We start from the raw sequence: 72,089 nt of genomic DNA, 5'->3' as shown, positions 1-72,089 counted from the left end.
TTTCAATTTTGTTCTTCTTTTATTCCAATTTCAAGCTCACTTTTCACATAAATTTGATGATGTGTGGGAGAAATATTTCATTCACATTTTCAAGTTTTAGGTCACTCGAAAGCTTGGAATTTTTTGCAGAAGATGAAGTTTGTTCGAAGTTTCTACGAGAATTGGAACAGCTGTAGGAACTGTTTTAAGAAAATCGGAATCCAAGGCTTACCTTAAGCGAGCCAAACAACTCTAGAATCTAGATGGTTAAAGCTCGAAAATAAAATCAATAATTAGAGAAAAATAGAATTATTTGCGCAACAAAAATCAATTTTTGTATGCTACTATGGAAACATCTTTTAGTATGATTGTTTCAATATTTTTTTCCCTTTGTTTTAACATTTTAAAAAACGAGCTTATTTTTTTGATCTAAATTCTTTCCTTTATTGAAAAGGTTTGAAATTAAAATAGTTTAACACTTTAAGAAAAAGTCGTCTGCTTCTATTTTTTTTAGTTTTTATGTAATTATGTTCAGTAAATTATTAAAATATTGCTATTACAACGTTCTTTCTGTACTGTTTAATTTTGGAAAGATGCCTTATTTTACGCTTAAAGCTGAAAATGACGCGCCAAATTCAGTGACTAGCGTACAACATATAGATCAGTACATACATTTAGCATGTTTTCCTTTTAAAAACAGTTGTTGTCATAATAGCTACTTATCAGCAGGTAGTCATATTGCTAAATTTTGAAATCTGCCAAAAATATGAAGAGATCTTGCGATGGGGGGGGGGGGAATCGTGGTTACTAAAGGGATCAACCAATTGTGATTTTTTTTCTCGTTTAAAAGGCGACTTGATCAAAAGACGTTCTTAGTCAGAGTTGCAGAATCTAAAAGGCTTGTGTGCCCTACATAGCCAGTGAAATTGATCGGTGCATCACATTGTTATTGTTTGAAAGGCGACTTGATCGAGGATACCGAACAAGATGTCAGAATATTCAAAAATTGCATTTAGTCATGCTTCATCTTCGTACGAATTTAATAAGAACTAAATTAGCATTTTTTCGCAAGTTTGGTAGTGAAAACGTGCACACTTAAAATCTTGATACCAATCGAAAGAACGAATTTTTCTGCGTATGACACTATTTGCTTGGAATTTTTAGGAAATATAAAACAGGAGTTATAACATTTATTTAAAATCAAATTCCATACAAAAATCTAAGCTCTTTACACTTTTGGTAGTTGGTTATTGTTGGCAGACAAGCAGATTAAGATAGAATGATTTAAAACTTTTATGTCTTACGATTTTCTCTTCCTTAACAAATAAAATGCCTCAAATTTATGTTACATAGTGCATAACTAAGGCTTTTAAAAGGGTTTTCATCTTCCTCTCTTGATTCTGCTTTTGCAACCTGCAAAACTTTTTCTCTATGTGTTTCCACATTTTATCTAGAAATAACTCAAATATATTTAAATTTTACGTGTGCTCTTGCCCCCAATATTCAACTCAATTTGAGGTGCGGCCTTCGAGGTCTGGGTTTGATAAATTTTTAACTTAATGTTAGTTCTCGTTGATTGTACTTTTTAAAAAAAAGTTAAGATTGTTCGTTTTTTTTCCCTGTGGCATTTAGATCTCTTTTAAGGCCGATGGCATTTTTTTTAAATATCCAAGTTAAACAACAGCCGCCGATGCAGATACCAATGGCTAATTGTTTTAACAATGATCCTCGATGGATCAGTTGTCCTCTAACGAGTGTGAATTCAAGTAGTTATTTGTCATTATCAACATTATGCAGCTGACCCAAATTGCTCTTAAACCCATTATTGTCTCAAACCAATATGCAGACACAATGAGACAGATTAGTACAACTTTTATTTTATTTATTTACATGTCTCTATATTTAAAGTCATAGTAAAAAGCTGATTGAATACTTGAGATGACTAATTACATTTAGCAATAAAATATCGCAATTCTCCTTATTAAAGAAAATTAATAAAAGTTAATAAAAAAAAAAAAAAGTTTTTTCTTCGCTAGGTACAATTAGGTAGTCTGAAATTATCAATTCTAACTACATTACTCACTGGCACAAAAAAGTTCTGCCTTTATTGGTTTCTTGTATGTATGGGAGTTGAAATATACTTTCCAATTTCTTGAGAAAACAACTCGAAACAAAATGTACAACAATACAGTCGTTTTCCATAAAAGATTCTGGTGCGTTCTGTAAGTATTGCTAATCGAAAAAATTCCTACGACACACAAACCTTTAAACTATGTTCACAATACTATGCTTTCTCTCCAGAATGGGTTTTTAAATGCTGTTTTAATTCCGAAGTGTCGAAAAATGTATTTGAACAATATTCACAGGAATGTGTTCTTGTCAGTATGAAGTTTTAAATGTAATTTTAAACTTGAAGCCCAGGAATATGCCTTTGAACAGTAATCACACGAGTAACGCTTTTCGCCGTTATGGACACGCTTGTGTTTCTTTAAGTTTGAAGACTCAGAAAATGTCTTTGAACATATGTCGCACGAAAATGGTTTTTCTCCGGTATGGGTCCTGGTATGGGCGGTTAATTTTGAAGCTGAACGAAATACCTTTGAACACTGTTCACAAGAAAACAAATTTTCGCCAGTATGGGTTTTCAGGTGTCGTTATAAATATGAAGATCTGGAAAAGGTCATTGAGCATTGTTCGCAGGTGAATCGTTTCTCGCCGGTATGGGTTGTCAAATGTGATTTCAAACATGAAGCCCAGAGAAATGCTTTTGAACAAATTTTACAGGAATGAGGTTTCTCATCAGTATGGAGTCTCATATGTTTTTTTAAATTTGAACAGTCGGAAAATACCTTTGTGCAATGTTCACAGGTGAATAGTTTTCCACCAGTATGGGTTCTTAAATGTCTGGTCAAGTCTGCCATGTTGGCAAATGTTTTTGAACAGTGTTCACATGTATACGGTTTCTCCCCGGTATGGATTCTTAAATGTCTTTTCAACCCTGTTATGTCGTAAAATGATTTCAAACAATATTCACATGAGAACGGTTTCTCGCCCGTGTGAGCTTTCAAATGTCTTTTACAAGTCGTTATGTCGGAAAACGTCCTCGAACAATATTCACATGAATATGGTTTCTCGCCGGTGTGGATTCTCAAATGAATTTTTAAACTTGAAGGACGGGCAAATGCTTTTGAACAATGTTCACAGGTGAAAGATTTCTCACCAGTATGCATTCTCATGTGTGCCTTTAGATGTGAAGCTCTTGAAAATGTCTTCAGACAACATTCACATAAATTTGTTTTCTCGCCAGTATGGGAATCAAGATGTCTCTTTAAATCTGAAATGTAAGCAAATACTTCTGAACAATATTCACACCAATAAGATCCTTCTGATTCTTGATTGATCTTGGAATGAAATGCCATTTTTTCATATAATTCACAGGATGATTGAATTTTTAAATGCTTAGTCCCCAAAAGTTCCTTCAGCCAACAAAGATTTTAAAAGGTTTCTAGTCAGAAACCACAAGGGTATTAGGGTATGTTTTGAATAAAAACTCCTGTATTCGTTGATGCATAAACTATTACCCGAAAGAATATTAAATAGGCATTGGTCTGCAAACTTGAATCAATAATTAACTTTTATCTCTGGTTTTGAAAACAGTAAAAGTCGAACGATTTCTCATCACAGGTTACCATTGGCTTGTTCATGCTCAAATGATTAGGAGATCAAATGAGAAGTTTTTTTTTGTTAGAATGCTATTTTGTCTTTTTGGTTATAAGCTTTTAAACAAAAGTTCAGCTTACAAACGAAGTCAGTGCTCACATGTACAATCATTTGCTGGCAGGAGAACAAAACTATGGTTTCAGATGCAGAAGAGAACTGGAGACCATATTTGTTCTGTTCATTATGGGTTATTAGCGAGGAACTAACAAAACGAAATACATGGGCCATCAAATTAACTGATGTCCGTAAAAACGAAATTCCGTGTTTACGGCAATTTCACTATTTTATTTCGTTACAAATAAAGCACTTGTTCCCAATGAGCAGGTTTCTGTTCAATGATATTGAGATACATAGATGCACCTGAGCAAGGGCTGTGCCAGAATGCGTCCAGAGTTTGAGACATTTTCTAGAGACATCACCGAAAGGAGGATCCAGACTGCACCTTTGAATATGCACTACCTTTGGTTACTGCTCACAGGATTGGCTAGATCATGTTTTCTTTCTAAGCTTTAAACATAAATTCAATTTTTTTAAAATACTTCCGTTGCCTTTCTGCAAACAATCATTTTGATTAATTCCACTGATGAAAGCACAAACAAAAGTGTATCCTGATACACAGCACGTCAAAATCTTGTTGAAATCCAACAACGTGCATTCCTGATTACGGCTGAAAAGAAATGAAAAGAGCTAGAGTACGCTAAAAAGACTAAGTAAAAGATGAACATAACATTTGAAATCGTGTACCGAAAATGAAACTAAGGTGGTCTGAACAGAAAACGGATACCTAAGCACTTGTTCACTTTCAGAAATTCGTAATGGGCCATTCCACCGTCACGTGCGGGACAATCTAACTCTATTTTCACCAACATTTTATTATAGATCTTAATATTCAGATTAAACAGTAGTAAGCAACTTTTTGAACTTATACATTTGATACAAGGATACTTCTGACACAGTATTATTTTTATTAAATAACTTTGTTAGTTGAAATTTAATTTACTTGCATGCGCCACGTGTGCGACATCCAAAGTCAACCGTTTGTTGTTTGCTGTATGCGTCATTTAATATTTTCGCTGCATTAATATAGCACTGATGAAACAAATTGCAGGTTTTGAAAGCTAAGGTTCCAACGTCATCAACGTTCATGAGAAGTAATAATTTAAACCGTTGAAAAACAAATCATGTATATGGCCATTCCACTGAAAATGGTCTTTTTGTCCCGCACGTCACGGTTCCTGTACTTCATATAAAGGAAGTAAATTTAAAAGGCAACGAGGAAATGTTTTGCTCAAGAAGTCACACATAAATTTGTGATTTCTGAAGCAACAGAATTTTCTTCATCACCCTTTTAAATTATTATTTTTAATGAAATGTATGAAGCGTCACGTGAGGGACAAAATTCACGTTTTCAGTGGAATGGTCCAATATCGTTGAAAATTTCAGCGCTTAGTACATGACTTAAAACAAATCTTTATCAATATGCATAATTATATGAAGAAGAAAAAACTTGACAGATGTGTCACGATTCGGTTTTGTATTTTTAAGGGGGAATGGGAAGGTTGAAGAAATGTGATGAAACGACCTACTCAACTCACGACTAACCATTGTACAAACACAACATTTTCTAGCCATATTCTTTTTGGAATTATGTAGAAGGATGTCACTGATACCAATTCATCTGAAGGAAAAAAAATATTAAATTATTTAAAAAAAAAAAATGCTTTGTTCATCCCATGGCAGCGTTTAAACAAAATTTTGTATGGGGTCACCATTTAAGTAATTAAATCATGAGCGGGGATCCTTAACGCTGCATTTCCATAGAAGTTTATAACAACACCGTTAACAGTCATGATGAAGCAAACAAGCAAATTTACGTAAAATAAAAGTGACTTAAGATGTCTCTTTTAAAGAAACAAACAAAGCAAAATATTTCGCAATATTAGTTATTTGTTGCTTGCAGGAGCATCACAGAAGTGTGCCAATCATGGGCGCCCATATGCAAATTTGTAGGGGGGGGGGGGGTCAGATATTTTAACCAGTGTTTAGTAGGATATTTTCCCCATGGAAGCAGATTTCAGGACAGATTAGAGTCATTAAAATTTGACATTTTTAATTGCTTATTCATTAATGGCTGGCAAAGAAATAATTTTACAGTTTTGCAAAGAAAAAAGTACTAAAAGCAAGGAAGTTCTAATTTCTAAGGGGGGGGGGAGGGCTCGAGCACCCCCTTGCCCCCCTTATGTGGGCGCTTTGGTGCCAGTACTTTTTTTTTCTGTTGTTATTTCTAATGCCCTTTGGAGCACCCAAGGTGATGGATAAAGTTAATTAATTTTTTGAATATAAGCGGCTTCCGTTTGACTGAGCTCCATTTAGGTGGAAGTTCGACTTTTGCTCAAACACATAAGACAGATAGCACAATTCAGATTCATTACAATACAAAGAAATCAAAAGAACACCCATAGCAGTAGGCGGAAATCGAACCTGCACCTCTCTGCTTGCAAACAGTTGCTGAGCAATACCGCTCGGCCACCCAGGGCCACTTTTTTTTCTTCTTTGCAAAATTAGCAGAGACCTGTATAAGCAGATCTCTCTAATTTAACTTCCAAAACTTGTCAATTTATGCACGAAAGTATGTGTTGTTTTGATTTCAGATGTGCTTTTTAGCCTACTTTCCCAGTAAAGTCAGAAAAAAAAGAAAAAAGTACAAAAGAAGGCATAATGCATCTTAAAAATATTGCTAAAACAAAAAAAAGGGCAAAAATAAATAAATATCGAAAAATTAAAAGTTGGAAAGTAGGATTTTGAGATGGAGGAATATGTGTTTGTCGATCTGTCTGCCACCCCCCCCCCCCCATAACTTTTGAGTGTAGTTCAATTTAAACCAACTTTTTTTTTTGTTCGAAAGATCACGGGGAGGACACCTCATTTTCCTATTTAACTTTTTCATTTGAAAAATTTTTCGTTCAATTTTGGGTTCAATAAGCGCCTATGAGGAAATTCAAGGCGAATATAAATTACAAACTTAGAGGTGAATTTGCTTCAAACAAACTTTGTTAGAAAAAGTTTTTGATGAAGAACATGTTCAGAAAATACCTTTATGATTTGAACAATTTTCCATTCAATTTTGAATTTCTTAACATTAATGCATATGGGAATACTAAAAGTCAATATAGATTCCAAGCTTAAAGGCTGATTTTCTTCAAACACATTTTGTTGAAAATAGCTCTTGATGACCAACCGACTCCAACTATAAGAAATTTAGAGCCGTCGACTCCTGACTCCTGTACCCAAAAATTAGTCAGACTCTGACTAATTTTTGGGTACAGGACTCTGACTAATTTTTGGGTACAGGAGTTGACTTCAATTCTGGTTGAGTAGCTTTGGTAAAAACTTAGATACAGAGGGAAAATGACTGACTCCGCTCCGCAAATATAGGCAGAGAGGCGGACTTTTAGAAAAAGCGACCAATTCCAACTCAGAGTCCTTGAATTAAAAATCTTCTACTCCCGACTCCGACTCCTTAACCCCAAAATGAGATGTACTTCGACGCCGACAGCAAGATCGTTAATGAAATAATTATTGTTGATACGATTTGTTTTTATTTTCACTCTAAAGTTTTAACTTATTTATTCAGTTTTTGGCAGAGAAATTCGGAGTCGTTTATGTTTTAACTTAAATACAAGCTCAGACGATTTTTCGTTTTTTTTTTTTTTTACAATGAAAATTATTTCTCTAAGTTGACATTTTATTGTTATCTATTTATTTATTTATTTATTTTTTTTGAAAGTACATTTATTCCTTTTTTAATTATTTTTTTGCAACAGGAGAAAAACAATTTTTTTTTGATATAATGTATTTATTTTAATGAGTTTATTATTTTTAATTCATTTTGAAAGTGATTTAAGATATTTTTAGTGGAAAATAATTTATTAGCTGCTTTGTTTAAAAGGTGCTACTGCTTTATTTGTTTGTTCATTAATTTTTTATGCGCATCTATTTCTTTAGATGAACGAGGCATATTTTATTTCTAGATTTCAATTCAAATTTCTAATTTGCAATTTTAGCTATTTTTGAGAATATAGATCAGATACTAGAAAGTCAATATTGATACACGGGAAAGCAGGCTCATTTAGTTCTGGACGGAACTTCTTGTTTAATAAACGGTTGGTGAAAGATCCGTTTTGGGTTATAAGAATTTTGTGAAGGGGCCATTTTGTTTGACCTGAATTTTCTGACAGGTTCGTTTTGTTTGATTCGACTTTTGTTTTGGGTCCGTCATTGGACTCAAATTTCGTTTGGCTTAACCCCTCACAGAACATTTTACAGTTTGACCACTAATATATGGAACTGGCAAATGTCCAGTTAAGACAAATCATGGCCCCACTTAATTCTTATAGGCCGTGATAATCGCCGAAACTCATGGCAACAAAGAGGGCGCTACAGGGAACCTGTTTCCATTACGTTGCTATTGATTGGTGGATGCAGTGGTTCCTATCAGCGCCTCCTGTGGTCAAAAGGGGCAACGTCTAACCAAAAATAAACAAACTTTGAAACGTTGACATTGATTGGTGGGTGCATGAGCGGATCACAGTTGCATCGGTTTAATACAGAAAAGTCAGAAATTTCCAAGGCTTGTTAAGCATCAGCACCACAGGGTTGTAGTTTTGGCCGGACAAAACTGATTTTATCCAAGCCACTGGCTAAAACCGGTTAAAACCGGCCAAAACTGGATTTAACCACCATAGAACTGGCCAAAATTAAATTACATGAAAATACACTTCTAATTTGTATATATGTGAGAGATGTGTGTTTTGCAACTAATAAATCTGTTACTTGGAAGTTTTTAAATTAAGCACAGCAATTTTAGTTAATTAAATATAATTAGTGAAGTAATTTACATTATTATAACAATAGTAGTGAACAAATTTCAACTTTCTCCAAAAGGCATGAGGAATACAAAATGCCTGTAACATAAATATAGCAACTTTTCAGTAGAGTTGCTTTTTAATTTTCAAAAGTGTTTCTCCCTTGTACCTTTAATTTTGCTTTTAAAAAAATGCTATTTATATGTTTCTAAAAGATTTTTCTCTCTCATTTATTCTCCAAAATTACTTGAAATACTTTCAAATACTTTGCACATTTGTGTGTGAGAATAAAAATCTATCTATCCAACTTACAATGCTTCACTCTAATATTTTTTAAATGTTACTGCATATTTTTCATGCAAACCTTTTCTAAACATGCTGTAATTTCTACAAACTGTAAAACATACTATTTAGATGAATAATGAAAGATGATTGATTATGGTTTGTTTTGCATTTCTTTTTAATAAATTATTATTTGGTTTTCATTTAAAATTTGATAATTATCTAAGTGGCCAAAACTGGATAAAACTGATTTTATCCCAGCCGGTTTAAACCGGTTTTATCCATGGTTTAAAACCACCACTAGCCGAAACTCTTACAACCCTGCGAGCACCATCTAGTGGGGCCATGGACGAATCCACCTGAATGAGGGAGAAAAGTAAAAATTTGATGTGCGTTTTCCCCTCATTTGAATGTGACTCTGTTGAATTTAGAGGCTGACATACATCTACAAAAGCTGGCATCCCTGAAAACTAATAGATGCGTCCATATCCACCTCTAAACCGGAAGTTTGCCTTTCCATCTAATTGGTCGCAAACAGTAATTAGAAATTAGCTACAATTTATATTCTATCTAATATTGTAACAGATATCTGAACATCCTTAACCCTTCATTTACCACATTATCAGTTGCATAGAAAATCTATTTCAAGTATTTTTTCTTATTATAACGTAGGAGCAAAATTACATTTTAATTATTACCTTACCCCCTAGTTAATGATGATTAATTGAATTGGTACTCCTAAATGCTGTTGGCACACAAATATGGAAAACACAACAGAAAGGAAAAAAAAAAATAGAGGTAGGCTTATGCAACAACATTTCTAAAAAGTGACACGACGCTACCTAGAACAAATACAACTTAATCACTGTAAAAACAATTTAGAAATGTTCCTCAAAAATTATAAATAGCTGATGTACCCAATTCCTGCCAGTAACATATTTTGGCAAAAACAAGTTTCCATTAAAAGTCTTCCTGAAATTATGCTGGAATCTTTCGAAAGAACTTGGAAATCTCTCCAGCTAAAGCCAGTCATGTCTCTGGAACCCAGAGGGAAATTTGGTTGGTTTAATGTAATTGTCTAGAACCTTCCTAATTTACTAAGAAAACTCCAGGAGCATTAATGCTTAGACAGAATTGCAAGTAAGAACCAAGCATCTTCATGGCTGGCAAATCTTGTTCAGCAAAGCTGCTACTATCCAGAGACTTATTTATTCTAACTGGGAGTATATTAAATCTGAGCACGAAGTAATTAATCTCAAGCCGATACACTTAATTAACATGCTCAGTCAATCTTTAAACTGGTAGCTAAAAATGTTTTTTGCAACAATGAAAAGTTTGCATTCTGGCAACTTGTAGCAACTCCAAAAATGTTTTTGCAAAGATACTTGGTTTTACAGGAAAATAGATGAAATCCTGAGAAATCCCGAAACGTTTCGAGTAATAATCTGATGTTTGGGAATTTTTTTTACAGTGATGGAACCCCCAAGTGCCATTTGGTGTGGATAAAGAAAACTACAGTCCAATCTTGATGGCTCAAGAGTCACTTCAAGTTATGAGAAGTTCCCACAGGCTGCTCAAGAGTTTAGACCCATTGAGAGTTATCATTCCAGTTACAATGCTTCAAGAGTTATTATTCCAGTTACAATGCTTCAAGAGTTATTATTCCAGTTACAATGCTTCGAGTCATCAAGAGTTGACTGTACATAGATCTAGTACGTATTGGGTAAAAAAGCCACATTATGTCATCTCTTGAAACGCTTTTGGCTTCCGAGTACCATACATTGCAATTAATTAACCACCCCCAAAAAATCATATAAAACCACCAACTAAGACTGCACATAGTATTTAAGCTTAAATACATTAAAAAGTTTATTCTGGTTTAAAAAAAGTTTGCAAAAAATACACCTTCATCAGAATAGTTATCCGTTTAATATTAAAACTTTCAAAATCAACCGTTGGAATAAGTAGAATTAAGTATCCCCCTGAATTTGAATAACATGTTACTTTCATATAGTCAATCAGTTACAATAGTTTTAACATTTTTTCCAAAATCATCCAAAATGTATTTTGAAAATTCAATTTTATTGGATTCATTTTGAAAAATATAAAAATCCAAGGGAATTTTTATTCTGTATAATGTGTATTTAGCATTCAATGTTATAAAACACTTACCATTTTTCTTTAAACATGTCAATTGATTTCCAGAAGTCCCCCAGGCTATAGCTAGGGATGCAAAATACCTGGGTATTTATTTTGTACGGGTAAATACCTAAACGGGGTATTTAGTGTACTCTATTTAACACAAGACACCCATGTTAGTGGATTAAATATAATACTACACCTATAAACAATATATTGAGTGTAAAGAAGTTAAACATTTGAATTCTCTGATAATTTAAATCTATAAACCAATGAGGAAAAAAAAACCAGTATGACATTTAATATCATGCTTCTTTTTTTTTAATATAAAACTTGATTTAAATATCATCTATTTTTTAGTAACAATAGCATCAGCTAATTTGAAAAAAAAAAAAATGTTTAGCTACTTTAAAATGAAATAATGTTGAGTTAAGTTCTAAAGTAAAGATAAATGATGACGGAAACCAGAATGAAAGATACAAATACTTTCCGATTGAAAGTATATTCTCTCCCGTAATGTCATCCCCCCCCCACTTATTTTAAAAATTAAGTTTTCAAATTTTCAATATCAAAGAATTTCTGGGCCACAAAATTACACGAATTAAAGCCACACACACCAGGGTTGGCAAAAACCCGGGTTTTTTTAAAAAAGCCCATGGACCCAGGGTTTTTTTGGTTTTTTTTAAATAAAACCCAAAAAGACCCAACTAAAGCTGGGTTTTTTAAAAGAAATGTGGGTTTTTTGTCTTTTTTTTTTAGGGAAAATGGGGTGCTTGTAGCATATTGTAGTGTAAGTATATGGACAAAGCACAAAAATTGTCTTGGGGTAAAAATACTGGAAAATTCAGCGTTTTCTGAAGAAAAGTAAAGAAGACAACGAAACCCAAGAATGGTGAAGTTTAAGATTTTTTAGTTTCCATGATTACTAACAGTTAGGGCAAAGTTACTTCTCGAGTGATAAAATCTATTGTTCGTTTTTAATTACTACATTTTTTTTTTGCTTTTTACTTTATTGTATTTCATTTTGTTATGCAAACTACTGTAGAACGTCAATGTAGTTTAAATCCCTTTTTACTGAATTCAGCTTAATCAAGACATTTCTTCGAACTTTATGTTGACTGTTTCTATTTCTGTGTACAGAGTAAGAAATATTAAACTTTTTGTAAGATAATGAAAGTATTGTACATCCTATTCTGTTTTCTGTTTGACAGTTTGAAAAACCTGTTAATTTCTAAAACATATACATTGTTTATTTGAGACATGTTGGTTTGCAGAAAATAATTCACATGAAAGACTAACAGCTAGCGTAGTTTCTTCTGTACAATCTACAAATATTGAGAAAATCAGACGTGACAGGACTTAGTCCAGAAAATTTGAGTTATTTATTGATCAGTTAAAGAAAAAGTTAAATATATTTATTTAAAATCTTTGAAGTATTTTTTTAATGCCGTTAAGAGTTGAGAAATACTATTAATGTTCAAAATTCCTTTTTTATGTCCATTGTCTGTGGTGAAGAACAAATAAAAAAGAAATTTAAATTGTGAAAGTATTTAAATTAATTATTGTTTTAAAAAACTTCTCAGAAAATTTTAAAAAACCCAAAAGTGGGTTAAATAATGGGTTTTTTTAAATGGGTTTTTTCAAAAAAACCCATTGGGTCCAACTCAATTGGGTCCAATCTGGCCAACCCTGACACACACAGAAGGAAAAAAAAAACATTTAAGTCACTAAAAGAGAAAAGGGCAGAGTAAGCTTATCTGTGTTAAAAAGTTTTCCAAACTGTAGTTCTAAACGATGGAGCAAAATTTTGGAAAAAATTATAATACTATTAACAATTTTTAGCGAATGTACATATCTGCACCAAATGTACTAAACACTGAAGTCATCAAACACGGAGAAATCAACCGCCAGGGTTAATTGGTTGCTTTTTTCGAAATGTTGCTGAAACTTAACATCAGCTGTTTCATTAAAAAAAATTTAAAAAAAAAACTCTTTAACAGGACTAAAAATTCCATAACAACAAAATTAATGTATTAAAAATAATATCTGTTCCTTCAAAAGGAGAAAATAAAGCATGAGGAGCAAAAAAAGCAACAATACTTTTAGCAAAAAGGATTTTTTTCGCCAATTTCGCATGTTTCACAATACGGTCATTCTCAGAAAAAGCAGGAATTTTGCTGATGATTTTTTAAGAAATAAAATTTCTCCTAATATGTTAAATCCTTAAGTTAGATCTAACCTACAGTAATAATGCTATGATAGTGGTTCAGATCAAGCAAGCAAATATTTTAAGCTTTTTGAATTACTTTGTTAGTTCCACCTCACATCCATGGACAAACTGTGTCCACAGATGTGTTATCCACGGATGTGATAAAAAACAACCATTTTCTACATTTAAGAACATGTCCTTTTGAAGTTTTGACTTGAGAGTTGAAAACCAAGTATTTTACATATAATATTATCAATTCATTGAATTATTGTATTATCTTACCTGGTTATTTTAAATCTGTATGAGCCACAGATCTGATGAGTTGATCTTCACTTTTTATAAATGAAGGACAAACACTTTAAATAAAGTCACAGAAATCTCAAAGCAAGCTTCTGTTTGTCCCACTAAACGAAATGATTTCTAGAGAGTTGATCCTTCAACCAGGGGCGGCTCCAGGGCCGTGCATACGTACTTTTCCCCAACTTTTTACTTCTTCTTAGAACAAGCTTAGGCAAGTTGAAAGCATTATAAATGCAAAACAAGGACAAACAGGGTTTGTCGACAGCCGGCAGGCCCCCTTAACCCATTTACTAATACTGCTCCAATGTGCACCCCCTCCCCCCCTCCCAAGGGTCAGGCCCCAAGTTTCTGGCTACACGCTGACACGGCCTCTTGTTGGCCCTGAAGATTAATACCACATGTTTTCGGGGGAGGGCTGCTCCAGAGGATGGGCAACAGCTTGCAAAAAATGCGACCACATCTGGGAGATTTTTAAGCGGTAGCGTTAAAAACCTTCCCTTATTAAGTTATATTTATAACAATATTTCAGAAGATGTTTTTACATTAATTTTGTGATTACTTTTTATAACTTTCTGTTTTGTTTTCTCAAATGTTTATTTATATTAATAATAACAATAATTAGGGGAGAGTTGGGAAGAATTGGACTGTGAGCAGGGTTTGAAATAGAGCGCGGGATTGGGCGAAATGCGCACAAAATCGGTAAATCCCGCGCAATCCAAAGGTCCGTGTGGGATTCCTCCCCCCCCCCCCGTAAATTCTTAAACTTGATAACGAACCCCATACCGGGAAAGCAGAGAAGATAAAAAAAATTTCAAAATCCATTTTCATTTTGGAAAAATATAAAAAAATTAATAAAGTGTCTGTCAATTCAAAAAATTTCAAGTTACATCAATGAATTCCGATCCGCCGACATCAACCGATTTTGATCCGCCCACATCAACCAATTCCGATCCGCCGACATCAACCGATTCCGATCCACCGACATCAACCGATTCTGATCTGCCGACATCAACCAATTTTGATCTGCCGACATCAACCGATTCCGATCCGCCAACATCAACCGATTCCGATCCACCGACATCAACCGATTCCGATCCACCGACATCAACCGATTCCGATCCACCGACATCAACCGATTCCGATCCGCCGACATCAACCGATTTCGATCCGCCAACGTCAACTGACTCCGATCCGTCGACGTCGACCGATCCGCCAATATCAACCGATTCCGATTCGCCGACATCAACCAATTTCGATCCGCCGCACAGTGGAGTATTTGACTGAAAATCCTGGTCAAAACTAGTTTGAAATTTTCACTCTTCTGAAGGGGTCCCTGCGTTTGTGCACTGTACGGCGAAGCTATCCCACTTATAGACACGAAACTTGATATACAAGTTGTCTGAAAGGTCTGATGTTACAGTTTGAAACTCGATTTTTAAAAATTTAATTAGAAAATGAAACATTTAATATTTTACCTACGGTTTAGACTTTCGCATGTTTACGACCGTAAAAACGATCCTAGTAAACATAGGAAAAAAAAAACAATTACATCACAAGATAGGAAAAATAATTTCTTCAAGAATATGATTTATTTGAAGTTCTAACGTAATTAACTGAATTTCTAGGAATTTACAAAGGGAGGTCACTTTTTCGACTTTTTTCAATTATTCAATCAGTGTAAACTAAAATTCCGGCATCCAATATTCTAATAATGTTATGGCTCTGAAACTTTTTAAGGAAATAATATAAACACCTTACCTTCATTTAAAGTGAAAACGGTGAAGTTATGTTGTTTCACTGATTTATAGTGAATTTTTTTTCAATGAGTTGAAATAAAAATTTCCAATAATTTTCACTCGATCCGAAATAGATGCTACAGTTGGCTGCTTGCCAATTTAATGCTTAGACAAGTGATAAGTAAACATGTTTGATGCGAATAACTGTTTTCTTTTGAAGAAATGTAATTAAGTGCATTGTTCGAGGGGAAAAAAAACGGTTAAAAAATCCTAGTATTCTGTACAAAACACGAATTTGAAACCAAGAAAATATACAATTTTATTCTTTTCGTTTGGTTTCAATCATTAAAACCCTGAGTTAATCATGCACAAAAAGAATTGAAGACCAGGGTTTCGGGGTTACAAAGAACCTTTTTTCTATTGTAAAAAAGAATAAATAAATGAACTAGGACGTTATAACTGTAAAAACACTCGAAAATGGATATTCAAAAGCTCTTTGTTTTTTAATTGTATATATTGTACATATACCCGTACCTTGGGTCGATCCTTAGTTTTACTGAGCGTGATGTGTCCCACTAAAAATTGTACGAGCAAAAACTTGAAACTAAAATTTAATATAACTTCAATTTCGCAATGAGTAGGTAAAATGTCTTAAATGTGGATAACTCGCTAGCGTTTGGAGACAATTACAATTGTCTCCTAACGCTAGCGAGTGTGTGTGTGGGGAGGGGGTCTTTTCCCCCTTATGCTACGTATAAGGGGGAAAAGACCCCCTCTCCCGGCACATTATTTGCTGCAATGATCTTAAAAAATAAAAATATTTATTTATTTTATCTAAATTATATCTCAATTTTAAGGAAGAGCAAATTTTCTTAGCGAGATCACAAAATAATCTATATTATTAACTCATTAACGTACATGAGAAAATTAACATAATTGAACGCAAACACATATTTTAGGGGTGCAATGAATCTCTTTAGTGATGCATAAAGGTAAGCGTTTCGAAATTAATTGAATGATTCTCATTCCATAGCTTACATCTTTATACATTGATGAAGTGGTTTCTCGTAACCCTGAAACTCGTGTTTGAAATTTTATTGTTGTTTGTGCGCTCAAATATGTTGATCTTTTCATTCAGTACTACTTATGATAACTTTTTACAAATTTATTAAATCTTTGTGGGTAAATTCAGTTTAAAATCATGACTTGTCACAAAACGATCGGATTATGCACTTTTTAAAAAAAAAATCATTAAAAAAAAGGGCAGTTGCAGGCGGAAGATGTTTTTGCTGAAATTAGCACTAGAGACTTTGCCAAATACAATGCAACTTTCAAAACAGCCCGACACCCATTTAAAAAGCTTTCTGTAGTTCTAAAGTAAGGCGAAAAGCCTTTAAAAATTTCCCGTACAAAGCTTTCTTTATTTTTTTTCACAAAAAGAAAATTAAAATATTTACTTTGATGTATAATTAGCTCAAAGCTCTGACATTTCTTTATCCTGTAAAATTGGTTTGGTTCAATCCCATTCATTTATAAAGCCACAAAAAAATCTACATTGAAACATAATAATTAAGCTGAAACGTAACAAAAAAGCGAAAATTCTTATAGAAATCTCATCTTTTACTGAGGCTATGAGCAATTGTACATGACTCAAGTTTCCAAAACAGGTGCCGATTGATGCACCAGTTAGTCAATTATCATAGAATAAATTTTCATAAAAATCGGGTAAATTTTTAATTTTGGACTTTTGGCCAGGATTTTCAGTCAAATACTCCACTGTGCGCCGGTCGAAATGCGATCCGAAAGCTGCTGGAAACAACAGTCCGTTTTCGAAAGGGATAGGCAATTTTTTACTTTAACTTTTTAATCATCAGAAAAAGTCTTTGTACAGTAGAAATATTATTCTAAACAATGGGGACCGAACCCCATTCGGATAATTAGATCCAGAAAATGGTCTATTTAAAAAAATAATTGAGTATGTGTATGTTACTTAGTTGTAAAATATTTTATTAAAAAAGAAATAATAAAATTGCAAAATTACAAAATAATTATTTGAAAATGGAGTTGATATTACACTAAAAAATTATAATTTAAAAATGAATAATAAGAAAAATAAAATAAAAATGAATTGTAAAAAAATTCTAAACAAATTTTCAGAACTTACAAAAATTCTCCCCCAAATACAAAAAATCCCCCATGGAATCTGAAGTAAAGGGAGACTAACCCCTAGAAATTCAACCCTATTTCAAACCCTGGTGGGAGAAGTGAGACATATGCATTTTTAAGGCAAAATAAAGTGTGAAAAATTATTTCTATCTTGCCCAGTTGCAAATACAGAGTAGAGGCAAGCGAGAGTCCAAAGCTGCTACAACTACTGGATTAGCTAGAATATTATTTTTCTTATTGTACTTCGGCTTATTAATGCAGCTGTCCCATTCCTCCTGACTCCCCACCTCTCTACCGCACTTGTCTTTAAATTATTGTACTGTTGTTAGAAGGCCTGGAATTCCCATTAAGCTAAATATATTATAGCTTAGAGACACAGTTTTGTCGGGGGTCTCCCAACTCCCGAAAACTACATAACTCGTTCCTAAAAAATGAAAAGTTTGAAAAAAAAAGCCTTTTATTTTCAAGTACTTTCAAAAACCTTGAACATTTGGAAAATGTAGTTACAAACCCTTAATTTAAAAATTTCTAACAGAAAGGAGGGGAAGGCCTCGCCGTGCTTAATTCAGCTCCTTATTTCATCAAAATTGTTTAAATCATTTCACGCTTCTGTAACATATATAGCTTCAGATATTTGGAACTAATGTCATATACCCCACCCTTGGCGACTTTTTCCTGTTGGCGCCAAGAAAGCGTCGCCAAGAGAAAACGATGTGTAACAACATATGTCATACATCATTCTTAGCGATGCTTTTTTAGTGCCAACAGGAAAAATTCAGATCAAAAAATATGATCAAAGCACTTCAGAACACAATATATATATAAAAACAACATAAAACCACAACAAAAAACATTGCGAATATTTGCTTCAAAAATACCAGAAACTAGAAAGTTTTTTGTACAGAAAAATTACTAGAAGGTATTTAAAATGCTTAAATTAACAAATTACTATCACACGTTACCAAAAAAATATTTTCCAATAGAAATAAAAGCTATTTTTCAACATGCATTTCATCGAACAAAAACTTTTCGTATATTTTACTAAAAAAGAGCAAAGCGATTCAATATGCAATGTTTAAAGCGGAAAACATCCCCAAAACATAACTATTTCAGCGAAAAAAAGAAAAAAAAAACACTTAGTTATTCAAATAAAGTAAAAATGCCTCGACAGATTATCACAAACATAAACAATACAAAAATATATGCATTAATTTGCTATCCAGAAATGCTTTCAAAATACATACCAAAAATATCTACTACATTTTACATAAAATAACACCTTCATATTTTTATAAAATGCTAGATTCAATTTATTTTCAGAAATTTAGTATCTGAAGGAAGAACGTTTACAGAATATGCCTGAATAGTTCTTGGCATCGACAAGAATTAACTTATAAAGTAAAAAAACCGTAATATTTTTGTAAAAAAATTTACATGAGTAAATATAAAATTAAAAACTACAAGATCTGTTCCCTCAAGATTTTGTAAAAACATAAAGAATATCAAAAGTGAGAGTTTTTTTTTTTTTTGAATTCTAAAAAAAGAAAAACCTTACGTTTTTATTGTATAAATCCTCACAATCAGGCTGAAACACAACATATGAAACAATGGCTCCTTACCGAGACACACCCCAAGTTGGATTTTACTCTTAATTAACGGTCTTAGGTTTATTTAAGTTAATTAATGGTAATTAACTTAAGTTTGAAGAAACTGGCATTTTCTAATATTTATACTCATCAAAACACAACTACCGAGCTTAAACTAACACAAAATAAGCTTTCCTATAAGGTATATTGCACGAAAAAACAAGAATCTATCTAAAGTGGAACCGCTAAAAAGTAAACAAGTTTGAACAGATCTAAGATTGCGTTCGGGTTGCCAAACACGGGTTAGTTTCGCAAGGGATGCAATGCTTAAAAAATTATCGCCTTATTTGCCGAGAAAAATATTTCACTTTTGTGCAAAAAATTGGAGGTCGCCAAATGGGGGGGGGGGGGGGGGGTATATCACATCTGTACCATTCTTCTGCTTTACTTGTTTTTATCTTACTTCTACTGCATAATGTTTATCTGTTTAGTACAAGAAAAAAATATTGCTTTACCTCTACTTATTCTTTTTTGTTTTTCATACCACTTCTGTTGGACAAAATATTGTTACAAGGAGACAGTATTTGAAAAAAAAAAAAAGAACTTAAAACAGAAGTTTTAGAAAAATTCGGTAAAATGATGCAATCAAGTATTAAAATGTTAGAGATTAGAAAGTGCAAATGAAGTGCTTCAAATAAAAGTTTCATTGTTCTAGAGTCCTTGAAAATAAATAAGTCTTTGAGTCTACTTAAAAAGTGCTTGAATTTGATTTCTTATCTACAGAAAATTGTAAATTGCTTGAATGGCAAGGATGTTTCTCTCTCGCTATCTATCTTCTAAATGCTGCACCTTTTCTTTTAAGAGTTTAATGCCGGTGTGAGCAAGTGATGATGCACTGTTTTTTTTTCATCTCTCAGTCGATCAATGTCGACAATTTGTTGAACCAAAGAAAATTTTTTATTTTACATTTTTCCAAATGGCAAAAGAGTTTAAAAATTATAAAAAGTTCTGGTTTGCCTATTTTTTCCCCTGATATTTTGTAGTTTTAACTATGCTTAGTAAATCCACAAAACGTAGAATTTTATATCCATTTTTTAAAAAATTAAACTTTCAGACCCCCTCAAATTAAGTATATTCTATATCTCATTTAAGGAAGCCCTTAAATCATTTACCTAAAATTCTTCTCTCTCCAAAGTCAACAATAAAAATGTATACATATGTGGGTTATATCAAGTAAAAAATATGTTTAGTTAATTTCAATTAGGTATAATTAAATCAAATTACATTAATATACATTCGTTTTATTTATAGATTAACAGGGCTGCACACCAGGTTGAAAGGCATGAATAAAAAAGAGTCGTTGAAATCTTTAGGCAGCAGTTTCTAGGAATTTTTTCTCACTTTTTTGACAATACTCTTGCGATGGATGTTGCTATAATTAATACACTCTTTAACATTTTTTAATTGAGGCCTCGCAAAATGTCTTCACCCGGGACCCCTCAAAACCTAGGGCCCCCACTGCCTTCAACCAATACAGTTTGGTGCCGCACCTGGAAGAATTTATTGGCACTTTCTTTTCTGTCCACAGATGTGATTATTTCTCTGGTTACAAGCATTAAACTTGCAATTAAATAAATATGAAAATTAAGTTTAACTTTAAATTTTTTAGAAGCGTGTACTAAATGTGTACTTGATCGAAAATATAGCTTTAATAGTTCATTTCTTGTTTGGTGCATGAAATATAAAATATGGAAAAGAAAAAAGATGAGTGGTGATAGTCCACGGATGTGATAAATCACATTCTGTGGCCAGTGTTGCCAGATGGTCAAATCCAGATTTCCCCAGTTCCCTTCCAACTTTTCCAGAAAAAGCAATGTTTTCTACCAAAATTCCCCCAAATGCAAAAATTATTTTTCCACTAATATTTTTATAAAATGAAACGACTTCCTCTAATATTTTTGTCTCTTGAAATTTCCCCCCCCCCCAAATAGCCAAATTTTCTTATAAAATTCCCCAACTTTTTTTTCCCATTTTCACTTTTTTTTGTCTTCTTTATCTTTATCTTAACTAATAAAAATGCTGAAAGTCTCTTTGTCTGGATATCTCTTTCTGTATGTCATTATCTCTAACGCACATATAGCGCCAAGACCGTTTGGCCGATTTTCATTAAATTTGGCAAAGAATTAGTTTGTAGCATGGGGTGTGCACCTTTAAGCAATTATTTGAAAATTAGATTTTGTTCTTTTTCTATTCCAATTTTAAGAACATTTTCCCGGGCAAAACTATCATAAGATGAATGAGTAAATTACCAAGTTATCATAACGTGGAACCGTAACGCGGGCAAGCCAATTGGCAAGAAATTCATCGTGCATTATTTGTAAATATACAGGGGGACCAAAACACCTTTTAATTTTCTACTACGGGCAAAGCCGTGCAGGTGCCACTAGTCATAAATACAAGCGACTGACCGAGAGATAAGCAATAACCAAATATTTTTTTTCTACTCGCGTTTACTACTCTGGTTTTGTATGTACATTTAAACTATGATTTTTGTAGAAATTTATCCAAGAACACTCTTCATCACATCACACTTATTTTTACCTGTTTCACGTTATCAACTAGTTACTCACGCAGAACATTAATGCGAATTCCATAGCATAATATTCCACATAATGCGAAATGCAAATTCCATAAAGTTGAGAAAAGCTAACTGATCCATTGCTGTTTGATACAAACAATGTTCCCACTACTTGACGTGAATTTAAATACGGAAAAAATTCATTTTCCCCAGAGGTTTTTTTTCCCCCCAGGTTTTCCCCAAGAAAAAATTTTTTTCCCAAAGAATTCCCCTTAAAACCCATTTCCCCAAAATTTCCCCAGAGAGCACCAGATTTCCCCAAAATGGGGAAAATTCCCCCAATCTGGCAACACTGTCTGTGGCTAAAATTTAAACAATAAATAAAATATTCTTTCTCATTTAGCAACTTCAATATATTCCAATTCCATCAGTTGTATTTAAGAGTTTTTTTTTTTTTTTTCACTTGAATAATTTTCTAAACTTTTATTCTTTGTAGTAAAAACCAGAAACACAAATTCCTGATGTTTCTTAGAATGACGCAGTAGGAGGACTTCTCCATATCCTTCTGCTAAGTGTATAAAAAAGAAGGAGCCCTGGCTCCTCCCAAAATAAATTGAAAACCACTCATTGTGAAAACTGATCTTGTATTTTTACACTTAGTTCAACGAAATTATATTTTTAAAATTGGCATATTCTCATATTTAGCTTGGGCCTCTCCCAAAATAAATTTCTATTGTACGCTCCTGCCTTCAGTACCCAACTCAAGATTATTACAAATAATTTTTTTTAACAGATAGATTTAACAGTTCCATTGGCCAAAAAGAAAGGTATGACATACAAAAAAAATAATAATAATACTTGTAAGTATACAAAGATACCAGAACATAGTGTAAGTTCACTCACTGTCAACGCGCATGCTTGATTGGAGAAATTTGTCCATCTTGCATAAAAATAGTACTTAAATGCTGAAGACTATGAATTTATTAATTTCTTTAGATTACTCGATAGAAATTTTTGGAGCTTCTTAATCTACAAAAATCATCGAATTTTTCACAACAAACAAACAACTAACGGGCGGGTGCAACCCATGGTTACGGTTAGAAAGGGCATATCAAACTGGGTAAGAAAAAGTGGAGGGAGTTTTTTTTTTGCTATCAGAATAAAAGATCTTACAATACTGAAACCTCTAAATAAACTGGGAGATTCGTGTTATAATATTTGATATTATACAATTCTGGTTGCGTTCGACGAACCTCACCGGTCGACCGGTAAGTAACCAGTTACTTACCGCGTCGTTCTATGATCAACCGGTTACCGCAGTGGTTACCATTCTAAGCAGTTGATTGGTTGATTGGAGCACGTGATCATTAGCTGTCACGTGATTAACTAACCGGTCGCTCTCGGTCGTGCTCGTCGAACGCACTCATTGTAGCCCGATCGGTCGAGTCTCGGATTCGGGGCCGGAGGGTCCTGAGTTCGAACCTCGATGGTCGAAGATCCACCGTCGTCATTAAAGGGGACTGGGCGACGTTAAATATGCTCGTGGTCTCAATGTCCTCCAAGTGAAACGATACCTCTGGGGGTGCTAGCACCAGGTAGCTATTAGCTCCTGGACTAGTTCTAAATTCTCATTAACTGTACGATCCGGTGATGGTGCTGCCATCTATTGGTATAAAAAAAAAATAATGGAGGCAAGGCACTTAGTATGCAGTCCTTGCATAAATATATCGCTCTTTTGTGCTTTTGCTCGCAACCGTCTAAGTCAAAACAATGACATGGTTTATTCCGTAGGAGTATATTTCCAAGAATGAGTTTTGAAAGCTTTATAAATAGTTTACTACTGCATTAAAGTGTTCCGTTAAAAGTTTTAGTTTCATCGCTTACTGTACTTGGATTCAAAAATGGTAAGATTTTGAAATTGTTTAAAGGAATAAAATTTTCTCGTTCCTGTTTGACCAACTTTGGATCTCGGAAGTTGGATTTAATTTTTCAAAAATATCGAAATTTCTAGTTATTCATCAAGAAAGTTTTAATATTCTTCTGATATTAACTTACTAAATTCTGAAAACCTTTCGTGGTTCGTTTAAGTGTATTATTTCGGTAGAGGCCCTCTTCCTGACACGCCTAGATGATTGAGGACTGTCCTCTTTTTGTGCAGAAAATTTTTCATAATTAATTTGAGATTGCAGATTTTATTTTTTCGTTTTATTTAGATTTGGTCACTTCCTCCCTACCAATTTTTTTTTTTTTTTTTTTTTAAATATGAATCATAATATGAATAAAGTGACCAGATGCCCCCTATTTTTGTGGGACAGTCCCCGGCTGGACCGATTTTGATCAAATTTTTTGTGTGTAATGAAGTTGTGGCAAGCATGGTTTCGAAGTGCGATGGATCGAATCGGAAACGTTTTTGTTAATTAATTAATAAATTTACACATTGGATGGTTATTTCTCCCAAATGATTAATATTTATTTTAAACTATTGTTGAGCGAGAACTGAAATAAATATTTAACCCGTTGCCAAAGGACAGTAAGAAAGCCAGCTCTGCAATTTGTAGTGAAATTTCCTACTGTGATACGTCAATTGAGAATAGATAAAACGTAGAGTGAGAGAGTGATGCCTTCATTTCTTGAAAACAACGATTTTAGGGCCCGTGATATATTTCAAACTAAAGTACTGGAAAGTACACGCAAAACGTGTGTTCTGTCGTCGTAGTTGAACCTTGTGACTGGATCGGTGCTTTACGTTTTCTAAACCAAATGATCAGAAAGTACCGTATCTAGCAACATTTTTTTTCTCGGCTCAAATCTATCTGATTTTTAGCACCAATGTCAAGAATACTGTAAGGATTACCTAACTTACTAACATTATTAAAAGAAAAGATGATGGAATTTAAAGATGAAATGAATTTTATTTTCCTCGAGATAAACTACAACAGGGTAGTTCTGTGCACAAAAAATCAATGCAGTGGAAGATCTTTATCTTTGGTGGAAAGAACAAATTAGGCAATATATGAAGTTAAAAAAAATTTCGTTCAAAAGATCGGACGGCTAATCGGTCAGAGATGGCTTCGCTCAGTGATCGGCTGGATTACAGTAACGGGGTGGCTTGGCGACTTTGGCTATAAGCAATAGATTTGCGTGATCATTTGTTTACATTTTAAAGCTACTATTAATGTAATTTATTGTATTAATTGTTTATTTGGCGAAATATTTCAAATTGCGGAGAATTGTTTTTCGTTTTTAGAGAGTTCTTATTCATTTTAGTTGAATAATGTGTTTATTTTACATCGAGGGAAGGGGGAGGGATGAGTGATTTTCGCTTATTCAAAGAACTGTATCTACCTTTATCATTTTTCTAACGATATCCTTTCGATTGTTTTATCATTTTTCATATGTGGGATGTTGCAGCGGGATTTCCCGTTTGTTCTAGATGGGTAGTTAGATTTTTACACTTAATATCTGAGGACGCTTTTTATGCTTTGAGTATGGCTGAAGGAACAAACCATCAAGTATGAGAGAAAAAAAATTTAATAAAACAACTGCTCAGTAGTCATTAGATAAATTAAGTTGTAATAAATATACGCATTCTGACACCATAGCTGCTTAAAACATTTTTTTTTTACTTATTTGTTTCGACAAAGCAGTTCAAACACTTGATAGTTTATTGAAATTTTTTAACTATTCAATTTGCAAAGTTTGAACAGCAAAGTCTGTCGGGTCCTCTAGTATATATATATATATATATATATATATATATATATATATATATATATATATATATATATATATATATATGTATGTATGTATATAGACACAGTCGAACCTCTATATATCGAACTCGCACATATGGAAATTTTCTATATATCGAAATTCCAGCAAACTTGTATGTTCATTCCATAGAAAAATTGTTTCTATATATCGAAAAATATTTCGAGACATTCGTAGATTTTTTTTCCATTTTAGACTTTGTCTCATGAAAAATGAAGGTTACGGGAGAAAATTATGTTCACCAAAGGTTGCTGCAAAACTCATAAGGAATCTGGGGTTGAGGGGTGTGTAGATATGTTGTTTTCCGTTCTGGAGTTCTTCAATTTCCTCAAGTTTATTTCAAGTCTTAATTGTAACCAGTAGCACTAGTTTCAAGCTATCCCTTTTGTCTGTTGATTATCATTCCTATTCTTTTTAGCCTCAGTAAAAATCATTCAAGTTAAGAAGATTGATTTTTTACTTCTCTTGATTACATTGTCAAAACTAAAATCCCCTAAAGTTGCAGATCAAGTTGAATTACCGAAGAATGAAGATGTATGAAGGAGCATAAATGTAATTTCTCTTAATTTTTTAATTATTAATTTTCATTTAATCCGATGCTTGTATATATTATAAATAGGGTTTCATGCACGAAAATTAGCTTTAATTTAAATTTTTTAGGAGATTTTTGTGATAAAATAAGATTGTTTCCATATATCAAAATTTCTATATATCGAATTTTTTCCGGCAATTCGCTACTTCGATATATGGAGGTCTGACTGTATATGCAATTTTACCATACACCCCGTTATCACATCCTAAGACCGCAGTTCTTATTAGAACTCTTCAGTTAGGAATAGTGAATAACCGAACAGAGGCAGATGTCATCTCGTTGAAGCTGGGAATGCCAACAAACTGGTAGATAAAGTGAATTTATCTCAGCAGCTAGTGTCCGCAGTACAGTGTGGTTCGACTGGTGAATTAAAGTCAAAGTTGCGGTATTTAGCAGTAGGTCAACATCCTTAAGCCAGCTTAGGCAGAACTATATGCAATATACCAGGCCAGGATTTAAGCTGAGTTCAAAAGATTTTTAGCAAAACAGCTAAAATGGAAAAAAATAGCTTGAGCAAAATGCTAAAATGTCGAAGGTTCATGTTCACGTAGCTTTCTAAATGCCTTAATGTGTTTCTGCTGCACATGAAAGTTAAATTCAAAGTTCAGCCATGACATCTTTAAAGAAATAAATATGCAGTGTAGCTATGTTTATTTGAAAAAAAAAAAAAAACAATTGTACTTATATACTATTGGGAAAAACACAAGTTTTATTTTTAAAAGTGAACTAGTCCACTCCTTCCAATACATGCAGTACTGAGGGGGGACATAATTCTCATTAGAACTAATAGTTTTTGAACTTAGCAGTAAATTTAACAACTTAGCTAAGATTTCTAATAAGATTAAGTTGAGCATCACCATGCTCTGTGATCATGTATCATTCATTTATTTAGTTTTTTTCTTAGGCAAAAAACGAAAATGACTTGCGTCATTTTCGTATTTCAAATAGTATTTTCTCATTTTACGAAAATACAACCATAGCTGAAACTCTGTACTAAACAGCCTGGGGGGGGTGGGGGGGGGGGGGGGGGGGGTTGACCGTGTGAAAAGAATTGTGCATTGAAAAACATATGAAAGGTACAGGGTAAAAACCCTGTCAGTCAACTTCTACAAAGAAACGAAATAATGATGCAGTGTAGTGGTTACTGAAGTATACGTTTTGAATACTCTATCATCTTTTGACAAAACTCCATAAGTCAGCTGAAATATTTGTTCGAAAATAGATGGTACTGGAGAGAAAAGCACATTAGTCGAGCATTTAAATGCGTCTTTCCCTCAAAATTAGCTTTTCTTGACTGACTGGGATTTTACCCTGTACCCTTCATATTTATATTAAATACAGTTGTTTTTAAAGAACACCAAGATTTTAATTACCATAAGATGGGGTAACTTTGGGACACTTTTCAATGTTTTACTCTCTTCCTATCTTTATTTTCAAAGTAAAGAAGCTTAAAAAACCATTAATATGTCACTTTAGTATTCCTCTCATAAGATATGGCAAAAGAATAACTGTAGTTGCTATGGTATTTCATGGGAAAAAAAATACTTAATTGGTGAAACTCAAGATTACAGATATTATTTAAACTGCTTTTAAATGTTGGGCTTACCAAACAGATAATGAAACAAATATTATTTAAACACTTTGTAGGTATATAGTTAAGTTATTGTCAACCAAAACCAAAAGATTGCTATTCACTTGCAACTCCTTAACATTGAAAATGTCTCAGTTCCTTATTTACCCTGTGAAAAGATAAAAATTTGCAATGTAGAGTCTTTACTAATAATAAAGCTGAAAGTCTTTGTCCGGAGGATGTCTGGATGTCTGTGACGCGCACAGCGCCTAGACCGTTCAGCCGATTTTCATGAAATTTGGCACAAAGTTAGTTTGTAGCATGGGGCTGTGCACTTCAAAGCAATTTTTCGAAAATTCAATGTGGTTCTTTTTCTATTCCAATTTTAAGAACAAAAATATCATAAGATGGACGAGTAAATTACGAAATTATCATAACGTGGAACCGTAACATGGGCATAAGCCAATCGGCGAGATACGAAATTATAACGTGGAACCGAAACATGGGTACAAGCCAATTGGCGAGAAAATTCACCATACATTATTTGTAAATATACAGGCGAACTAAAAGACCTTTTAATTTTTCTTTTTCGGCCAAAGCCGTGCGTGTACCACTAGTTTATATTAACATAGTTTCTTCTATTGTTATCACTTCAGGAGGTATTTTTCAATGTCTAATCTGAATTTAATTTAGTGTGCACAGTTCTTGAAGCGTCAGCGAAACTTTCACCAAAACAGGAATTTTCAAAAACAAATAGCTGTAGTAACTTTGCTGTCAGAACAAGTGCAGTGGAGTAGAGTTTTGACAGGCTGGAAAAATGGAGGTTAGGAAAAGAAATTAATGCTATAAAAATATATGTTCAGCTTAAAAAATAGTGTAAGTTAGATACATGTCTTATTAGTATTCGTAAAGAGTAGAATTTTGTAAAAATATTAACTAACAAAGTCATTTGTTATTTAAGCAAGAGCAATATTATTCAGTACCGAATAATTTTATAAAAATTAAATTAAAACTGAGCAAACACTTAAAAGAGAAAAACTTTTCTTCAGAAATATTTTACCTTCAGAAACATGAAGTTGTCAAATATTAGTTTTCGAATACTCAGTCATGGAAATTATAACTAATCTGAAACTTGTTTTTGGACGTAGTATTGGAATTAGTAAATTCAGTTAGGACGTTTTAATGGACATTAAAATACATTGCATCTATGGAGTAGCAAATGGGACTTCCTGCACCAGTCACTATAATGGAAGAGTCCAGGGCCAGATTTGGAAGTGTGGAGGCCCTGGGGCAACGAAGGAGTGGATGCCCCTAATCAGGGTTCGAAAAGATCATCATATTTTCGAAAATATCCGATACTTTGATATATATCCGAATATTTTTTATGTATATGTATATATCCAATATTTTCAACCCATGAAAGTTAAGATATTTTGGAAATTTTTTTATTGTGGTGTCCCCTTTGCTGTGTAGGCCCCGGGGCAGTAGCCCCGCCTGCCCTCCCCTAAATCCGGCCCTGGAAGAGTTGCAGTAATAAGAGGTCATTCTAATGAGCGTTAACTGTATTTTGTTCAAAAGGAACCAAAAGTAATTTGTTTTAAAAGATTATGAATGAATTGCTGTAACAATGGTTTGCTTTCTGATGGAACTGAATGGGAAAATTTACTTTAGTTTTGTTGCAAAATAAACCTCCAATTATCCGGCATGCCGGAAAATTCGAATTTCCCGGCATGCCGGCTAATACGGTGTAATACAGTAAGTACTTTATATCAGGGCATATTTTAAGGAAATTTGACTGTGTGGGCAACTCCAACTTCCTCGGAAGGGGGGGGGGGATTGTAAATGTGCAGTTTATGTTAGTTGAATAATTGTCAAAAAAGAGTTGGGGTGTGAAAATTGAATTAGGAAAATTATTGCTAATGGTCGTTTTGTTCAATAGGAAAAGAGTGTAAAGGACATAAACGCTGTGACTCGGCATTTAAAATAGTTCAAACAGTCGCTGAGTTTTTGAATTTTTTTAATTTCATTCATTATAATACAACCATTCATTTTCATTTTAATACAACCAAATTCAAATAACATTGTCTTTTTCAAAAAAAGATTTCATATAAAACCTCTCTTTTTAAAGTTCAGCTTCTGTTGTTCCTTCTCTTAGGTTTTTTAATTTGCAGAATGTCAATCCATAAAACTGTTTACGTGTTACATGCTGCCATCTATGAGTTTTGGAGTGTGAGACATTGTTGTTTAATAGTTTAATTTATTTAAAAAACTTTTGATTGTGGGAATGGTTAGGGGTCACTCTTCCACTTTTTTACGGAAAACTAAAAAATATACAGAAACGCCTAATCGAAGGAAAAATTTAGGAAAATGTAGGTGGAAAATTTTATTTGACTGTGTGGGCAATTGCCCAAAAAAAAACCCATTAAAATATGCTCTGCTTTATATAGATATATATTTCATTGTAGCTTAATTCTTTTTTGCAGTAATAAGCTGGACTGCAATGACCTAAAATCAACCTGAGTGCATGTGAAAAGCATACCGGAGGAAATTCCTATCACGGCAGTGTTCTTCACTATCATCTATACAGCTTCACGATTTAAAGGAGCATGAATGTTAAAAAACTTCATTCCTGTGAGTATTGTTTAAAGACATTTTCTCGATCTACACACTTAAAGACACATAAGAGGGTTCACACGGGCGAAAAACCATTTTCATGCGATACTTGTTCAAGGTCATTTTCACAATCTTCTAACTTAAAGACACATATGCTGAGCCATGATAGCCAAAAACCCTGTCTGTGTGACGTTTGCTCAAAAGCATTTTATAACTCTTCGGACTTAAAGAGACATATCATTACCCACTTTGGCGAGAAACCTTTTTCGTGTGACATTTGTTCAAAGACATTTTCTATGTCTTCAAATTTAAAGAGGCATTTGAGAATCCATACCGGCGAGAAACCTTATCTGTGTGAGCGTTGCTTGAAGAGTTTTGCTAATGCATCGGGCTTGAAGAGCCATATCAGGACACACACTGATAAAAAACCGTTTTCGTGTGACATTTGCTTAAAGACGTTTCCTCATTCTTCGAGCTTAAAGCGACATAAGAGAGTGCATATTGGCAAAAAATATTTTTCGCAGGAATAATCATACATTTTCTCGATCTACACACTTAAAGACACATAAGAGGGTTCACACGGGCGAAAAACCATTTTCATGCGATACTTGTTCAAGGTCATTTTCTCAATCTTCTAACTTAAAGACATATGCTGAGCCATGCTAGCCCAAAACCCTGTCTGTGTGACGTTTGCTCAAAAGCATTTTTAAACGCTTCGGACTTAAAGAGACGACCCACTTTGGCGAGAAACCTTTTTCGTGTGACATTTGTTCAAAGACGTTTTCTATGTTTTCAAACTTAAAGAGGCATTTGAGAATCCATACCGGCGAGAAACCTTATCTGTGTGAGCGTTGCTTGAAGAGTTTTGCTAATGCATCGGGCAGTAAGAGCCATATCAGGACCCACACTGATGAAAAACCGTTTTCGTGTGACATTTGCTTAAAGATGTTTTCTCATTCTTCGAGCTTAAAGCGACATAAGAGAGTGCATTTTGGCAAAAAATATTTTTCGCAGGAAAAATCATAGACAGCACTTTAAAATAAGAAATGCATTTGGGATCCGATACAGTCAAAATGTCGTACTCATATGAGTACTATTTGTTCGAAGACTTCTTCTTGTGCTTCAAGCTTAAAACAACATGGCAGACTTCATAGGAGCAAAGAATTGTTTTTTATGTAAACATTGTTAAATGTTATTTTCTCAAATTTCCAATTCCAAAGGCATATGAGAGTCCCTATGTTAGTGAAAGAATTAATTATAGCATATAACTAGTGTCAAAAGGTATTTTGGTAACTTTTTCTAAATAGTGGTGGAAAACAATTGGCTTTTATGATAAAATCTGAAAACTAGTGTTTGGAAAAATAATTTGTTCTGTTTTTTTTTTTATTCTTCAAAGTTCTTTTTGAAAGTTAACTAACAAACTAAGACTGGCAGAGCAATGCCAAACCTAGTTTTTGAGTAATATTTTCCATACCAACAATAACGAGGATTCTTATTTGATTCTTATTCTTTTTAGGCATTCATTGACTAAGAGATTATTTGAGAACCATTCTTTCTGAAAATCTACTGTCTTTTGAATTTCATGCAAGAGCACATTCATACTTTTCAGTCATTGGAGATATTTCAGGTATTGATAATACTCCAAAACAGCATTTATGTGAATATTGTTCATTTTCATACGCGTCAGGTTTGGAAAGGCACTTGAGAATGCATACTGGCGAGAAACAGTTTACATGCGAACATTGTTCAAAGTCATTTTCTTGCGCGTCAGGTTTGGAAAGGCACTTGAGAATGCATACTGGCGAGAAACAGTTTACATGTGAACATTGTTCAAAGTCATTTTCTTGCACGTCAGGTTTGGAAAGGCACTTGAGAATGCATACTGGCGAGAAACAGTTTACATGTGAACATTGTTCAAAGTCATTTTCACGTGCGTCAGATTGGAAAAGACATTTGAGAGCACATACAAGAGAGAAACCATATAATTGTGAACATTGCTCTAAGGTATTTTCTAGACATTCACTTTTGAAAACGCATATGAATATGCATAGTGGCGAGAATCTATTCACATGCGAACATTGTTCAAAGTCATTTTCCTACGCGTCAGAATTGGATAGACATTTGAGAATACATACTGGCAAGAAACCATTTATTTGTGAACATTGCTCTAAGGCATTTTCTGACTCTTCACACTTAAAAAGACACTTGAGTATACATACTGGCGATAAACCATTTATTTGTGAACATTGCTCTAAGGCATTTTCTGACTCTTCACACTTAAAAAGACACTTGAGTATACATACTGGCGAGAAACCATTTATTTGTGTACATTGCTCTAAGGCATTTTCTGACTCTTCGCAGTTAAAAATACATTTGAGTATACATACTGGCGAGAAACCATTTATTTGTGAACATTGCTCTAAGGCATTTTCTGACTCTTCACACTTAAAAAGACACTTGAGTATACATACTGGCAAGAAACCATTTATTTGTGAACATTGCTCTAAGGCATTTTCTGACTCTTCACACTTAAGAAGACATTTGAGTATACATACTGGCGATAAACCATTTATTTGTGTACATTGCTCTAAGGCATTTTCTGACTCTTCGCAGTTAAAAATACATTTGAGTATACATACTGGCGAGAAACCATTTATTTGTGAACATTGCTCCAAGGCATTTTCTAGACTTTCATATTTAAAAAAACATTTGAGACTAATTGCTGGTGATAAACCGTTTTCATGTGACATTTGTTCAAAGATTTTTTCTCAATCTTCTCACTTAGAAGATCATAAGAAACTCCACACGGGCGAAAAAGACTATTCGTGTGAATTTTGTTCAAAATTGTTTTATAAATTTTCAAATTTGAAGACACATTTGAGGATTCATACCGGTGAGAAACCGTTTTCATGTGACATTTGTTCGAAGACTTATACTCATTCTTCGAGCCTAAACAAACATAAGAGAGTGCATATTGGCTTTTTACAAGAATCTTCTTAGACATTTTCCAGCACTTTGGGATAAAAAATGCATTGAGATCCAATCATGACCCCCACTAAATTTCCCTTACTCTTATAGGCCGTGACAATCGCTGAAACTCATGGCAACAAAGAGGACGCTACAGGGAATCCCTGTTTTCCATTTCACTGCTATTGATTGCTGGATGCACAAGATTCCGTTCAGCGCCTCTTGCGGCCAAAATGGTCCACGTCCAATCAAAAATGAACAAACTTTCAAAACGTTGACATTGATTGGTGGATACATGAGATTGCGTTCAGCACCTCTTGTGGTCAAAATGGGCAACATATGAATTTTCGAATTTTTTGAGAATTGCAAGAGAAGATCATAGTTGCATCGGTTTAACACAGAAAAGTCATAAATTGTCAAGGCTCGTAAAACGTCAGCGCCACCTAGTAGGGCCATGATCCAATACAGGCGAAAAGTCCTATTCATGTCGTATTTGTTCAAAAACATTTTTTGGTGCTTGGAGCTTGAAACAATATGACGAGGTTCATTTTAGCAAAAAAATATTTTTGTGTGAACATTGTTCAAATGTATTTTCTCAAGCTTCCGACTTCAAGGAGCAGATGCGAATACATTTTTTAAAAAAAAGTAAAAAAAAACATATTTGTGAGAATAGTGTCAAAAAGTATTTTTTCAATGTCCATGCCTGAAAAGTAATTTGCATACCCCTACTTTGTAAATTTTGTTGAATTGCATTTTCTCACGCTGTAAGTTTAAAACAACGTATCACAGCGCACCAAGGAGAGTAACACGACCCAAAATTTTGGAATAATGTACAAACTATTCATTAACAATCTAAATTTAATGCTCTTTCTTTTTATAAAACTTTCACCAAGTTAGTATACATAACTGATCTGCCGCGCTAAGCACAGATGTGGTATCTGCAGTAGAGCTGAAAATGAGAAATTGATGATTAAAGTTTTACAACTCGTTTAGTTGGTTTATGACTTAATTAAATGCTCAACTTGCGGTACTTGTTTCGTAAATAACTTATCTAAAAACCATAAGAGAGTATTTTTGTAAAAATCTTAATTTAAAATTAATAAATGTAGTTACGACAAATTTTCTTTTCAAAACCTTTTGATATACTAAGCTATTTTCACCGTAAGTGACAATTACTAGGTATTTTTAGGGGTATCTACACAGATACGACAAAAATAGCTTAGTAAAACGTGCTCAATGTATCATTAAATAATACTGAAAACATCTACTTTCTTTAGACTTTGCTGTTTTGCTTTATTTTGTTAATACAAATCTAACAGAATCTACCTTCTGAAAGACACCATTTTCAAAATAATATTTAAATAAACATTTAAAGAGAAAAAGCTGAATATTTACTTTAACAATTATGCAAAATTGTATTAGTTTTTATTATCAACCCGTATCAACTATTCAACGATAAACTAATTTTAATATTCTGTGTTAAACTGCTACATTATTAAATATGCTGCTTTTCTAAGGTATAAAAGTCCTATCTACAAATTACTAAGGAAAAAAGTGGTAACTGCGCAGATAACCACTTTAATGGCTTAGTATTTGTCACTTACGTTCAAATTGCCTTAGCAAACTCTGCAAAGTGTGCAGTTACGACTTTTTTCTCAAAGCTTTTTTTTAATATTTCGCACTTGCAAATTGCCAAAAAACTTGACATTTAGGAAAATTTAATTACTAACGACCGCCTGGTGACAATAACTCAATTTTGATAAAATGTGCAGATACCACATCTGTGCTTAGCACGGCAGTGATGTGTGGTGGTGTAAAAATGATACAATAGATCAATATCATTAAAATTTCGTAGTTAAGAAAAAAATTTTTTGAACTTGAAGTATGCATTATGAATTTAGACAACAAAAAACAAAACAGTAAACAACACATTTTTTTTTTTGCTCACATTGTAATATTTGAGACAAAATCGCGTAAACCTGCTATTGCAAAAAACTTTGGTTTTCTCCAGTGCTATTGCCTTTGAATTGTGTCACTTTCCTTGCTGGAGTACAATATGTCCATATGGATAAAAAAGTGTACCTGTGCGAATGGTATTGGAAAGCACGAAGGCAAATCGAAAAGTCTTTGTGCCTATTTTTTTAAGCCAAAATATGGCTGGGAATACAAAACGAACATGTACATTCCCAGCAGTGACAGCTCCTTTAACCATACCAGCAGTATCTGCTTTTTGCTCGAAAGAACGGAGCTGCTATCAGTCATTTAAGATGACGGTCGTTCTTCAGACGTCCAACAGCTTATGAGCAGCAAAGTGTTATTGGTTTTCTATGGAGCAAAAGAGACTAACGCCCACAGTTGAAGAAACATTTTTCTACTGAAAAATCATTTCTTTGTGATTGTTACTCGAAGGTATTCAAAACGTGAAAACACTTATGGAAATTTAGTATCATAAATTTTGTTTAAAAAAGTTTTCTTTAGTATAATTGCCGAGAAGTCCTATTGGCGACTGTCTATACAGACAAGAAACATTCTCTGTGTAAAAACTAACTAAAGCTGTTCTCTTATTGATGCCGATTGAAGACATGTAATAGAATTCATGTTTCAGACTCTTTATAGAATCATGAGAAAATTCTGAAGCCAACGCTTTGTTTTTTGCTTCAATGAAATGTATTGGATTTAGTTGTATGCCAATTAAATGACCAACTCAGAAGAAAGCATAGTAATTGTGATTCATTCAAAATATTTTTTGTAAATTAATTTAAGTACCTATTAGAGAGATAGGTTTATTTTTTGTTCATTAAATAGTTGTATTAATTTCTTTGTTTATTTGTAAAATATTTTAATTTTATGTCTGAAAATGTTTGCTTCATTTTCAATATACTTTTTATAAATTATCCGTAATCAGTTAGATTTTTTTATATGAGATTAGTAAAAATATTGTTAAGTAATGTCTTAGCAAAATTAAACTTTTTGAATTTTGGTAAGATAATGTGTAGGGCTCACCCTATTTTTTTTAACAAATCTTACTTTTACTATATTAAATTAAATATAATTTTTTAACACCCCCTCCCCCTTTTTTTCCTAGTGAACCCTGAATTTTCTGGCATGACGGTGATGGGAGGTAAAACGATACCTCCTTATGTTCACTTTTAAAAGTACATTATAGAATAACTTTTGCTTTTTTAGCATTTAGTTCAAATTTATAGGTTCAAAATAAGTGCAACAAAGATTTCTATAATATTTTACTAAAACTACATAAAATAGTTTTATATTTGTTAGATGGGAAGGTATGAATAAAACTAACTCTTACCCGAACAACATAATAAATTTAGCAGAGTGTGAAATTCGAGTTCGTGAATCAGTATGATTAAAGACAAATAGCTTAGTAAACATAAATTAATTTATTAAGAGATAAAAACATAGTACAGTTGGCTCTCTATTTAACGACTTTCAATGGACCACAAAAAATCGTCCTTAAGTAGAAAGCGTCCTTAAATAGAATACTTTTAACATTATAGTGAACCATCTGGGACCGTGAAAAGCCGTCGTTAAATAGAGAAAGTCGTTAAATAGAGCATCGTTAAACAGAAAGCCAACTGTATATGGCTTTAACAAAAGTAAATAAGAATAAGTATACCATTATTGCAAATACCCCGTTGACCTAGACTAATAAGTATTATCAATTGACCCGACTATCGTTCATGAGGAACGACGTCTTCAATGGACAAACGTCATACTACTTCAATTAAACATAAAGGCTAACAGCCTCAGCTTACTGAACAAACAGCAAGTTGGCTTGCCTGACATGAGCCAACGCGTCTAGGCTGTGCAAGAAGTGAGAGTGAGATCAACTGATTACAGCCTCGCTTATATTCCGAATCTCACTAGCATATCTTCACTTCAATGCTACCTGATCGCAGGGTTGGCAAAAACCCGGGTTTTTTTAAAAAAGCCCATGGATCCAGGGTTTTTTGGGTTTTTTTAAATAAAACCCAAAAAAACCCAACTAAAGTTTGGTTTTTTAAAAGAAATGTGGGTTTTTTTGTCTTTTTTTAGGGGAAATGTGGGGTACTTGTAGCATATTGTAGCGTAAGTATATGGACAAAGTGCAAAAATTTTCTTCGGGTAAAAAGCTGGAAAACTAGTTAAAATTCAGAGTTTTCTGAAGAAAAGTATAAAAGACGAAAAATCCCAAGAATGTTAAAGTTTCAGATTTTTTAATTTTCATTATTACCAACAGATAAGGCAAAGTTACTTCTCGAGTGATAAAATCTATCGTTCGTTTTTAATTACTACATTTTTTTTTTTTTTTTTTTGCATTTTACTTTCTAGTATTTCATTTTGTTATGCAAAACTACTGTAGAACCTCAGTTGGTTTTTAAATCCCTTTTTACTGAATTCCAGCTTAATCAAGACATTTCTTTGAATTTTATGTTGCCTGTTTTTCTATTTCTGTGTACAGGGTAAGAAATATTAACCTTTTTTGTAAAATAATGAAAATATTGTACCTGTTCTGTTTTCTGTCGACCGTTTGAAAAATCTGTTTATTTCTAAAAAAATTACCTTGTGTTTATTCGAGATTTGTGACATGTTGGTTAGCAGAAAATAATTTACATGAAAGCCTTTTAACTAGATTAGTTTCCTCTGTACAATCTACAAATATTGAGAAAATCAGACGTGACAGGACTTGGTCAAGATAATTCGAGTTATGTATTGACCAATTAAAGAAAAAAGTTAAATACATTTATTTAAAATCTTTGAAGTATATTTTTAATGCCATTAAGAGTTAAAAAATACTATTAAAGCTCAAAATTCATTTTTTATGTTCATTGTCTGTGGTGAAGAACAAATAAAAAAGAAGTTTAAATTGTAAAAGTATTTAAATTAATTAATTTTTTTAAAAACTTCTCACAAAATTTTAAAAAACCCAAAAGTGGGCTAAATAATGGGTTTTTTTAAATGGGTTTTTTCAAAAAAACCCATTGGGTCCAACCCAATTGGGTCCAATTCGGCCAACCCTGCCTGATCGTGATTTTCAGTGGCCAAGCCCGAAGCGTGTGCACGTGACGTCACATGTTCTAGAAGGAGCGACGTCAAAGTAGTCACGTCATGGGCAACGGCCACTACACGTGCCGTTCTCTATTCCAAGCATAGACTAATAATAAGAGTAGACCGAGCTATGGCAACCCTTTTGCTGCTCATAAACCAAAATATGTGACTGGTGGATATCCTAGCAACAGCGGGCGTTGATCGTAGCAGACGATCAACGCCAGCGCGAAATAAAATAAATAGAATTGATGGAACACGGAAGAATGATCTTTTATGGAGTCCAATTTGTAAATTTGTTATTCTAAGTTGTAAATATTTTGTTAATATAGTGAGTTTTTCGTTTAGATAGCATTGTGCATTTTCTTTAGTCAATTTCAATAACTCTCTAAGCAATAAAAGATGCAAGCGACCAAGAAGAATCAGCAAACGGTAAGATTTTTACCTACAGTTTCAATTTAAGATACCGATTAGTACATTTTTGCGTTAACGCAAAACGTTTACGCCATTTCGTTCACGCCAACACTGACAGCTCCAAATGAAATAAAAGTTACCGAAAACTGATCAAAAACTATTAGTAATGTCAAAATAATGCATAACTAAAAGAAAAACAGTTCAATCTCTGCACCTGGAAGTTTTTTTTAATGAAAACACATTGTCTTAAAATACATGTCGAGTGCCAAACTATAGATAATGCTGCCATCTAGCAACCATGCTGCCAAAGTCTTCGCCAAGCCCTTCCACTAGTCACATGATACATCTATGAACCAATTTTCTTTATCAGCAAGAATGAGAAAGCTCGGTCTACTCTTATTATTAGTCTATGATTCCAAGACTAGTTACGTCACGGATTCTAGCGTTCGTTAAGGAACAATGACATGAAACATGCAAATATCTAAATGTTATCTAACATGAAAAATAATGATAATAAACCTTCGCTTAGATTGACATACTATGTCTATCAATATTTATCTATTTTTTATGTGAAGATACATGTGTGCATAAAATTCAAATACAGATAATATTAAAAAAAAACCTCAACCCAGATCAATTTTCTTTTCAAAAAAGATAATTTTTCTAGAGAATGTGTGTTCTGGGTTTGGTTTATAATGCTTAATGTGTGCTTCAAAATATTTTCATTATACTTGTTCAGTTGGTGGATGGGAAGCTTTTTAATTTTTGTCAAAATCAAAAATGAATACTTGTAATTATGAAGTCAGTTTTGTTATAAAGCTAATAAATTAATTTCAAGGTTCAGCTTAAGCTTTTTGTAGTAAGTTACCGCCCTAAAGCCATGGGTAAGGCAGAAATACTTAAAATACACCACCAGCTCAGTTATTCCATCCGAGGACTGCAGTTTCTCCCTTTTTAGCACTCATCTGTCCGGAATAGGAATCACATGAGCTGGAGGCGAAAAACCTCTTACAGGGTGGCGACAGATCAGGGAAAAGTCAGGGAACTTTATCATTCAGGGAAATATCAGGGAAATTTGAAAAAATAACAAAAAATCAGGGAAAATTGATTTTATGAAGAAAAAAATTTTTTTTCCTTTACCAAATTAAGTACTCTAATTCCCTACGCATTTTCCGCCAATTATCTGTTTAAAAAAAAAGTAAAATTAATGAGGTGCAATTATACATTGCTGCGTATTTGTGCATCTTTTTTCCTCAACGTCGAAGGATTGAATCTTACTTATTAACCACAGGATGAACTTCCTCAGATTGCTTCTGTGTCTGTTAGGTTGTTTATTTTACCTAGTTTGAAATTTACTTTTACGCTTTCAATGCTACGTAAAATAAACAACCATACAGGCAAAGAGGAAGCCTTCATTAATGCCTTAGCAACTTTGCCTTTATTCCACTGTCTCGAAGTAATTAGCGTACTGTAATCACGATTTCAAGAAGAAATCTTTGATTTTTGAATTAATACTATAAACGCTTAAAAGTTATTACTCCTTCGTGTTTTTAATTTAATTGCTAAAATTGAACTTTCAATAAAAAAAACTTTGTTTTTTGCCGTTATACTATTTGTTGTCACCGCAGATTATAAAGGTTTTTTTTTCTTCAGACTTAAGTGATTCTTTAATTTTATAACCAAGTTGTATTCTTCTTTTATATATTTTGAAATTAACTAATTGTTTTTTTTACCCCTTTTTTTTCTTGCATTTCAAAGTTGTTTGTTACAAAAGCAATCTAAGTTTTTTTTCGTTACATACTGAAATAATTTGAAATAGAGTTAACTTGTGTACTTAAGTAAATATCTTTATTTTTTTATTGTTAAAATGCTGTATTCATTCATTAAAATCTATGTTCTTGATTAAAGAAAAGCTCCCTATGAATGGATGTCAAAAGGTTTCATCTGTTTTGCCTAAATATGTCAATTAGTTATATAAGAATAACTGCATTACTTCTATTCTTTCACTATTACTTGTTATTCTTGCAACAATTATTATACGGTTTGAAAACTTAGTTCAAAATAATTTCAATTACTTTTTAGTTCTATCATAACTACACATGTTTTTAAGAGTAATTTTAATAGTTTCTTAAAATTCTTATGCTAAGTGGTTTCTGGAAGTAAAGTTTTTTTTATTTTTTTTATTTTTTAATTTTCTGTAATCTTTCCATGTAGAAAAATTCAATATACTTTTTGTATGTTTTGTTTTTTCCCAAAAAAATTGACTTTATGTTTTTTTTAACAATTTTATTAAAAAAGTAGCATTTTTTAAAAATATATCTTTAGTTCAACAACTTTACACAACTTAAAATGTTTAAAATACTGCATTTTATACAAACATACAATGGATTTCAAGTAGAACAAAGAAAGAAAACCATTATCATTGGTAACTGAAATCAGGGAAATTTGGTGAACTTAATCAGGGAAAAGTCAGGGAACTTTTTTTCACAGTTCCTGTCGCCACCCTGTCTTAAGGGAGCCAAGAGAGCCACAAAATGGTAGCTAATGCAGAATTAGCAAATGAGCGACCGCAGCAATGGTGCGGTTCAACTCAAAGATTGATGGCAAAGCTAAGGTATTTTGTAGTAAGTTACCGCCCTAAATTTTTTAGAGATTTTTTGCCTCCAGCTCATGTGATTCCTATTCCGGGCTGATGAGTGCTAAAAAGCACGAAACTGCAGTCCTCTGATGGAATAACTGAGCTGGTGGTGTATTTTAAGTATTTCTGCCTTAGCCCTGGCTTTAGGGCGGTAACTTACTACAAAACAGTCCTTACATGGATTTAAACTACTGTATTAGTATTGGCAATATTGTTAAAACCAAGGCCTCTGAGGCATGTTTTTAACCCCAAAACCTCCCTTCACTGCACCGCTGCATGATTGGTTCAAAAGTGTTTCTCACTATAACCTTCTTTTTTATTCTCTTTTTTTTAGTTAAAAAGAAATGAAGTAGTTGTTCTATAAATAATAATTTTTTCTAATGAATAACAGTAAATCGGAGGCAAAACTAGCCATTGAGATTTAATGCTTTAATTGTGTTTCAGAATACATGTAATCAGCTTGTAGGGATAGGAATACCTTTTTTTAGAAGCAAGTTGATTCAAAACTCTGATAATAAATTCAACAAAAGCTGGGCCTTCTGTCAGATGTCTTTTCATCCATAAGCTCATTTATTTTGCATTGAAAAAGGGGTACCTTATAACTCCAAAACACGTATCTGCAGTGATCTGTGATGTGGGCTATTCTACCTTGTTATTTCTTATTTTAACTATGTAATATATTTAAAGTCTTTGTGGTGGATATTTTTTTCAAAACTGATGCATGTGTTACCATGTAATTGTTCCTAAATAGATTTCAAGAAACTCATTTTATTTCTACAAGGATGCCCCTCCCCCAAGTACAATGGTATATCCCACCTCCATTGCAGCAGAGCACCCCCAAGAATGCGAGCTTCCCAAAGCGACTTCAAAAACCTGCTAAAATCACCCTTGTTAAAAGTTTCAATAACTTAGTTTGCACCGTGTTCTCTAACACAGTTAAAAGTCTTCTCTCATGGGCTCTAACAGGATTCTGCATTGCAACCCCTGATTGTACAAATCCAGCAATACTTTCCAAAATCTTCCCACTCCATCTCAAAAGAAAAAAAAAATGTATGCTCCGAGAATTTCTTACAAACATATTGCTTAAAGCAAAATATCCCATCTTAATTTTTTTTTCGTAACGTGAACCCTGCTTTATATTTCTGCTCAACTGGTACTTTTTAAAAATTAATACAACCTTAAAACACTTAAATTTTACATTTTAACTTTTCTTTTACTTTTCAGCTCTAAAGCTTAAATATATGCAGTAGAAGACCGTTATAACGCACACCGTGGGACCAGAGCTTTTGTGTTATACATGTTTTGGCGTTATAATAGGTCATTTCACAAATTTTGAAACAAATATTCAGAATATATATATATATATATATATATATATATATATATATACAAATACAAATACAAATGTGACGACCAGCAACAGGCTCTGGGCCCAGCTAGGCTGGTCCTAGTCAATTAATTAGTCCCCAATGAAGATCAATGGCCCTCTTAAAGCTATCCACTCCCTTGCTCATTACCGCCTCTTCCGGTAAGCTGTTCCAAGTGCCCACGACCCGGCTAAAGTAATAGTTTTTCCTGATTTCCAAGTTAGCCTGAGATTTAAATAGCTTAAAACAATGACCCCTTGTCCTGCTTTCCCCGCAAAAATTTAGCCCATTTACATCTTTCATTTTGATAAATTTAAATAACTGAATCATGTCCCCTCTGACTCTCCTTTGCTTCAGGCTATACATGTTAAGCCTATTAAGTCTGGTATCATAATCTAAATCTGAGAGCCCCCTTACTAATTTAGTTACCCTTCTTTGAACCCTTTCCAATACAAAAATATCTTTCTTCAGATAAGGCGACCAAAACTGAACAGCATACTCCAAATGAGGTCTTACTAAACTCCTATATAAAGGCAGAAGAACTTTCTTAGATTTGTTTGAAATAGATCTATTGATGAACCCAAGCATTTTGTTGGCTTTGTTACTAGCAATACTGCACTGTTGACTAAACTTGAAGTCCTGATTTATAAAGATAACATCCATAACATTTTCTGCCTGATTTATGACTGAACCCTGTAAACGATATCTCATACGCTTATTTCCATGACCTAAGTGTAGCACTTGACATTTCCCTACATTAACTGCCATACCCCATTTATCTGCCCACTTAGTAATATGATCTAAATATTAGCACTTCAGAATTAGTTCTATCTGTAGTGAGTATTAAAACACTAATTATACAACTAATCACTCACAAATAAATATGCTTTACAATAAAAAGAAAGTGAACTATCATGCACTTCTGCCAGCTTAATAGTTTGCATTAACAGCTGCATTTTCAAGAGCCATCTGATATTTTCTCTTTACTGTAAATTTAATTTTCATTTAAAAGCTTTGAATTAAACTGGAAATATGAAAAACTGTTTCAAAATTTAAATTTCCTAACACTTTTTATGTTAGCAAGGCAAAACAAAGGGATTTTTGAAACTGAAAAACCTATTGTTTACTTCTGAAAAGTTGTGCGGTTTATAGAGAATTGCGTTATATAGGTCGGCGTTATAAAGGTATTCTACTGTATATATTATGGTTTATTTGTGTATTTTTCCCTCTTCTTTTTATTTTAAAGCTTTGAAAGTGATAAAATCTATCCCATTCTCTCTTTTTTTGAAAAAAAGATTAATTTGTGTAGCTATAAATGTACTGTCAGCCTCACTTAATCAAATGTCGTCGGTTCCAAGAAATATTATTTGATAAAGCGGGGTATTTATTTAAGCGAGGATCTTTCTAAATTGACAACATTTGTCTTAAAACTTAATACTAATAATAAATCGATAGTTATATAAAGGAAATAGCTAATGTTATTGCTAAAAAGTTTTTGGCATAAGCTAAATAAACAGCAAAACAGTTCAATAATTAGTACTTTACATTACAAGTACTTATGGGAATTATAAAAAGTAGCCTACACCTTGAGTTATGAAATCTATGTTTTGCACTATTTTTTCAGTATGGTATTTTTTGAAAATTGCATAATAGGGAAGTACTTTCTCAAGGTTGATTGGGAACAGTTTCCTGACTCCCTTTTTCCCCTCCTCATCTACCATATGTTACATTTAATATTTATCAATTTCTCATTGTCTAAAATGAGTATATTTATTTGTGTTAGGTATTTAATTTAATTATCGATTGCACTTTTTTTGTGATGACAAAGACAAAAGAAATTTAAAGGAACAGTGGAACCGTTTTGATCAGGGCTGGCAAGTTTCTGCCGGGACGGTTAAAACCACTGGTAGAAACCGGTTAAAACCGGCATGGCAAAAACCACTTTCTGCCACATTTTTGGCAGAAACTGGCAACTCTCAAAATGACAAAAAAAAAAAAAAAATATTGACAGACAGTAGAAAATGCATGGAAAAAATAATTAATTGTTAACCAAAGCACAGTTTAATTTACAATATTATCACAATTCAGAATCAAATGTTACATTGATTGGACCCTTCAGTTGCTTCATGGAAAAGGTGGTTCCAAAAATCTAAATACTTTCTCAATTTAATATGCACGAATGAGAAACTTTAGAATATTCTTGCAACAGAAGAGCTGGCAAGCAATGCATCAAGGAACAAGCAATATTCATGAAACTTTCAAATTGTATAATTTTTTAAAGTGGTCCATCATGTAGTAACTAGGGTTGTGGTAAAAATTCGACTGGAAAAATGAGTTTTGAGAAGTGGGGCCAATTTGTTTTGCAAAGCTCTATTAGGTACAAAATCTAGATTAATATTGGCAAGTAAAATTTGACACTTTCTTCTGGAAGCACATGATAATTACAATCACAAGCAATTTAGATGAAGCTTATTTGTGAGCAAATGACAAACAGTAATGCCAGTTTAATTTTGTATGTCATTCCTCTATCCTAAGAACCCATAGGATTTTCTTCCTTTGTTAGATAAATCCAAATATTACGAGCATCAGCAATTGAAAAGTTCCCTTTCTGAACTAAATCAAGGGCACTGGCATAACATTTTATTTTTTATGTTTGAAATGAAGTTAAATTTTTTTGTTTGCCTAAACAAATATCATTTAGTAATTACTTTAGTTTTTTAAGATGATTTTAAGTTTTTGCCAGTTTCTGCCGGTTTTAACCGGTTATAACCAGTTTCTGCCACTGGCACGGCAAAAACTAGTTTTTGCCGGCAGAAAGCCAACCCTGGTTTTGATGGAATATGAATGTTTTTCTCTTGCCTTCAACTACAATAATTGTTTTTACTTAATTTATTTCTCTAATTTATTCAAAATTTTTCTCAACAAAATATTTGCTAAAGCTGATTAATATTATATGATTATCCAAGGAAATTATTCGATTGAGCAGGGATCTTTATCATTGTGTCTATGAGGAAACATTTGGTTCCAGGAGGTTTTATTCATATAAGCGATGTATTCGTACATCCATCACCCAATTAAGCGACGCTGACAGTACTTCAATATATTTTTGAGAGAATTCGGCAATTATCCTCTCCAATTTAGTGTGAATGAAAAATCGGTAACCGTGTCAGAAATATTTGATGTGTTATTTCTGCTTGGGAGTTGTTGGGAAAACCACGATGTCATCTAGTGTATAATATTTGAGGCTCAGACACAAAACTGTAAAATTGACTAACATTCAATGCAACAAATTCTTGTCGATATAAAAAGGCAGATATTTCCACCAGCTTGTAAGCAACAGACAAAAACCCTTCCACACAAACAAAAATTCATTGAAGTCGGTATTTTGTCTTGTCTACTTTTGTCAGAGATGCTTGTGATCCAAAAATTTTGGGTTGGCAACGCATTCTATAACTGAAAATTTATTTAAAAAAAAAAAAGCTTTTTAAATGGTTTGTTTCAATGATTTCTGTTTGCGTATTTGAAGAGTTTTTATGGGGGGGGACAGGGTCGAGCTTACTCTTTTTTTCTTTCCAACAGGGCTGAATAAGAGACCCACCTCGAGGCTTCTGGGCCATAACCAGACCTAGTGCGCTCCCCGACAATGCATCAGACTTTCGTGTGTCACCATTAAGGCGCTGATGCATGACACAGTAGTGTTTTTGACGCCCAGTTTCCACCAGATGGAGGCACCTGGGCTCTCATTTGATGCGAAATTGCACTAGGAATTTAATTCAGCCGAGGGATATTCTAAGCCAAACGAATGCCCAAGGGATCTTTTACATGCCGCATAATCATACGACATGGGCGCTGAAGATTTTCTGCATCTCGAAAATCCACCTACTGGCCACCCAGGTCAGAACCTGGGTCCCCAGGTGTAGAAGGCCAGCGCCTAACCATCACGCCACCAGCCCGCTTTGAGCTTACTCATAGTTTCAGAAAATTTCACTGTCTTCGTAAAATTTTAGTTGAGTCCACTATCAGCCCTGATTTCTGTATGCATGCAGTGGCGATTCTAGAACTCAAGCAAGGGGGGGGGGGTAACCTCGATCCAAGTCGGGAGTCACTGTCTTTTTCGTCGTTTTTGCGGGTACTCTTAATCTTGGGGGGGGGGGGGGGGTCAGAGCCTGATTACTGAATAGGCCGTGGCCACAGTCCTACATTTAGAGGGCCCCCCATTGACTGAGAAAATGTAGGCAATGAACAAAATTGTATGGTTTAGCTACGGGGGGGGGGGGGGGCATCGCTCTTGAAATGACAGACACTCCTGCTTAAACAATATGAAATTTTCTCTACTAGGGGTCCCTCTCCCGAAAAATTTAGGACTTTAAACACAGCTTTTTACTTGAAATAAACTTATATAGTATACTGAAGAATATAAATAATTTCACTAACATTTTAAAGGTTTGAAAACACTATATGCACTTTAGTTGGATATAAAGCTACAAATTACCGCACCATGGCCAGAGCTAAGATAGAATTGCAAGCAAACACTGGAAAGGTCAGTTACAGCATCCAGAGATTGCAGCTGCGCTCTAGCTTTATGCTTATGATTCTAGAGTAGCTGAAACCATGCTCAGGCAAAAAAACTCATATAAAGCTGAGTAGGTTATCACATGGGTTAGTAAAAATACTTTCGCATAACAGAAAGAGCTGTGCAAACATGGTATGACTCCCTATTGAAAAAGTGAAGATAAAAGCTGGAGTATGAACACTATACCCCAGCGAATGCATGAAGAGGGTCGGGACCCTCTCGTAGAAATTTGAAAAATTGATGTCAAAAGTGCAATTTTCGGAACGTTTTGGTGGTATTTTGAGGTGAGATATGGTTGAGGTTCCTTCACGAGTATTTTTCCTTACAATAGTTAATTTCAAGCTTTCTTTAGCAATATTAGGGGAACGAATGCTCTTTCTAGAAACTTGAACAAATAAAAGGTTAAAAACGCATTTTTATGCTATATGTGATAACATTAAGGTGATGGGGAAGGTCCATGGGCTCTCTGAAAGTTTTTCGCAGTAGAACTTGGGGTTGGGGGGGGGGGGGGGAACACGATTATACGCTATTTTTGGACACATTAGAAAAGGAATTCTTTGGGGATTTACTTTGAAAATTTGAGTCATTAAAAAGGAATTTTACGCATCTTCTGGTGAATTTGCGTTACTAAGTAACTCTCCTCTGGAAGTCTTTCGACATCGAACACTCCAACTTAGGCTATAACTGTTGATGTTTAGGAAATGAAGAGGGTTCGGAGGCATCCTCTTGAAAACTTTCGTCAGCGAAGTCTGAAAGACGCGATTTTAGTTGATAATGTGTTAAGTTTAGAAAATGGCAAGTTTTGGAGGCTTTTATGAAGATATTTTAACAATTAAGTCATCATAAGGTGGCGTTTAATTTGGGAAAAGGAAAAAGTTCACTACCTGTCTCTGGAAGTTTTTTGACCCTAAAGTTCGAAAAAAAACTCAACTGTACGCCTTCTTCGTCAACGTTAGCTGAATCTCCTAACGTCACAAAAGTGATGTCTGTTCTTTATTCCGAATTTTTTTCAAAATTGAGGTCCTAAAGATGTGACTTAAGGGTTAGGTTTGGGAAAGAGGACCCCCTGCCATCTCTTGACTCTATCCACCTCCTTCCCTTCGGAAATCTCTTTCAAGAAGTCATTTTTAGGTTGTATGTGAAGAAAAAAGGTTTTGGGATTCTCCCAAGGAATTTTCGAAGCGAAATTTAAAGCTATCCGTGCTGACGCTAAGGGGAAGGTGCTTGGGGGGAACTTCCGGAGATTTATAAAAGTTGAAGTCTTAGAAGCACAAAATTTGGCTGTGTTTAAAGATGTTTAGCTTGAAGAGAAGAATTTAGGTAACTTCTTCGGCTAAAGTTGGAAATTGAAGTTTAAAGGAACAATTTCTTTTATCTTTTATAGCAATATTAGGAAAAGAGTGAGTATTCGGTGATCTTCTCCAAAACTTTTTCGAAATTGAAGTCTGTAAAATGCATTTCAGGCTCTTTTGGAACGATGCTAGAAGACGCATAGGGGTTCGGGGGCTGTCTTCTGAAGTATTTTGAAATTCTGAAAACACAATTGTAAATTATATTTTGATGGAATGGGTTGTCTCTAAAGGAAATGTTTCAAGCTTGAATACCTAAAGATGAACCTTTTTTTTTAAAGTCACGTTAAGGGAACAGACAGTGTTTGAGGACTTTCCCTACAAAATTTCGACATTAAAGCTAGAAAAGCAATACTAACCTTTTTTTATGGTATTGTTAGGGGAAGGAGATTCAGGAGCCCTCCATCCTAAAAACATATTTTAAAGCTCACTTATTCGACGATAAATAGAGATAGATGTAGTTTCACACCAAAGTAGTTTGATATTGAAACACCAAAATAAAATTCCATTCTATGTTAGTCCAAAAAAGGGTGAAGATTATGTAAATTGGAAAAATAAAAGCTAGAAAAATTTCCTCAGAAATATTAAAAAATAGTGTACTAAAAGTGCAATTTTAAGTAATCTCTGATGACATCGGGGAAGTGGGGGCTCACTCAACAAAATGTTTCCAAATTAGAGGCCTAAAAACAGCTTTAGGCTCTCTTTATAAAAGTATTGCAGCATTTAAAATCCCCGAAAATTTGGTTTTATCCAGTGCGAGTTCTGACCTCATTAGGGGAGGGGGGTAGGCTATAGCCCCGTTAGCCTGAGAAAGAAGTAAAATATATGACTGTGTTAATTTGAAACTGAACTTCAGATTAAAAAACCTTGATAGCATCAGGACAAAGCTATTTCATCCAAGCCTTCCCATGCTACTGCAAATCACAGATCAATCTGTTGTAAGTTTTGAGCCAATGGGAGAGAGAGAGCTACAGTTCCTTTGTCCCCCCCCCCCAACTCACCATTAATATGCCACAGTGTATATGTTTATTTAAATATAATGCATATTTAAATTCGGAAAAGTATTGAAGTATTTAAAATCTTTGAAATTTCGGTTTTGTTTAGAGTAATTTCTGATCTCATAGAGGGAAGGGAGAGGGGGATACAGCCCCCTTAACCTGGGAGCAAAGTTAAATATATATGGCTTGTTTAATTTGAAAATTATAACTTTCAGATTTAAAAAAAAAACGATTGCAGAACGAAACTGTTTCCTCCAAGTCTTTCCATTCCATTGCAGATCACAATTTAATCTGTTTTAAACTTTGACCAAATGGGAGAATGGGAGGGGCTAAAGTCTCCTACCCCCCCCCCCTCCTCCGCCATCTATTAATATGCCACTATATATTGTAATCTTATATCTTTAAACGAGCAATTCTTGTGGGTATATATATATATATTTCTTATCTCGGGAACGGCTCTAACGATTTGGATGAAATTTTGGATTTATTTGTAGTTTTGCATTCTAAGTTCATCTACATCAGTGTTTTTTCTGTAAAAACGCGATTTTTTACAAAAAACATTTTTAACATAAAGTCAAATTGAGTTAAGCCTTGAAGTAAACTGTGAGTTGACGCATCAGGCAGACAATTTGCAACCATAACAATGAAAATTTGTCTCTTCTCGCTTTAAAATTTTATACTTGCTTAGGGTTGCCAGGCTTGGCTGATATTGACCACTTTGGCTAATTTCAAACACACTTGGCTGAAAACAAATTCAAAAGCATTATGTAAGTGGATGTAAGGCTTTTTTTCTTTTTTAAGTGAATTTATTGCTTGACCATCCTATTTTATTTTATTTTATTTATTTATTTTCTTTTTACACTTCAAATAGTTTAACATGTTTTTTAAATCACGCATCTAAATTTTATTTCGAAGAAGTGTATGTCTTGAGATTGTTTATGTTTTGTTAAGACAGTTGTTATCATTTGTTGGAATGGTTTGTGGATCATCAGTTTTGACGGATATCATGCTGTATGTAGCATTTTCTGGCGTAAAAACTAAAAGTACTTATTCAAAAAGAAAATCTCGATTGGGATAAAATCGTGAAACGCATCACAGTATGAAAGGAAGTATTCGGTTAAAAACCGATTTCACCATAGCAAAACTAAAGTCAAAATATTTTAATTACTGACAAGAAAATTGTATAGTGGAAATTAACGTAACAGATAGTTTAAAGCAAAATGTTGATTTAATAACATTCGGAATCTTCTTTGTTTGGTACTTTAGTGTTATAAGAAGGTCGAGTACATAATATTTCGTTAACGTGAAGCTTTTCAAGTATATTTGGAAAAGTATTGAACCTTAAAAAAACACAATTTGACAAAAAATAATTCTTTTAAAGCCGAGCGAGGCTTGGTCGTCCAGGTACTTATATTTAAATGTAATGCATATTAGAATTCTCAAATGTATTGCAGTATCAAAAGTCTCAGAAATTTCGATTTTATCTAGTGTAAGTTCGGACCTCAAGGGGGAGGGGGCTATAACCCCCTTAGCCCCCCTCCCTTGATCTGCCACTGTATACATGCAATTAAATGCTTTTTATTAGAAAATGAAAAAAACGCCTGTCTAGATATGACGGTTGAAAATTGCTTCTACATTTGAACGAAGCCATTGCCTGTTTGGGGATATTTTGATAGTTGAAATTGTGACCCTAACTCCAGTGCATTAACCCTAAACTCCAGTAGGTAGCATTCAATGTTGACTGTTTTTTTGTTTCTTCATTCCCCTGAAATGACACAGTCTTACCAGTGAAACAGTTAAGTTACTGGATCGAGTTCAGCCTTGTCACAATGAAACCTTTCCCTGCGTGTTAAACATTACCAAAACATATTATCGAACTGTCATGCCGGTGCGAGAGTTTCATTGTTGAATCACGCGCGAAATATATCGATCATCGGCTATTATTTATATGAGGATGCTTTTCACATGAAAAATAATTCTCTGATTTTTCTGGCTGAATCCAGAGATGATAGACACTGTTGGAGCAAAGGAGAATGGCATTCGCGGATAATTTAATAAATAAAATGAGATTAAATGACCATAAAAGTTTTGTTAATATTTTTCAATTGTCACCAGGTATCTTGGATGAATTCGCGAGTTCAGTGGGGCCGTCATTGCAGAGAAAGAGTGCTGAATTTTAAGAATTCAATTTCTTTTAAAGATCTTCTAGCGATGGCATACTTGTGAGTATTTTTAATGTCAATTTTTACAGTTTTGAAGTCATTCAAAGATATAGTAGTCTCTATTTAATGGGATTACTTTGGGACAATGATTCATACCAGTGGTACTCAACCTCTTTTGACTTGTAGCCCCCTTATAAGCCTCAAATCCTTTTATGGCCCCCCTGATGGTATTAGCCCTTTGTTTCAAATTCTTACATTTTGGGACAAACTAACTAATTGATGATGTTACATTGCAAAATTGTCACCATTGGTTAAAAAACACAGCTTAAAAACATGAGTTAAAAATATATATATATATGACGCGTGGTAAAACTATGCTGAAATGAAACATTTTTTTAGTAGTATTTAATCCATAAATGTTGTTTATTTTTCAAAAGTTTGTCTTTTTTTTTTTTTTTTTTTTTTTTTGAGGTTTTAGCTAATACTGCAAAATTCCATTTTTTACAGTATTTTCGCTTTGCTGACTCATGATACGCAAACTGTCCGGTAAAAACTGAGCCATTAGATAGTCTTTAAAATAATAGGTTAATGATAAGTATACCAAAAACTAAGCATAGCATAAGATATTCATGATAAACTTTTAATGAAAACGGTGATAAACTTTAATACAAATTGTACAGTACATTAAAGCAGAAACTTTGAATGATTGCTTCTTTTGAACACCTTAACACAAAAGTATAAATTTCATATCTTACATTTCAAATACTGTACAGATTTTAGAGAGTTGTGAGTTTCTGGTCAAGGAATTTTAGAGAGATGATTACATACATTTATGAATGTATATATATAAATACAACTACAAAAGTGATGACCAGCAACAGACTCTGGGGCCAGCTAGGCTGGTCCTAGTCAATTTACAATCCCCAGTGAAAATCAATGACCCTCTTAAAACTATCTACTCCCTAGCTCATTACCACCTCTTCCGGTAAGCTGTTCCAAGGTTCCGCTACCCTGCTAAAATAATAATTTTTCCTAATATTCATGTTAGCCTGAGATTGAAATAGCTTAAAACAATGACTCCTTGTCCTGTTTTCAGTGCTAAACTTCAGCGCCGTAACATCTTTCATTTTAATAAATTTAAACAACCGAATCATTCCCCTCGATCTTCTCTTTGCTCAAGACTGTATAAGCGAAGATGTATAATCTCAAGATATGTTAATGAAAAAATTTTATAAGCTGCCATGCACATAGGAAGTCTGTATTGGCAGGTAGACATGCACTGATAAGCAAATTGGCCAATAGCTAATTAATCTTTTCTGACCGATTAATGACCATAATGATTATTTTTAGTATTACCAATTCCTCCGTCACTTTTTCTTTTTTCCTTTTTTTTTTTGACTTTAAAAAAGTTAACTGTTTATTGCTGAGATACAATTTTTCTTCTCTCTGATTTTCCAAAAATAATTTCAAAATTTCATACAATTTCCATCAGCCAATTTTAATATTAATGTTAATAAAATTACATAATATTAACTAGAAATGAAAATTAAAAAATATTAGGGGCAAGCTGTGGGCAACAGACAATTTTAGGAGCATTTTTTAATTTAACTATTTTGAAAATTATTAGTAACCATTTAATCCAAATTTTTTATTCATTATAAAAAAAAAAGGTTATCTAAAAGCACTATTCTAAAGGGGAAAAATTGATATGATGCAGCATTGTATAGAGGTGCGTATATAATTTTAAATTAATTATTCAAAATAGAATAACTAATTTAAAAAGATATTACTTACCAAAAAGTTCAAAAAGTAAAAGTGATGTAAAAGTTTTTTACATCAAATAATGTTTAAAAAATTCATTTTTTTGTTGAACCAAAAATTAATAATTCAAATAAAAAGTTGTATGATGTAATCATATGTATAGTTACGAGGCACAAAATAACTGAAAAAATAATCATGTTGTGTCACCAAAAGCTGGGGTTAGGGTATCATCGTTAACTTAAGGAAATGATTCTGATTTTCTTTAAGAGATAAAATTAAAAGAAATAAGGGGGAGAGAGTTAAGGGAAGGTTCCAATAGTGTCATATATACTGTCTGACCATCGATTACATGGAAAGGCTAATATCCGGTTCGTAGGCGGAAATGGACGTATATTAGTTTATAGTAGAGTCCCTGTATAGAAGCTACGCTTCAGAGTCGCGCAATACGCGACCCTCCGCTCATTGGTCGAAGCCTCCAGTTTACCCCCGCAGGCGATAAAGATCTTCCTCCCTTAGACTTAACATGGAGCGTCCGAGAAGATATCAAAAATATGCAGAATCCGATGAAATGCAGCACTGAACAACTCTTTTGCTATTTGTTATCAATTTTTGGATGTTTAATCTGTATGCATGTGCAATTTTTTTCTGGAAAAATCCCTTTCTTCATTTTTAAATTTTATTTTTTGTGTTCCGGTAGTGAAGCATCCATAATACTGTTTATACAGTCGACGCTCGTTATAACGACCCCAGTGGTCCAAACAAAATCGGTCACTATAACGAGTGGTCGTTATAACGTATTGCATGTTGTTTAGTCATTTTTTAAAATGCACAAATAATTCCTTATAGTTAAGAGAATTAAGAAACGAACAAGATAGTTTTAAAACATTTTTTTGATTTCTTTCTCTTTCTGAAAAATTTATGCTGCTATTCTAAAGCTTTCTGCTTTTTTGACTTTTTCAAAAAAATATAATTCGTAATGCCTACAATTTGTGTGTGGTTTTCATGAAGTCTTTGGCCAACAAATAATTCTTTTCAATGGAAATATTTTACCTTCGGAAACATAAAATGTTTAAATATTAGTTTTCGAATAGTTAGTTCTGAGGATATCAAAAAATTGAAACATAGTTTTGGATGCTATATTGGAATGAACGATTCAGTTTTGACGTTCTAATGAACAGTAAAATAACATTGCATTTATGGAATAGGAGATGGGACTTCATGCATCGGTCACTATAACGGAAGGGTCGCAGTAATAGGAGGTCGTTCTATAGAGCGTTTACTGTAGTTATTTTTTGCTCAATATCCTTATACAACCTGCTTATTTAGATGCTATAGGATATCTATGCATTCATTTTGTCATTATCACTTAATTATACCACAGTAAACGCAGTCTACTGTTTTAAATTTTGTTTTTATATTCGTTTTTGTGTGCGCTTAGCTTGGCAAAGCACACACATTGCATTTGGCGATAGCAACGCCCGCCAAGGTTTTCCCGCTTTCAAAGAGGATTTAAATTTACGTTTTGTTACTCTTTTATGAATATGAATAAAGATTAAGTAAAAGTGACTAGACATTCTGAATTGTAGCTTTAGATATGTGATTGCTATATTAATGTCAATAATTGAATCGAAATATAGACGCATTGCGTAATTTGTAGTTTTTTAAGAAATAGTTAATTGCTTGAACTTATAGAAATGTCATGCATGAATTACTTTAATTTTCATACCTATTTATAAACATATTGAATTATATTCCGTGAGAGTTTCAGTTTTATTAGAATTAATGTAATGAATTGTTTTGCTGTAAGGTTGGATGTAATGCAGTATTTTTTTTTTATTATTATTTCCTGCAGTTTGAAATGAAGTAAGTCCCTTTGAAGTAGTTTCAAGAAACCACAAGATGAAAAGACAAAGGGCTTTTATCGGATGTCTTTTCATCCACAAGTTCACTCATTTTGCCTTCAAAAAGGCGTTTCTTGAAACCCCGAGACACGGGTATGCAATAATCTGCAATTTTGTTTTCCAATTACATTGTTATCTCTTAGTTTTACTCTTTTTGCACAAAGGTATTTATTCAACTTTAAAACTAACTTAACTTTTACTAAGACTTAAGGAACATAATTCTTCCTTTCTATTCGCAGTTAAGTTCACCAAATTAATGATTAACTTATTTGTTCATAACTATAATAACATCTGCAAATTGTATTCTGCATTCTTTCTCCCTTTAAAAAAAAAAAAAAAATTGAAATAGAGTAGTTACCTTTATTAGTTTGAAAAAATAAGATTTCTTTAATACAAATAAATATTTTTTTAAAGTTCAGATATACAATTTCAGACTTTATTGTTAGTTTAAAGCATGTTTTCTCTGGGGGAGAAGGCGGGGGAGAATTTTTTCTGACAAATTCCAAGTTTTCGCTATCAAGGATTGGAATCAGATTTTGGAAGTTTTCTGAAACGCTCTTCCTTCTATCTTTCCATATTAACGCCAGGAGTGCCCATCCCCCTAAAAGCAAGGACTCACCCCTCTAAATATCGCGAAGACACCCCCCCCCCCAAAAAAAAAAAAGCAAGAGCTCCCCCTTAGAAAGTGAAAAATATCTCTTAAAACAACCGCCCCTAAAAAATTTCAATGGCACAGTGTACACCATGACCCCCCCCCCCCACCCTCTGAGTGAGCACCCCTGTTAATACTTTAAAGTTGATTAATTCATTTCTCAAAGTTGTAATTTTTATTCACACTAAACATCCACGAAAAAAAATCTAATAACGGGTAATATTTTGAATGTTACACCATAATACATCGAGGAATCACATAAAATATTTTAGCAATACTGCAAGGAATGTGCAATTTTGATATCGAATAAAGATACTGGTAAAATTAGTTTTATAAACGCTTAAGAAAGCATAATCATTCGTAACTACCCTATATAAGACTTTACATTTTCATACCATTTCAAAAATATGGGGGGGGGAGGGTAGTCTTTACGATGAATCGAAAGGTGTTTTGCACAGTAATCTAATCGCCCTTGTACTGATTCTGCGGAAGTTAAAAAGAACAGGAAGAAAATGAAGTGAGCGATTACGCGCCAATCTTGCACGCGCTTAGCCACAAAGGAACCCCTCTTGGTAAAATCGCTCTTCATATTGCGCGACTCTGAAGCGTAGCTTCTATATAGGGACTCTAGTTTATAGGAGTGTTGGTTGGTTTGTTACAGATGTGCACTTTTGCCTATCTATTATTTAGCCTTAGTTTTGTAAAAATGAAAATTTGCTCTCAGCAACATTTTTTAAATCTGAAGTATATTCGATCTATATTCTCACGGCAAAAATGAATTGATTTATTTATTCACAACAAAGTTTTGAAATTACTATTTTGCTTTTACGTTCCTGAACGCAATGAAAATATTTTCTTTTCTTTTTGTTGTTTCCATGGTAATTTTTGTTTTCCCTTATTTTATTTTAGAGAATGCAATAAATGAATAAGGCACTAGTGACATTATAAAACGGCTGCATCAGAGTCCCATCGTTATTTGCCCTTCTCCCCTGCTAGATTCATTCAGATGGAATAGTCTTTACTTGGCAGATTGCCAAATTACATGCAATCTGTGATCAAACAGTATGTTTGTTTATTTCTGTTGCATTTCTGTCCTTCAAAAGATAAATAGAACAAACAGTAACATAAAAATGAAAGGTGGTAGCTTGCAAGGCAGGTGATATGAAAAGTGTAGGAGGGAGGCATAAATAGTTTCGCATTCCAATTTAAGTGTCCTATAATTTAATTAATCTTTGTAGTGTCATGTGAACTACAGCTGTGAGAATTATTCTGTAATATTTCATTTAGTTTTACACACTTTCTAAACTATTTTTTTTTACTCTGTACACTTTCATACTGCAGTTCTAAAATAGTGTTTGCTGCAAATTACTTTTATTTATTGTTCATAAATGCATTCATTGTAGTTTCTTGTTGAAGGTATGCGTTAAAAAATTACTTCGAAAAATATTTTTTCTGCCGATTAATCGACAAAATTTGGCCAATTATAAATAATCGACAGAGTGGCCGATCAATCGGTATGGTTGATTAATCGGTGGGCAGGTTATCTTCTCTTGTGGAGAACAAAGCAGATCAACTGTGATACATTGAGTGGTTGATTGCAGTAATTGTAAGTTTACCAGAAAACAAAATAAGCTGAAAGTTGAACTCTTAAGAATTTCTGCGACTTTCTGACTGATCATTAGAAAGAATGATAAAGAATAACATATGTATCATATATTCATACCTATGTAATAATTATTTTTATACTGTGCTCAAAGTTTTTATGTTTCATTTTTTGTCTATCTATCTTTTTTTCAATGTCAGCTAATTCTTTTCATTATTTTTAGCAGTGATCCGGACAGCTGGACGTCAGCCCCCATCTTGTATAATATCAATTTTTAACTCCAATCTTCCTCATACATCTAAACAAGTTTGTTAAGATTTCAAGAAATGAAATTCAAGTAATATTTTCCTGAACATTAAGACTTACGATAAAGAGCTGTGTTATCTCATCTGAGCCAGTCAAGGAAAACTGTTCTAGCTGGTATGCAAAAGTATTTATTGCTAAAAGCCCAGTCTTTTTCGTAATGTCACCAATAATTGAATCTAACATAGTGTATTTTTTTTATCTAAGATAGCTGCAAAACTCACTGGCAGTTATCATTTTTACGACAGTTTGTTTATTTATATCCCAATGTCTTGCTAATTGTTCTCTGTTTTTGAAAAAAAGTGAAGGTTTAAAGAACTTTTCTTAAATACTCATTTCATACTTAAACAATAGTTTTTTTTGTGTAGAAAGTAATGTATACATGAGATATAAGCAAAGACAGTTACTAGATAGTAAAGCCATATGTATTTCATAATTTACTGCAATGCTAATCTAAGGGAGATCGAGCCACTAACTTTTTAATTGATCTTTAAAACATTTAGCTTCGCTTCAATGACTTTAAAATTGTCTTTGTTTCTTTGCACTTTCTCAGACGATCTTGTACAGGATTAAATTTAAGAAACATGATCCCATTTTGAGTTACTCTATTGTATAAAGTAGGTTTCGAAAAATTTAAAAGAATCCTTTTGTTATGTTAAAGTTCTAAATTCTCGGAACACTACTCTTATCTAAATAGAATTGCTAGATAACATTCCATTCTTTTTTTTTTTTTTTTTTTTTGATATTGACAAGAAAATCTGTATAGAAACAAGTTTGCAGAATATAGAAATCTGTGTGTTCAAGGTATATATTTTTAAATACAATAATTGGGTTGTATGCATCTATTTATAAAACCCCTCGTCCTTGAAAATTTAGATTGTTGGAACTTAAGGAAGCTTGCGGTCAGATAAAAAATTTAAGTACCGTTATTAGTGTGCTGTCTGACCATCGATAAAATGGAAAAAGCAAAAATCCAGTTTACATGCAGAATTAGACTCAATTAATACTTTGCAGGACTCCCAGTTTGCTTTTTTAGATGTGTGTTAACTTCTAAATTAATCATTCGCAGTGAAGAAAACACTCTCTTCAAATTTTCCCATTTCTTCTTCATTCAGGTAGACCCGTCTTAATTAGCAGCTTGCCAATTCTATAACTAATATGGACAGACAGTTGAGACCTCATTGTGCTTAATATTTTTCTGAAACTAATTCTAAAGTGTGTTAACTGACAAACCATTGTTATTCCTAACCTTTCTTCTTAAATTTGTGGAGTAAAACTTTTGGTCGTAACAAATGTATGAAACAATATTTAAAAAATACTGAACTCTTGTTGGTTCTGATTGGAGACATTTTCAAATACTTGATCTCTGACAAAAAATCTGAACGTCCAATCTAGGGAATTTTGGCCGGAGACACTTTTCCAGCGTTCGATATGGCGCATCATTCTAAGAAGCGTGCTGGTAAGAAACAGAATTCATGTGAACATTGTTCAAAAGTATTTGTTAAGAGTTCAGACTTAAAGAGACATTTGAGAACACATACTGGAGAAAAGCCATATGCATGTGGTTGTTGTTCGATGGCATTTGCTCGATTGTCAGGTCTAAAACTACATATTAGGACCCATACAGGAGAAAAGCCATATTCTTGCGAACAGTGTTCAAAGGTCTTTGCCCATTTTGCTGAATTAAAAAATCATGTGAGTGTCCATACCGGCAAAAAGCCATATTCTTGTGAACATTGCTCAAAGACATTTTCCCGTCTTTTCGTTTTCAAGAGACACTTGAGAGTTCATACTGGAGAAAGACCTTATTCTTGCGAACATTGTTCAAAGTCATTTTCTGACTATTCATATTTCAAGATACATTTGAGGGTCCATACTGGCGAGAAGCCTTATTCTTGCGAACATTGTTCAAAAGCATTTGCTAACTCTTCAAATTTCAGGAAACATTTCAAGAGATTTCATACTAGCGAAACACAGGGTTCGTTGATTTAAATCATGAGAATACGTACTGGAGAAAGGCCATATGCGTGTGGATGTTGTTCGATGGCATTTGTTCGATTGTCTGGTTTGGAACTACATTTTAGGTCCATTGAGAAGGAATAGATGGAGAGAGTGCAACCCTACTATCCCGATACGGCAACAGTACCATGTGACCTGGGGAGCAATTTCGAGTTGACCGTAACCGCTGAAGAAGTTTTCGTTAGCTGAAGCGATGCATGATAACAACCTTTAACTGTAGAAGGGAAAAATTGGATTTATAGTAATAGTGCAGTATTCTAACATTGTAAACTGTGAGGAAAAAGCCACACCAGGAGGTCCAGTACGAAGCTTGATTTAAATCAAGTGATTTTTTTTAAAAAGTCATTAATTTGAATCAAGTGATTTTTTTTACAAAATTATTCATTGAAATGAGTTGATTTTAACACTGCATTATACAGTAGAAGACCATTATAACGCACACCTTGCAGGGTTGCCACGCACCGGGAAAACCGGGAAAACCTGGAATTGTCAGGGAAAATGAAAATGGCCGAAAATCAGGGAAATATCAGGGAAAATGAAAAATTGCATATTTCCGATCGATCTTGATCGTTCTTAGCGCGGCGACGTCAAAAAAAAAAAAAAAAACTTTCAACCTTGTTTTTTTTCGCCGCCATTCCCATTCGTCGTTTTGTCATTCCCCTCTTTCTTCTCCCCCCCCCCCCGCAGTTCTTTTTATCAACTCTCTGCCATTGGCGCGTGCGCCATAGCAGTGGGCGGTGGACATGCGCAGAAGGTTATTCTTTTCTTCCTAGTTTGAGCGGGCTCTGTTTAAACGCTGCTTGTTTACGTCAGCAGTTCTGAAGTTGTTATGATACACAGCACATTGTTTTGTCTGCGAGTGCGACTGAAGTTCTTAATGAGCTGCAATAATCTTTTCATATTTTTTATTATTTCTTTAAATTGATTAATGAAATCGTATTCTTCCAAACAATTTTGTTCTGTAAATTTAGTTCATTAGACAATTTTAAACTTAGAAAGTTTCTATATTACAGAAGTATCATAATCTTTTAGTATTTTAGTAGTGATCTTTAAAGACTTTCATTGCGCTTCTTTCTTTCAAAATAAAAGAAATCCGATTAAAAAAAAAATCTGCACATCAGAGAAGTTTCTGATCATTGCTCAAAATTTTAACTTTATGGCAGGTGCCCACAGGAGTGATTATGGCGCAAGTTGCGCCATCAATTTTTTTTTTTTTTGGGGGGGGGGGATTTTTTAATTGTTTATTTTACTTTATTTTTATTCAAATTATTTACTCATATTATTTTACTTTATTATTTTCATCTGTGTGTGTGTATTTTATTGCGGAGGAGCGAGCACACTTTTCTTTCAAAACAATAATAATTAAAAATAAATAAGTAGGAAAAAAAATAAATAAAAAAAGAGGGTTAAAAATAAAAAAAGCGCTAAGGCGTTCAGAAATATTGGGGGGGGGGGGGTTGTGCCATTGTACTTGGGGGGGGGGCACCCCTGTTTTATGAGCAACAAACAGGGGAAATATGTGAAGCTAAAAGATGCAAGATTTTTTTACAGGCCAAAGTCTAAAAGCGCTGTGAATTCAATGGATTGGAGGGGTGGAAGGCAATTAATTGAAAAAGTTTAGATTTCTTATTTTTTAGTTCAGATTATTTTAGCAATTAACTTTATTTTCGTGATACAGATGTCACAATTGTTAATTTCGCAGTTCTTTCACTTGATGTAAGGCAGTGTCTCCTCGCTATTGAAAATTAGATATGCTACATTTACATTAATTCTTTATTACAGTTATTTGCTTCACTTGTGTTAGTACATTAGGGTAGTTCAAAAATACACTAAAAAAAAAAAGGTTTCTCCTAGAAAACTCAATGTTTTTAGACTTGTGGATAGTAAAATACTGGAAGAATTTTAACTTCCTATCCCAACTGAAAGCCGGTGCTCGACCCCCTCCCCAAACTTCATAAGTATGGGGAGGGGGTTGAAAAAATACATTGAACTGAAAAAACAATGTTACACACTATAATCTACACGAGTTATATGCATATTCATTGCAATAAAATAATTACTTACATAAAAAAAAACAGCTGGGAAAATTAAATGTTTCTAAATTTGACTTTTTCTATTCTAGGGCTAATGTTAAATTAAGGGGTCATTGAGCAACCTCTTAAAATTTGAGTAAGAAGCTAAAACTTTTACAGCACAATATTATTAGTAAGTTTTAAAAAGATAAGGGGTGTCTTGGACTCGACCTGAAAGAAGAAAAAAAATTTGAACCACCCTTAGTACATATTTTTGATTATTTCAGCTTGAGTAAATTAAATTTGGTAACCATTGTTTGCAAAGTTTGAAAATGAGGTAAGTTTTATCAAAATTTGTAATGTATATATTAATGTTGCAAAATGAAGGTGGAGATCGATAACCTGGAATTTTTCTCAAAACCACCTGGAAAACCTGGAAATGTCAGGGAATTTCATTCTTGAACTTCCGTGGCAACCCTGCCTTGGGACCAGAGCTTTTGCGTTATACAGGTTTTTGTGTTATATAGATCATTTCACAAATTTTGAAACTGATATTCAGAATATATCTATATATTAGCACTTCAGAATGAGTTTTATCTGCAATGAGTATTAAAGCACCAATATAACAATTAGTTGTTCACAAATATGTTTCACAATCAAAAGTGCATTATCCTGCACTTCTGCTAGCTTCCAGGTTTGCTTAACAGCTGCATTTTCAAGAGCCATCTGGTATTTTCTATTTACTGTAAGTACCAATTTTCCCTTAAAAACTTTGAATTAAGATGGAAAGATGAGAACTATTTCAAAATTTGATTTTTCTTACAATTTTAGTGCTTGCAAAGCAAAACAGAGGGATTCTTTAAAGTTCAAAACATATTGTTTACTTCTGAAAAGTTGTGCGTTATATAGGTCAGGGTTATAACGGTCTTCTACTGTACAATCTTTACTTCAACAAGCAAAACTACATAGATCCCTCTTTCTGTGTGTGAAACAGATTTCACTCTTGCAATGTTGCTTTTACTTCAAAATTACAGTTCAATTCAGTACAGAACGAAATAAAAATCTGCAGTTTTTCTTATGCACCATGGCTGATCTAGTTAAGAAAAGTAATTGTTCAACATATTATTTAACACTAAAAACATACCTGACGCTGGAAAGCTTATCTTTAAGCAATCACATCTTATCTAAACATTATGTTGTATTTTTCAATCTTAAAAATGTATTGAATATCATCGCCTCAGAGCTACAGTAAGATATCTAATCCCAGAAATAACACTAAGATATCTTATTGTTGCTCTGAGGCGACGATATTTAGAGAACTTGTCCTAATTTTAACCCGGGAGAACTTGCGGTACTTTTCATCACACGAAAGCTGGCGGGAGGGGGGGGGGGGGGGGGGCTCCGTAGGCCCAGAGTGGTTATTTCAGTAAATTGAGTTTGCAAACTAGAAAAAAAAATGGGTTTTCAACTCTAAATTATACATAGATAAACATCCTACAAAATATGCTTTAAAAAGTAAGGCTTAAGAAAGTTTTATGATACATAAATCTAAATCTTCTTCTAAGCATAACTGATGATCGCTATATTGTTCTGTGTCACCTTCTTCTTCATTAAGGGAGTCCTCATCAGTTGTAACCTCAACTTACAAGGTCTGCAACCTCTTCATTTCATCTTTGTAGCTTAAATAGCGATGCATTCCACAACATCTTAATTTATATTCATAATCTGAAATGAAAAGTGTGAGCGCTCGCTCCGGGCCTCTGAGGCCCGAACCGGAATTTTCTGGGGAAAAGGGGGAACGTACATTCCTGAAAAGCATGTGGTCAGTATGTAGGTCACCTTGAACGCAGCTACTGTGGACCTCATTCATTTCCGTTGAAGTGGTGATTTTTGGCAGCCTAGTTTTGTAATGGCCGGGGTTGAGAGACCCTATGCGAGTTCTCCCGGGTTAAGAGTAAGCTTAATGGATTCATTAGTTCAGATTGCTTTATTATCAAGCTTTAACAATTGCTTTCTGCACCCCAATTGAATCCATTTCAGAACTTTTGTTGACTCCAAGCTGATAAGCATAGAAAACTGTCTAATTTTAAGAAATTTTCTTCTCAAAAGAATGAAAATTATAATTATAGGAAATAGTGGTACTGCTAATTCCAAGAATTATAGTAATGATTGGTGGCTATAGCTGGAGAGGGGGGGGGGGGGTGATTTATTAAATTGGTGTACATGTAAAAATAAATAGGGGAAAGGGGGGCCCACCTTAACAATTCTTTTCATTTCTTAATTTCTCAAAAAATATTTTCAATTTCTCAGAGCAAAAGTGTCCCCATGGTTAAATAGTCTTTTCTTTGTATCCTGGAATTTTTTCAGATTTTGTAAAATATTATTTCTCGACCTTTTTTTTTTGGAATTTTAAGAAATTGTCTTCAATTGTTTACATGTGCCCCCGCAAGGGGGCACATGTAACAAGCTTGGCACATGCCAACAAGCTTGGGGCACATAGGAATACGATTGAAAAATATGGGACAAGCATCATATTTCAACTAAAAACTCTTTAATATAAAACATATACACACATACCAACTACAGTGAAGGGTTTGAAACATGGACGAATCCATGGGAGGGGCGATGAGGGAGATCGCCCCTCCCTTGAGGGGTTTCTACCGGCAATTTCTTGACATTGAAGTTCCAAAAGTATTTTTTGACAATCTGCGAAGAATTTAAGGGAACTCTCAAATGGAAATGTTTTGGAATATTTCGAACTTGAGGCCTTGAAAACGCAATTTTAAACCATGTTTGGTAACGTTATTAGAGGAAGGAAGGAGGTTCAAGCTCTTTCCTCTGCCAATTTTTCGAAACTACAGTTCCAGACATTCAATTTCAAAGGATATTCAATTTCGTCAGGGGAAGAGGGTTTGGAAACTCTGCAATTTTTCCAAATTTGAAGTTCTAAAAATGCAGTTTTGCCCCTCTCTTGAAGAAATCCTAGATCCGCCCTTGGTTTGAAACCAAGTTTCAGTTTGTGTCAGTTTGAATTGTACAGTTACTGTCAATTAGAAAAGATTTTTCCAAAATCTATAACTCTGCTCTCTGTCAAATTTTATAGGCCCTGAGCCTTGTCCTTGTAAATTTTGTTCAGAAGCGTTTTCTAGTGCTTTAGCTTTAAAAACTGGTTTGAGAGTTCATGGTGGCAAAGAAACACATAAATGTGAATATTGTTCAAATACATTTTCGAATGCTTCAGCTTTAAAGATACATTTCAGACAGCATTCTGTGGAATAGCCATATCCTTGTGAATTATTTTGTCTAGAGGCTTTTTCTCAAGCTTCAACTTTACAGTGACTCATGGGAATTCACATCGGGGAATTCTTTTGAATTTTGTTCAAATGCATTTTGTCGTGCTTCATTGGAATTCACATTAGCGAGAGTTCATTTTTAGGAACGTTCTTTAACCCCTTCAGACCTGGTGTCCGGTATACCGGACAACCACTTGAAACAGCTGCTAATCATTTAATAATTGATTTAAATAGTTGATTTTTTTGTAGTTGACTCTTTACATTCTGCTTATTATAATCTGAAATAATTTTTCGTTTTGGGATTGACAACACTGACATATAAGGATTGAGAGAAAGAGAGTGGCTCATTTTTCCAACCATGGATTTTCTTCTGAAAAGTGAGGGTTTTTTTCCTGATTTTTTAAAAATATATAATCTTTAATTTCTTGTTTCAAACGCTTATGTTATGTTTTATAATTGTTTGTAGAACAGAATATTTTATAATGAAGTTTGTTTGGTATTTTTTCGTTTTTATATATGAAATATTGGTTTCAAAAATATAAGTTTGGAATATTGGACGTGCCATAACTCTTAATTTTTCTCCTACAAACTCAAAATTTTGCCTATAAGATACCCTTTACCATAGTACACTGTGTACCAAATATCAACATTTTTGGTCAAGTATTTCATAATTCCGACTGAAGGGGTTAAAACAGGGCTGCCGAATCGGAGGGAAACGGACGGACTCCGATTCGGGGAATTTTTACGCCTCTGACTCCTTAACCCCGAAATCAGTTCGACCCTGACGCCACAACCTTGGTTCAAAGCCATTTCTGATTCGTCCGTATTAAAGAGACGGTTAAAAGTGCATACAGGCGAAAAACAGTATTCTTATAAATAGTTTTTAAAATCATTTTCTCCAGCTTCATGGAGATGCAATGATATTTGTTTCGTTTGATGAAACGCCATGCTGTCGGACTTTATTAGTATCTATTTTGAAAAATGTTTTTCTAAAAATTTGGAACTGGAAAATTTTACTTTTTACTGTTCTAATTTTTTATCTCTGTGAAACAGAAGAAAAGCAAGGATTGAATTGTGTAGTGATCTAACGTGTAATTATCTGTGTATTGTCTCTAGATCTATATCAATTATATTAGCATTCTATGATGTAATTAAGAATAAATAAATATTTTTAAAATGTTACTTGATTCGTGTGTGGCATCAATGAAGATTCAAGACACTCAGAGGAGGATATTACATCCAGGCTCACTAAATCCATACTCCCGGATTATTATTATTTATTCTTGCCAAAAATAAGACTAGAAAAAAAGGTTTGGAGGAAGTGAGATCTCTTAAAATGTATACATTTCTAAAATACTCCTCCCACTGTTTTAAGTTTTCTCTATCGGCGCAGAATTTATATCCAGTGTGTGTCTAGGTTTTCATAATTTCTCATTCTTATAAGTAAAATCCTTTTTGTAAGAAACATTCTGAAATGGTAAAAATGGCATTTGTTATTCTAGACTTCAATCCTTTTCCATCCTGTAGTTTTTTAAATTTATTACTTTTTTTTCTAATTGGTTTAAAATAAAATATTTTATCAAGTGTATTGATTTTTCCACATTTTTTTCCTCTTTAAAAGAGTAATTGTAAGTATTGGTTATATGTAAATTTGCAGATAATTTGAACAATGCTGACTATATTTTCATAGCGAATGTTAAATGATGTAATAATTTTGTTATGGAATGTTGTTTTTGTTTTAGTGTGTCTCTTACTCAATTCAATCCATCTGTGAACAAACTTTTGAACGATGCTAACTTTTTCCTAATACATGCCTTACAATGCAATCAATTATATTTATTCTTTTCTCCCTTCATTTAAACTCGCGATTTTAAAAACATCACTTGTTTAAATCAAGCTAAATACTTTTATGGTATTTTAATTATTTTAAAATGAAATAAGGGTGCTTTGTTTTAAAATATAGAACTACTTCGGTAGAAAAGTCAAATTTTTACTTGACCTGGCAGTTGTTCTCCAATTTAATCTTAAAAACCTTATTTTTATGCAATTATTATCACAAACTAGAGCAGAAATTATTTCAAATACATACTATATTAATCTTTTATCCTTCCTCGAAGTTAAATTAAAAAAAAAAAACTTGTTTAATCAAAAATTGCAGCCACAAATTTCAATGTTTTTATTTATTTATTTTTCTTTTTTAAATTTTTTGTTTTTCAGTTTTTTTTTCTTTTTTGCATGGTTATTTGCATAAGTTTCAGTCTGGCTTTTGAACACTATAAATGAAACAAATTATAGGAATGAAATTTGTAAATGCTTTGATATGAATGAAATAACTTCAATTATATTTATGCAAGAGTTTGAAATTCGAATTTTAAACATTAGTCTGAGAAAGAATAATTTACTGTATTGCTGCAATATAACAATGTGCCAGTGCTGCAAAATGATGCTGAAAATTTTTTTTAAAGGAACTCACCTTGGGGTTTGGGCTCACCAAGTATTTCAGAGCCAATGTGTGTTATTTTTACAGTAAAAAAATCAAATAGTTTGGGGACGGCGTTCCCCTCCCACCAACTACGGCATTCAATGCAATTAAAAAAAAAAAAAAACCCCTTCATATCTTTTAAAAAAAATATTGTCCAATGATTTCTAATTGGTTGCAACAAATTGGGAAATAGTTTGCTTTTTCGCTAAAATCTGCTTAGCCGCATTTCGACTATATTTGCCTTCAATCTTCGAGTTGGACTGAACCATTGCTTTGGTCACTCATCTGGTCTGTGCTAATTCTATAGTAGCTACCAATTTGTTTGGCACTCTTTGCTTCCTTAAGAGGTTTTCCCACTTCCGGTTCAGTCACTTCCTATGCCGGGCTGATGAGTGCTAATAAGCACAAAACTGCAGTCCTCGGCTAGAAAGACTGAGCTGGCGGTGCATTTCATGTATTTCTGCCTTAGCCCTGGCGATAGGGCGTTAACTTACTGAAAATATACCTAAGTATGTTAAGTTTCGTTTGAGACGCTTTAAAAACATCTTTTGAAAGGCAGAATGGTTTGGAATTGTCACAGGCCAGATTAAAAATGGGTTTGACCGACAAATGTTGGCCAATTCTTGTATAAAGTCCAAAAAAAAAATTATTATTATTTTCTTTAAAATCTTACCTTTATTTTACACATATATTCCAGGGTTCCCATGGGTCAATGAAATTTAACACTTAGCTAACACTGACTAAAATTCATTTCTACAAGCAAATTTGAAGGCATGTATTCGTTAATTTTTCTAAACATTCATTTGCATTTTTTTGGGGGGGGGGGTGCATTTTTATATGTATAAAAAAATAACCAGAAAGCTGAACCTGATATAAAGATAATTATTAAGAAAGGAAACAGTTTTAAAATGTCAGAGTTTCTGTATTTTCAACTTTTACACTATTCACGTAAGACAAATGTATCAAGTTTGTAACATGCTTGTAAACAAACAGTTATTCAATTTAAAAAAAAAAATCAACAGCCAAAGTAAGCTGCCATGATGTTGAATTCGCTAATCAATTCTTCATGGAACTATATTTTCATTGTGGCCATAAGACTGACAAGAATAACATTTAATGCTAGATAATTTAATTATATCATTACAATTGATTTATCAAAAGAGGAAGATGATGTTTCTTTGTTTTGTTTAGCTAGGGCTAATTGTTTTGCATTTGTAGCCGAGTTATTTTTCTCAAATTGCCGAATCGGTTAATTTTAATTTTTTCGTATGTTTCTAATTTCTGAATTATGACTTAATTCTATGTCATGCATCATCTATAAAATTCTCACGGATACATGGTGGTAGTTTTATTTTTAATTGATCTTTCATTATTTCTTTAAACTTATTGAATTCCATAATATTTCTACCATTTTAATCCACTCATGATAAAAAATAAAAATGGTTTAACTGACATGCAAAATCTCGCCAAAAGTTCTTTGCTCGCACAATACTAAAATTATGACCCTATACAAATTTTTAGCGAAACTCTTCAGCTGATGATGTAAGCAATAAAGTAAAGTTGGCGTACTATTTTGGCGATGAATTTTCTGAGCTTTTGCTTTTGCTAGTTCAAATTCTATACTTTCTTTCTCGGTTAAACATTTTTCATTTCGTTCTATGATAATAATATTCAAGAAAGTATTTTGCATACTGTCCATTCCGACTAATTGCTGCAGTAAAATAAGGTTAGTTAAATTAATTATTTTTAAACTAGGCGGAGATGAAAGCTCTATTTTCTTCTGCTAATGAACTAAAATCCTTCTTTCCAGCAAAAAAAAAAAAAAAAAAAAAAAAACCATATTTTTACAAATTCACACAAAACAATAAAAAAAAAATTAATTGGCATAAAGTTATCCTCTTAAAATTAGTAATTAGTATCGCATCATATACAAAAAATATTTTTCGAAAAAACATTCAGTCTTGATTCCTTTTAGTAAATATTTCTTTGCACAAAAAAGCTCTTATTTTTTTTAAAAAATAGTAGTGAATTTAATTCGCAACCCCAACAAACTATGGGGGCATTGCTGTCACCGTCTAATGGCGGATGAAAAAGGTAAAACAAACGCACACCGTAGCGCAGAAAATGCTAAAAAACCTAGTAATTTTTGTTCGTACGTAAGGTTTTTTTGTTTTATTCTTTTGAAATTAATCTTGTGTCTCTTGGATATTCTCGTGTTGTGGATATTCTCGTCCACTAAGATTGAAATGAAAATTCAAGAAGCATTACTAAACGTCATAAATTAATGCAAAATAAGTAGTTCGTAGTTCTAAACAGCCATTTCCACGATGTTTAAATTTGATATTTATCAATTCTTGATGGAACTACATTTTCAGTGTAGCCATAAGACTGAAAAGAATAATAATTAATGCTAGATAATTTAATTATATGACATTAAGAATTATTATCAAAAGAAGATGATACTTCTTTGTCTTGCTTGGCTAACGCTAATTGTTTCGCATTTGTAGCTGAGTTACTTTTCGCAAATTGCCGAGTCGGTTAATTTAAAAATTTTCTGTTTCGTATGTTTCTAATTTCTGAATTATGATTTAATTCTGTCATGCATCATCAATAAATTCTCGCGGATACATGGTGATAGATATCTTTTTAATTGATCTTCTATTATTTCTTTAAACTTATCGAATTCTGTAATATTTCTACCATTTTATTCCACGCATGATATAAAAAATAAAAATGGTTTACAACTGACATGCGAAATGTCGCCAAGGGTTCTTTGCTCGCACAATACTAAAACTATAACCCTAAACTATAATCCCACTATTTTGACGATGAAAATTCTCAGCGTTAAACATTTTTCTCATTTCGTTCTGCGATAATTTATTTAAGAAATTATTTTTAAACTGTCCATTCCAACTAAATGCTGCAGCAAAATTAGGTTAGTTACATTAATTATTTTTAAACTGGGTGGAAATGAAAGCTCGAACTCTTCTGCTAATGTTATTAAATCCTTATATCTATCTCAAGAAAAAAAAACCATATTCTTACAAATTCACGCAAAACAAAAAAGTTTTACCTGGTATAACGTTGTCCTCTTTCAAAAAAAAAAGCTTCGAACAGACGAGCATACTTTTTTTTACTTATGCAAATGCGAAATTTGTTAATCCAGAGTTTTCTTGTGTTTACGATTTCGCCATTTCCGACAGTTAACTCACTTTTTAGAGGAAAATAATGAAAACTAACATTATTTTGAGAAGCTCGAGAATACCATTACGGGAGGTAAAAATTTCCGTTGCTGAAAACAATCTAAGATACATCGAATGCGTTAATAAATACTCATAACAAACTGCCTATGTTTACCAACAGACACACGTGGAACGCAATGTTTTACCTTTTTCTTTAATTTTATAAATCACCGCAAGGTAGCGTATTCGAGCGATGGAGTTGCGAATAACGATTCCAGTGATGTAAGATTCGTTATTTAATTAGTTTGATGGCCGTGGTAGCCCGATCGGTAGAGTGTCGGATTCGGGGCTGGAGAGTCCTGGGTTCGAACCTCGATGGTCGAAGACCCACCGTCGTCATTAAAGGGGACTGGGCGACGTTAAATATGCTCGTGGTCCCAATGTCCTCCAAGTGAAACGATACCTCTGGGGGTGCTAGCACCAGGTAGCTATTAGCTCCTGGACTAGTTCTAAATTCTCATTAACTGTTCGATTCGGTGATGGTGCTGCCATCATCGGTATATAAAATAATGGAGGCAAGGCACTTAGTATGCAGTCCTCGACATAAATACAGTTGTAGTCAGTTGTGACTCTGAATAGGAATTAGTTTGAAACACGAAATGAAATCTGACGTAAGATGGGGGGGGGGGGATCAAAAATTGCCATAATCATCCTTACGTAATTAATGAATGGCTCCTAACAACCAGAGCCTGATTACCGCAAGGGCATGTGGGGCACAGGCCCCTCCTCTTAGATTTCAGGGGGCCCAAAATCCCCTCAATTTATCATGCTAATTAAAAAGAAATAATGATTTCACTCAGAATCTACAGTACGATGATATCATTGATAGTTTTGCAAATGCCAAGACAAGGAAAAAATCTATTTGTTGATAAAATTCCCCTTAAAAATGTGATCTCTTTGCAAATCAGAAAACCACTCCAAATTTAGTCTGTATTTACTATTAAAAATTATATCATAGATAATTTCGGTATTTACGGTTTACTGTAACGGGCAAAGTTTAACCACATTTTATATATTTATCGTATACTACTATATCTCTTCTACTTTTTAAATGTATACATTATATTGTGATATGAGGTATCACCAAATTTAGCATGATTGTGTAAAAACGCAAGTATCAAAATATTTTATTGCTTCAACATATAAAAACAGCGGGAATGGGGGGAGGGGCAAGAAAAGGAATTTCGTGCCCTGTGACTTC

Source organism: Uloborus diversus, unplaced genomic scaffold (assembly GCF_026930045.1).
Source record: "Uloborus diversus isolate 005 unplaced genomic scaffold, Udiv.v.3.1 scaffold_14, whole genome shotgun sequence".
NCBI lineage: Eukaryota > Metazoa > Arthropoda > Arachnida > Araneae > Uloboridae > Uloborus > Uloborus diversus.
This window is presented reverse-complemented; position numbering follows the sequence as displayed.